General features: G+C 46.2%; 1 protein-coding gene across 26 annotated transcripts; it reads right to left on the reverse strand.

Annotated features, from left to right (window-relative positions):
* Positions 1 to 1,586: 1,586 nt before the first annotated feature.
* On the reverse strand, positions 1,587 to 31,855 carry TPM1 (tropomyosin 1). 26 transcript variants are annotated; one of them, XM_059699419.1, is made up of 10 exons: positions 31,611 to 31,846; positions 30,724 to 30,849; positions 30,401 to 30,526; positions 16,867 to 17,000; positions 14,654 to 14,771; positions 13,310 to 13,380; positions 12,454 to 12,529; positions 11,937 to 11,999; positions 11,564 to 11,633; positions 1,587 to 3,001 (listed from the first exon to the last, which is right to left on the reverse strand). In XM_059699419.1, the coding sequence occupies exons 1-10, from the start codon at positions 31,722 to 31,724 to the stop codon at positions 2,919 to 2,921; spliced, it is 981 nt and encodes a 326-aa protein (XP_059555402.1). In that variant the 5' UTR covers positions 31,725 to 31,846; the 3' UTR covers positions 1,587 to 2,918. The 26 variants fall into 26 exon arrangements, with proteins under 26 accessions (XP_059555402.1, XP_059555291.1, XP_059555267.1 ...); XM_059699299.1 differs by lacking the exons at positions 1,587 to 3,001; positions 12,454 to 12,529; positions 30,724 to 30,849 and adding exons at positions 8,471 to 8,668; positions 10,095 to 10,173; positions 12,976 to 13,051 and having other exon boundaries at positions 31,611 to 31,847; XM_059699273.1 differs by lacking the exons at positions 1,587 to 3,001; positions 30,724 to 30,849 and adding exons at positions 8,471 to 8,668; positions 10,095 to 10,173 and having other exon boundaries at positions 31,611 to 31,843.
* Between the last annotated feature and the right edge of the window lie 39,881 nt (positions 31,856 to 71,736).

The raw sequence follows: 71,736 nt of genomic DNA on the forward strand, positions 1-71,736 counted from the left end.
CATTAATTGATTTCATCTGATCCCTGGGACCCAGGGAGGAAGATCAACCACCCACTTGTGGTCACTGTGTTTCCTCCTCTCCCAACGATACCTGCTGCTTCATCTGTTTCTATGTCTAGTAGGTGCCTTTCTTCTGCTGTAAAACGTCTGAAACAAGGAGAGGAAGAATCCACACAGGGCTTTGCTGTCACTCAGCTCTGGGTTTGGAACCCAACCCCACCACTTGTGAGCTACGGAACTGAGTAGGTTCACTCAGCCTCCCTGAGCCTGTTAGTAAAATGGGGACAGATGTGAAGCTGAAATAACACTTCTCAGGTGCTCACTACAGGTTCTGGCACATGGTATCTGAGAATAGCATTAATAACCATCCTTTGGCCCTAGCTGGTTGGGTTCAGTGGACAGATAATCAGCCCATGGACTGAAGAATCCCATGTCTGATTCCACTCTCTCGAACAACAACAAAAACCCATTATCATTCGGGGCAAAGTTAGCATTGCCCCAGCGTCACCAAGGAGGATATTAAATACTCTCCGTGGTGGCCTACCAACATGGCAGGCTGAGGACAGCGGCAGTTAATGGTCATCAAGCAGGTGCCAGGGGCTGTGCTATGCACATTACTACCTGGGCTATCCATTTGAACTCTACAATCATCACCAAAGAGCTAGGTACTAATCTCCCCCTTTCAGAGATGAGGAATCTCAGATTCAGGGACCCGACAGGCTAGACAGCTAGCAAAGAGGAAGCCAGATCTGGCTCCCACAGTGCAAGAGTGCTGGGTTTAGAAAAGGCCTCTGACTAGGGTGGGCAGAGAGGTGTCCGTTTAGTGAGGACTGGCAGGGGGGAGCCTATGGTGGTCAAGAGGTGAGACCCAGAGCGTTTATTCACCTTACACTTTTTTTCTGTGAAAATACCTGATCGAAGGGCTTGGAAGAGCAGCCACAGAGAAACCATTACCCAAGCATCCCAACGCGTTTTATTTCTAGTCCACCATGTCTGCTTTTCATGGGGATGTCCCTCTTCTCCGCGCAGCACAAGTCCGGCCAACTACCAGTGCTTGTAACCCTTTTTTGTTTGTTTGCTTAAAGTCAAACAGCCTATGATATTTTCAGTTTCCAAGTCTGAGGAAATCAAGATGTATTGGAATTTAGAACTGTTACAAAGCAGAAAATCAAAAAGGCTCTTAAACCAATATTTCTAAGTAGAATCACACTGCTGGTAGAGAGCGCAGGTTTGGTGCTCAACCCAGTCTGTTGATGTGTGTATATGCCACTGCTGAAGATTTAGCTCATATTTGAGGGACAATCTCCAAACCAGTAAAATTACAAAAGGCCTCTATGTGTATGCAGATTAACACCAACAACACGGAGAAAGGTTTTGGGGAAGGGTCTTTTCAGCTTGCTGGCCACTTGAACAGACCAAAGGAGATGTTGCCTCGAATATTTTTGGGAGGATAATACATGGAACCCAGTTTTCCCCTGACTTTGGTTTATTGTTTTGCTTTAAGAAACCACTCATGAGAGAAGGTAGGTTGATCACATGATCTAAAGTTGACAAAGTAAAAACATACAAACGACAGGACTGCCAAGTTTAGAAAATGTCCTACAATGTGCATTTTATTCCATATCATTATACAATGTCTTTATGTACAGTAGTCCCCCCTTATCCGCGGTTTCGTGGTCCTTGGTTTCAGTTAACTGAGGTCAACCATGGTTGGAAAATATTAAGTGAAAGATTTCAGAAATAAACAATTCATACGTTTTAAATTGCGCGTCGTTCTGAGTAGCGTGTTGAAATCTTGCGCGGTCCCGTCCTGTCCCGCCCAGGACATGCATCATCCCTTGGTCCAGCACCCACACTCTACGATCCCCGCCCTTTAGGCACTTGGTCGCCATCTTGGTTACAGATTGACCATCTCAGTATCACAGTGCTTGTGTTTAAGTGACCCTTACTTTACTTAATGGCCCCAAAGTGCAAGAGTGGTGATGCTGGCAATTCAGATATGCCAAAGAGAAGCTGTAAAGTGCTCCCCCAAGTGAAAAGGAATGTATGTACAGGAAACCACACATAGCATACAGGGTTCAGTACTACCCACGGTCTCAGGCATCCATCCATTAGGGGTCTTGGAACATAATCCCCGTGGATAAAGGGAGGGGAGCTACTGTAGTTATCACTCTTAAGAAAATGTTTTTTTCTTTATCAATTGAATGTAGTGCCTAAATTTCCACTTTAACATGAGGACACAGAAAGAGTGGAAATCCACATTGCCTGCTATCCTACGAATGGAAATGAGCTCCAAGTGTGCCGATAAGAAGGAAATAGAAGTCCTGAAAGAGCAGTGTGGCTTACAAACTCTTGGCTTTAATGAATTCGGACACACAGAATCCATAGTCTCGTCTCAAAGTAAAACTCAAGACAAAATAAATTAGTGTTGGACAGAATTCTAAATTGTACAACATTGAACAAAAGACCACAGTGGGACCTTTTGTTTCAAGTAGCACCAATCCACACCTGATTGTTTCCAACAGTAATCTTCCTATTGATTAAGTCGTTGGCACTCTGAGTGGGAATCTTTCTGCTCCAGTGAGGATTGCTAGACTGACTAAGCATACCGTGTTGCTAAACTCTCTAGGAAGTGTGGCAACGTCAACCTGGGAAATGGCACATTGAAATCGCCCTCGCTCTGACGGGGCCTGCCTTCGTGTGTGTGTGTGTGTGTGTGTGTGTGTGTGTGTGTGTGTTTCCCCACCCCATGATGCAGCCGTACTTGTGGGTGTTTTTGTGACAGTGGTAAAAGTAAATAAAAATGCATTTAAGGGGTTTCATGGTAAGCACGGTGTTAAAAAAAACCCAAAAACACAAAATAAGACAAAAAGCAACAAAAACAACATGAACGAATGTGGTCGCAGCTAAGGAGGTTTTCACATGTTGTTTAACTCCAGTAAAGTTTGATCCAGCATCTGATGCATACTAAGGTTTTCTTCTTTGGCATGAGCCACTTTCTCTGTGGTGGGATTAGAAAATTAAGTCATGAATAGCTGCACTTTGGACACAATGGTGGTTTGTACATTCAGGCAGGCAAACATCAATCACAAACACAGGATGAGATGATTAGGACTAGGCATGCTTGTAAGACATTCCTCATTTCCAGACAAGGACCTACGGAGAGGGAAGCCGTCTGCAACCCAGAGGAACTACAGGCACAGAAGGCTCTCACAGAGCGGCCGGGTGACCCCCACCAGCACTCCACCCTGAGAACAACACGCAGGTGAGGCTGGTGAAGGTCCACGGGCCGTGCGCTGTGGGAACAGGGAGAGGTGCTGGCAGCACGAAGTTAATGACAGCAAACACGTCTGAGTTACAGGCAGTTAATGGTCTGGGAGTTGTGCTGTAACACAATCTCACAGAAAACAGATGACATAAATTAGGTTTTCTGACAACTTTTGAAATGATTTATTTTGGTTGCTCATTAAAAAAAGTTATCAACATGTTTCATGCACACTTCAGTAGGACATTCTCTTACTATTCTTACAGTGTTCTATTTATTATCACATGACATTCTCACTAGATTCCAGCAACACCGTTAGACTGAATAAAAGCATACCTTTCAGACAATCAGGGACTTCTGACATGAGCTCCTGCTTTCAAAAGCTATTTTGCCCAAGCATAGGTACATTTAATAATATTTCAAACACTATACCAGATATTAGAAGTTAGGAATATGAGTATGTAATAGGAATATACATATTATATATATTACACCCCACATATAATATATGTATGTATATAGTTATACACATGCACACCCCTCTGCTTTGGTTTTCTAACTTAAAGTAGGACTCAGTTCTCTGTAGGAAATAGAAAACAATTTTTTTGAGGTCTTCATTATGTATCAATTCAAACAAGAGGACCTTCTGTTGCAAAGAGGAGTGCTAAATTGATTGTTATGAATATTTATTCATATACACAATGATTGTATTTTACCATAAAAACTATTTCAGGATTAAAGAGAACTGAAATATTCCAGATATAAGAGGAAAATGCAGGCAAGACCAGCATTTCAGCTGAATCCTTCCATGTTCATTTCTACAGAAGCAACCCTACAGTTGAAGGTATAACAGTCTTAGATTCCTGACCATGGGCTCCATTCCTAGAATTCAGCCCAAGTTCTTTCCCACTTAAGTTTAATCCTCATTCAGGGCCAGCTTTAGTTGGTTAGTTAGGCGGCGGTTTTGCTCAAGTTGTTGATAGAGTTCATCTGTACAGGTCAGCAAGCAGGTTAGCAGAAGAGAAGAGGCAGAAGAAGAGAGGTTAGCTAGACTTGGAGAAAGGGAGTTAACAGACAGAACAGAGATGCCTCCGGCACTGGTTACTTGCTGGACAGGTTACCCTTACCCCATGGTCATCTGTCCTGTGCCCAGGAAGGTGGATGGTAAAGGCCTGGCAGGCTTAGAGCCAGGATTTCTCTCTTGGTGGGAGGGGTGGGGAAGGAAAGGGAGCAACAGAGTAGGAAGAAGAGAGAATGTAGTTTCTTCTTCCACCTCGCTACCACCACTACATGAACTGAGCCGAATCGAGTTTCTGGCAACAGCCTGAGGAACCCAGGCAGGGCTGGAGGTGAGCCCAGCACGGCATCCACTCCTTGCTGCGCTTAGTGGAGATCTATGGCGAAACCTCCACCTGCCCATATCCGCTCACCTCTTACCCTTTTCATCTCCACTCCGAGGGCTGGCTTTTCTTTCAGGTAGTCCCAAGAGGGGCTACCATTGCTGCATTAACACTTTTTGAAATGCAGAACTGAGCTCCCTGTCCTCCAATCCCCATGATGCAGGGTGCACATTCTGAACTTTTGCCCAGTTCTGATACAGGGTGCGTGACAACCTACTCAAATAGCCAAATATCGGAACTTATCTCCACTCAAAACTGACTTAAAATTTATCTTTACTTCTTGAAGATGGTATTTATGTTTGGAGCTAGATGGATGTGTATAAAGTGAACAAAACCTCAAACATCTACACGGAGATCAGCATAATATAAATTTTACAGGCTGCCATGTAATCTGCTCCACATGGCAAGGAAGCCAAGCACAGGAGTTAGTCTACATATGAGGATCCAGGGGACACCCAGACAATGACAAAAACCTGGAGGACACATGATTTTTTCGTACATTGGTGACAATCTGAACCCAGAAATTCTACTTAATGATCTCGAAAAGCTGGCAGTCCTGTCCCTGGGGAAAATGGAAATGTCCAGTCTCTAGGCCTATGTCTGTGTGAAACTGATCAATTCTTATTATAACTTTCTCTTATAAATGGTAGGCGACGCTTCCAGCTGGAAGTATATCTTGCCTTGTCCTCTTTGTTCACCCAAATTTTCTGAACATTCAAAACCCTGGCCAAATGTCACCTCCTCCAGGTAGCTCCCAGTCAGAATTGTTCTCTCTTCCTCTCTGACTCTAACTACAGTCAAACCTCGGTTCTTGAACGTCTCCCATCTCCAACAATTCGGTTCTCCACCAAGTTGTTGTGAACCAAACTTTGGTTTTTGACCCGACAACCCTTTGAGGCTGACACCTCATCGTGACAGAAGGCATCTCTCAGGAAACAAAAGGGAGAATGTTTTTGTTGCTGGCCAAATAGGATCAGCACAATTTTAAAACATAAAGAGGCCGTCAAGAGTGCTAATGTTGCTAAGGTTGTGAAAGAAACAACGATGCCAGGCAATGGAAGAGGTAGAAACTGTTGTTGATTTGGATAAATGAAAAGCAGCTAGCAGGTGACAGCCTATCAGAGGCAGTGATATGTGAAAAATCGAAGATGCCTCATGCTGATTTCCTGAAAGTGATTCCTTTGAGGCTGGTAGGGGATGATTCGATAAATTTAAGAAAAGAAGTGTTTGCAGATTAAACCGTACAGTAGACATGTACTATATATTAGAAAGGTTAAAAGAGGTAATCACTTGGGGGGTTTGGAAAGGATTAATTCCATTTACGTTATTTCTAATGGAAAAAAAGTGATTTGGTTTAACAAATTGCTTCTCCAACAGCCTTCTGGAACGAGTTTAAGTTCGAGAACCGAGGTTCCACTGTACATACCATCTATTAGTTCAGACTCACTTCGCTCATATATCTTCCCACAAGATGGCAAAGAACATTCTGGTTCATCTCTTTACCACATCCCACTATCTTCCTTCCACAGTGTCTTGTATATGGCATAGGTTTCGGGGTTTCAAAATCTAACCACACTAGTACATCACACTCTCAGATGGGGAACTATTGCCAAGGGCAGGCAGGATGTCTCAGTCTGTGAGCCAGTGCTCAGCCAAGTGGGATGGAAGGGCTTTGCAGAAACCCTAGAGAATCTGGAGGATCAATGTCAATTCAGCTTCCGTGACAGCTGTCCCTACCACCTCCCCCTTGGGACCTGCCCCTTTCAGCTACCCTGGAGCTAGTATGCCCCGGTGGCCTGAGGGCAGGGACCAGAACCAGTTATATATTTGGACGTGTTTCCCCCTCCTCCACTACCTCCCAGATGTCTGGGGCCTCTGGTGCCCAGACTCAGCCATGCCTTTGGTTTGGTCCAATGAGGCTCCTGTAGCAGCTGGAGTTAGGGCCTGGCACTCTGAACTGGAAGCCTGGGCTCTGACAATTTCTTGGTAAAATCAACTGGCTATTTCCTCTCTCCTGTACCCATACCTTCTTGGGCTATTCCCAATTTGCCTTTCCAATTTATCAGTTTCCCATTTCCCCACGTAGAATCTACTTATAGAAGCGTGAAAGTCTCTGGGAGGGCTTTGAAGCCACAGACGTGCCTCCATAACGCACTGAGCACATGCTCAGCAGAACCTGCAGACTTGTCGTTTTGCCTATTGCGGGAAGCAGGGTTACTCACAGAGGAGCCCACTTCTATGACTCTGAACTTAAAAAGAACAGGGCAGGAATCATAGTCAAAAGCAGGCCCATGGAGCCTCAGGAAAAGTAAAACATGAAGTTACAGAAGTCTTCACACTCTCAAGGGAGAGACATTGTCCGGAATCTAATTTTTAAAGAGTCTACTATACCATTACTAAAACACTTTACGGCCCTCATAGGGTATTTATTACCTGCTCTGAAGTCTTTGTAAAGTAACTGGTATTATTTCCAGCTTGTTCAAATTTATTTGAGTAAAAACTGAGTATACCAAATATATAAAATAGTGGTACATCGAATCTCTTAGGCTAACAAAAAACTACACACAAACAGATGAAGGTCACCCATATTTAAAACACAGGAGAAATACAGCTAGACTATTGAGGAGGCAGAAATGTTGGAAATTAGAAAACAAAAGTCCACATCATTATGGGATTTTAATTTTTTTTTAAAAAAATCACTTAATTGCTGTTTTTGAAGTAAATAGTGAAGCCCAAATAAAAAGTAATTGTGTTCTGAACAATTCCCACTACTTTTTTTGGGGGGGGGGGGAGGGGGTGGTGGTGGGGGGGGGAAGAAACACTAATGACTATACTTTAAAAGTGTCCACAAATTTAAAAAAAGACCCAAACCAGTTATTATTGCAAAGATTATGTATGTACCTCTTCTAAAGAATACAGATGTGCTTAAGAGCACAAAAATAAATCTCAACTTGAACATAATCAGATTTAGAAAATTTGAGAGGTCATTTCATGATCAAAATGAAGGTTTAAAAAGCTTTAACTGTTCTTTGTGCTGTAAAAGGAGGATCAACGATAACCTCAACTTACATAGCTTGATCCAAGTTCTTGTTCATCATTCCCAACACGTAAAATCCTAGCAATGTGGGATGGCTGTGGAGCCTTCATCAGGAGCCCTTCATTGGTCAGGCATGTCCTCCGAAGCAGGGCCATCCAATACCAGCAGAGGACTCACCACATCCCCAACTAAACCCCTGGCAGAGGAAGACGCTGCTCAAGGTGCATCTTCCGACTCCAACAAGGAGTGTCCTGTGCAAAGGTTCTAATCTGGGCCCCATTCCAGAGCCATCATAATCCCTAAAAAACACACAAATGCCCAGGTTCTCACTGTAACCTTTGGAAATCAAAACTCTGAGAGGGACCCAGGCATGAGATTGACTGACTGACTATTTCCTCACCTGAGGACATGCTTAGAGAGAAATATTGATGTGAAAGAGAAACATTGGTTGGTTGCCTTCCGTACATGCCCCAACCAGGAACTGAACCCAAAACCCAGGCATGTGCCCTGACAGGGAATTGAACTGGCAACCTTTTGGTGCCCAAGACAACGCTCAATCAACTGAGCCACTCCAGCTGGGCATTAGCATTTTTTAAAAAAGCTCCACAAGGAACTACTGTCTCAGAAACTCTTGATACTAATATATGTTCAGAATGGGAAAAAAAAAAGCAGCAGCCAAAAAATTAACCCTCACATGCGTGAAGCGGATTTGCAGTTTTATTCAGTGTTGAAACTAAAATGTGAAGTAAAAAGAATAGCAAACAGGAATAGCTTACACAGTGTTTATTTTACACTGAACTGAAGAGCTTCTGTACAATAGGAAGCGCAGGGTGTGCCCGGCCCGAAGGCAGGATGCTAAGAGAGAGAACAGGGTCAGCTGGAGGAGAGACCAACTGCGGAGCGCAGAGAGGTGGGACACCCAGCTTGATGAAGGGGTCTTGGGAGAAGTGGAGCAAAGAGACTTATCTGCATGAAGAGAAAAGGTGAGAGAAAAAGAAAAAAGTGGCACAATGGAAAAAGGAAACCCGGACCAACGTGAGAGGAGCGCTGGAAGCACAGGCGAGAAGCAGACATGCAAACCACTGCCAGCTGTGCCCGAGGGAGGCCGGTCCGCGCCCCCCGGCTCTGGACCGGAGGCATCACGGGGCCCCTCTGGGTCAGGGTCCATGTTAAGAAGACCCATGAACAGAATTTTAAAACAAATTTTGAACTCAACCCATCTTTCAGAATATTTAATCATACTTGATGCTTCAAATTTCCCACATAGAATCACCACACGTATGGTCTTATGGAAAAGGCCCTGGAGACAGATCATCCGACCCACACTCTCTTTTTCAAATGAAGGAAGAGAGGGTGACATGCTCTCTAGTTTCCATGGTGACCGTCATGTATGTCTCCAAGGGTAACGTGGAGACTCTATAAGCTGTGAGGCAGCAGGCCCATGCCACCCTTCCGTTTTTCTGCATGGGTTACTAAGGAAGGGCAGGTGGGCCAGGAAAATGAAATTTCCTGCTTATCCGGAATTCAGTGCCAGATTATTACAACGCAGAGAACCCTCTGTGAAGCACTCCAGGTTAGGATGTAGAGGCAGAGTAAGCTTAACGTTTTGGTTGGGTTAGTGGTGTGTAAATTGGTCATGTCTGCTCAAGATTCTCATGAGAACAAGACTGTTGACTCCAGCACTCACTACCTCACAGTGTGAAAGCGGGCCATTAACTCCCAAACGCACATTGTGCTGCTTATGCCCCATTTCTTTGACACAAGTTGTGGCATTTATCAGGAGTATTTTAATTCCTTTTATGAAAACAGAAATGAAAGGCGTGGTTTCTCAGCAGAGGGTTCATGTCTCTACAGCTCTTAACCGTGAGAAAGAGAAGATATTTTACAGCTGTACTGGATCGATTTCCTTTCCCTCAGAGCCTCTGTCATCTGACACTTTAGGGTTCTTAAATTCATATTTCTTTTTTTTGAAAATGGTATTTTATTTAATTGGATCTCAGAAAACCATTTTTGGATAGTGCTTTGGGAAGTTCCTGTACAACTGCATGGCTTTCTCATTTTACTTGAGCCTAGTTTAATTTCCTGAAAGGATAGCGCTCAAGACATTCACATTCCAGTTCACTGCTTTGTGGGAAGAACCCAGCCTAGAGATTGAGAAACGAATGGATTCTGAAGGGAAAATGACTTGTACAGACAGACTTAATCTACTTGGCCTTTATATTAGTAGAAAGTAAAAAAAACAACCACCAGTGATTATGCCTAGGTTATGCAGAAAGAGTAAGCAGGAAGGAGCGGAGATGGAGATTCTGGAGGGCCAGAAGGGAGCAGTGGTGAGGTTATCGTATTAGCATGAGCGCACGGATGCGAGCAGGCAGGATGGATGCGCATTTACATGGAAGTCATATCGTTGAGAGCGTGGTCCAGCTCCTCGCTGATGGCTTTGTACTTCAGTTTCTGAGCGTACAGCTCGTCTATGACCAGGAAGTGGAAGGCAGAGGTGCAAGGACATGGAGAGTGATCAAGAGATGGAAGGTGAGTGAGGGTGGCACGGGCGCCATCCCAACACAGCAGCAAGAAAAGGGCAATGCATGAAGGAAGTGGTGCCGCAGCAGGTGGCCAATGCAGGAGGCGTGCGTTTTGTTTTTAAATGAATTGAAACAAAAACAAAAAGAACAAAACCCATTAGAAAATAAAACAAGAACGACGCAATATGAAAATCATAACAAATATGGTAGGTATATCAGTAAACCACGTTTAGCTCTAAATAAAACCACAGAAGGATGTCTCCTGCGTGAGTAATGGAAGGTCTTTCTTTTCTAGAGTTATATTTTAATTACAGTGCAGCAGGCAGCCAACGGCAACTATAAACAGAGGAAAAAATACACAAGGGCAGTGTTTTGGAACAACAGTTTGTGACCCTAGTCTGTTGTCCTTATCTGGCTCCACCTGCAAACCACGGCCTTGCTGACCAGACCAGACCACTGGGATATGGATGTCTTAGTGCATGTGAACCACTCGTGGTCTTCTCACTCAAGCCGCCCTGCTCGTGGTCCAGAGGGTCTGACAAGCGAGGGGAGCCACACTTTTTACGGTGGCGTTGTGCCAATTCTGCACTGTAGTTTTTGTAGTGATGGCTGCGTATTTTGCCGCCCTGGGGTGGACTGCGACTTTTTGTCATTCTCTCCTCTCTACTAGCGTGGTTATCACCTACACGAACCTCCAGGACCTTTTTTAGCCTTGATTTTTTCATTCTTTTTCTTTGCTGACCCTTCACAAGCCTCTGAGCTCAACATTTAGGATTTCTGTGACACAGAGTGGGTGCTACAATAAAACCTAAATATCTTAGGGGAGAAATGCTAAAGTGTAATCTCAAAATACGACGTCCTATTATCCCCGACTCCTTTCAGTACCAAGATAACTAACGACAAAAAGCCCAAACCCTTACACTGACTTCATACTTGGAAGAAGATGGGCTGTGTCTAAGAACAAATCCATACCATCTGATACTTAGGAGGTATTACTATCGACAGAAAACATACTGGAGTCACTCTCACCTACAACCCCCTGACCCACAATGAAAAATAGCCTTGCCCCACCGAGGAGTGTGAGGTAAAACTGGACGGCATCTGCCGTTACCAAACGGATGTGCGCCCTGTCTGGTGGCTCAGTCACCTGGTGAGCAGGCCACTCAGGTCCGAGAGTTTTAGTGCCACAGAATGAAACCCCAAGGACAGACAGGAGGAATGTGCAAGAGCAAAGGTGAATATATGTCAAGGTGAACGCACTTGGACTAGAAAATCGTTTTGCCAGGTCGATACTCAACCGTAAGAGTTCAAGTGAAAACAAAACTTAAGACCTTACCTTCTAAGTCATCAATGCTTTTCTCCAATTTAGTTACTGACCTCTCCGCAAACTCAGCCCGAGTCTCAGCCTGTAATGATTCAATTTGTTTCGGTCAAAATTGGGATGTTTTAGGTTTCCAGGAGTGATGAATACAGGGAAAAACGAGAAAATGGAAATCCAGCGCAGCATCCATAAACTGGGCCAGAAACCACTCGTCAGCCAGTCACCACAGTGAGAGGTGGCAGCTAGCACAGCACGGGAACCCCGAGACCACCTCTGGTTATTCCTGACTTGGAGCAGCACAACTTCAAAATGAAAAGGCCCTGACCTGCTCCATGAAAATGAGCTCATTTAAAATTCAGGTGGCTTTGCCCAAAAGTCATAACATTACCTCCTTCAGCTTGTCAGAAAGGACCTTGATCTCCTCCTCATATTTGTCTTCCTTCTGAGAGTACTGTAATTAGAAAGAACGTTCCAGATGTCAGGCCACGGCTCACGCTATACTCCTCTCCTCTAATACAAAGGAAGCGCCAGCCCAGCAAACAGATGTTGAGGATCTCTCAGGCGGTAATGGAGCCTCCCAGATCAAATGGCACACTACAATACAGTCCCTGTTCGCCTGCCTATTGTTTTACATGGGATAAGAACAAGATAACATCCATTTGGCACTGGGTTTAAATTAAATTGTTACAGATGACTCACCTACTCAACATAAAATATATTCTCTATTAAAAAAAGAGAATCTGCTATTCGATAACCATCAGGAAATCACCTCAAAATGAGGCCATTTACGAAACATGCCTGAAGGACTACTGCTTTTATCGGCAGGGCCTCCGGAGAGAAAAAGTGGGTGTCTTTCGAGCAGCTGTTAAACGGTGCCTTTTCCCCACACCATGCTCCTGGCCTACCTTCTCAGCCTGAGCCTCCAGTGACTTCAAGTTGTTCGTCACAGTTTTCAACTCTTCTTCGAGCTCCGCACATTTGCTAACGTTTTCGACCAGAGGCAGAAAGGGTGGGAGACAAGCCAAAGGAAGGAGGAGAGAAAAAGGAGAAGGATGGGAAAAAATGAGAACCGAGTCCTAGAGAACAAAGGGCTGCCTGAAAGTAGCCAAATCATCGGGTAGTAAAACACTCAATTTCGTCAGGGACACTGCCCCCCAACCTGGCAAAAGCAGAAAGGCAGGGTGACAAAATCCAACAACTTCGAAGTGTGATAATTTGGCTTCTTTTTTCGGCTGCACCAAAGAGCATTTATGAAGGAAAAACAAAGGAGTACAAAGAACCCAAAGACGGCACTTAAAGCGAGATATAAGATAGCAGAGGGTGTAGTGAAGGTGCAGCTGTTATACCAAACGAACCAGTAGGTATTGGAAGCTGAAAGATGTCTGGGTTGGAGTTAAACCTAAAAACCACACATGAGCCATCAGTACCTTATCCTCTGCAGCCATTAATGCTTTCAAGGTCTGATCCATTATTCTTAATTGTTCTTCCAGCTGTCGAACTTGGCTGTTAGTGGACACAGGAAATGCACAAGGCCATTCTCAAAATCAGTGTGCAGGTAAGGCATGCAGTGATACACGCATTCATACACAGACACCCCACACAAGTCCTCCGTGTTCTGGACTCGTGGCTCATCCATGTCAAATGGGCACGTAAGGAGCCCGGAGCTGAGACAGGTAAATGTGCAGCTGCCAGAAGGTCATGCTGTTTAGTCACTGCTCTGCAGCACCCCACACACAGCGTCCTGGCGCCGGGCCCGCTTACCCTTCTGAGAGCTCAGCCCGCTCCTCTGCACGCTCCAGGTCACTCTCAATGATGACCAGCTTACGGGCCACCTGCGGCGGGACAAACACAATGCATACACACATCGTGGGCTTGCCAGCTGCGAGTCAGGGGTTGTGGGGTGGGGAATGGGTCCATCAGCCCCTAGAAGACCTTGTCTACAAGTAAGATGATCCCCTTTCCTGTGGACTGGAGAGAACCTGCTCTCCACCAGGAGAGCCAATGGGAGGAGACCAGAATGGTTCATTATGAACGGGCAGCCTCATTTTAAGTCTGACCCAGATGAAGTCTGTATAATTACATAGCAGCCAAACCAAAGTGTGGAAGAAGGGAGAAATATGAAATTCATAATCTCAAAAATAGCAGTATGATGAGAAATGATGCATTTTTATGCCAAAGAGGTAGGGGCTGCCAAGAAAACACTGAAAATAATCCTGAGGACTGCATCCATTTAGAGCTCTGTACCTCAATCTCCTTTTTGTGGAGGAGGTTAAAAATGCCAACAGAATAGCAAGGGAAGCTAACATGACTTGAGCCGGGGAGATGGCTAATGAAGTCAAATCTGTATTCAGTGAAAGAAAGAACCTGAGAGAAGGAATCCTCTGAATCATTTCAAAATTAACAGGCATGATGTAATATGGAAATAATCATAACAGTAATAAAAAGGAGAGTCAACGCTATGTCAAGACAGCCACGGTGCATGACGGGCAAACTAAAACCCTAACAGTTATGTTGCTGTTATCACAGGAAGTGGTGTTCATGGGGACATGACCAGAGGCTGACTTAACTGTGAACCTGTGCTGATAATGGAATTATGCCGTCTTGAGGAGAGAGGACAGATTGAAAATGTCCTCCGTGATCAATCACCCCAGTGAGTACACGGTCCATGTCTCTAGGCTGCGTGGACGGGACCATGCAGGGCAAGCGCTCCAAGAACTGTGTGCATGGTGACAGCAGGTGAGCTCCTTCCACAGACACAGGAGGCAATGCTCCCTCCTCCTGGCCAACACCTTTTGTCCTGGTCTTTAGGGGGCAGGGGAGGGGCAGAGGGAGAAGCTTTGGTCTTTCTCAGTGTTACTGATCGGCTTCATGATGAAACCTAGATCCCCCAGCAGGGTCCAATAAGAACCGTGTCCTGCAGACAAAGGAACTCTGCTTCTCAAAACCACCATTTCTGCCAAGGGAGTCGAGTTGATAGTTTCACTGAAGAATGCAAGGGTGTGTGCCCTGCTCCTGTCCCCCACCCCCGGGCCACTGCGGGCGGTGGGGGTGGGGTGGGGGGGTGGGGGAGGCGGGTCCGAGAGGCTTTGGGCCCCAGGATCTGACCTCTTCATACTTGCGGTCGGCATCTTCAGCAATGTGCTTGGCCTCTTTCAGCTGGATCTCCTGAATTTCCATTTTCTCCTCATCCTTTTGGGCTCGACTTTCAATGACTTTCATGCCTCTGAAAAGGAAGACAAGCAACAAGACCCCAGATTTAGAGGTGACCTCCACAAACCTACACCCTGCACTGCAGGGGTTCGGGAGGCTTAGTGTGACTAGCAGACCAAAACAGAGCACACAGCTACTTTTTTTCCCCAAGCCATGAAGCAAGAGTTTCTAATGCTGAGGCAGAAAGATATATCCTTCCGTTTATTGCGAGTGAAACCTCACGCTCCCAGTCCTGGTGAAACTGTCCAGGAATCTAATGTGAAATGAAAGGTTCTGTGTCAGGATCCCGTCTGAAACGGGGAGGCAGGGCAACAGGAGAGACCAACATGCTTTACTTGTTACAGAAATAATGCAATTTCTTTCCTTTCCTCGTGGGAAGCTTCGGCTGGAAAATGGACCAAAGTTAGAACAAAAGCTCATTTATCTTCATACACTTCCTCCTACACAGAAGGTAGTTGTTCTTACCTCGAGCCACAAATGTAAATATTAGATTGAATCATATGAAATTGCTGATATTTGACCATGGCAAACCTGTATAAACAGCAGGTTCATATGGGTCAACCTAACACTTGAGATAAGAAACGATGAGTATTGCTTTTAATGGAACTCTTTCATAACAGAGGTGTCGACAGACAGGACTGACACCATCTTCTAAGCTGATATGCATGTTTGGACCCTATGGCACGGTGTTAAGTTTTTGAAAATGTGAACTGACTTACAACATGTTACAGATTTATAGAATAACAATTCATGTTAAAATGGGATTCACTGACCAAAATCTAAGTAGGCAGCAAGATAAAGCAGCCACTGTTTCTGATGAAGCCCTACAATATGCTTCAGGAGACTCGAGTTCTACTCTTGGCTCAGCCGTAAGTTGGCTGCGGGATGCTGGGCAGGCCGGCCAGTCTCTGAGCCCTAGTTTTCTCATCTGTAAAATCAGGGGACTGGAGTAAAGATCCTGACATTCCTTTTTACTCTGAAGTCTAACATGGCCAGATTCAGATCATCACCTTTTAGGTTCATTAGCAAGTGTATTTCAGGAAGAAGTCAGCCACAAAACCACTGGTATGTGTAGTGTACACTGTTCAAGATGGTGAGTCATCTTAAAGAATTCCAAAACTCTTGGTTAAAGAAGAAACAATAAGCAGCAGTGAATTATGAGCTGAAAACTTCAGCTAAAAAGCTTCTTTAATCCTACAGTCTGAAATCACTCTTTACCCATGTGGCAGGGAGCAGAAAATCACTTCCCGGAAGAAGAAATGGACAAAATGATTGACTGCGTTCCCCTGCCGGGTCCCAGCCCAGATCTGCAGTGTTTGGAGCCACCACACTGCTGTGTCATCCCTTAAGCAGTAGAGCTCTCTCTGGTCTCAGGGAGTCTTTCTCGGAGTGTTCCTACGCGATATGAATGCATTAACTTCAACAGCTGAGAAAATGCCTTCTGAAACACATGACGTTGTGCTGGTCCACGTGGCCACGGTCTTCCTTCACTACCACAAAGCTGGATCTTGGAGCAGTAAGTCAGTGGGAGCAAGCAGGCTCAGAAGAAACAAGTATCTGATTGCATTTACATGTGCGAGTGTCTTATTAGCATTGCTAAGCCCAAAGCAATTTGCTTTTGCAGAACACATTTCTGTTTTATCTGTGTTTTCTCTTCCACCTGTTTGTTGGACTCTGCGACAACCGACAGCCCATTTTTACTTAAGCCTAAAACAGTTATCTTTTTAAAATGCCTCATTGCTCCAGGGCCAGCAGGAATGAAGAACCATTATGCATCCCTAGAATTTCTTGTTTACACGTCATCTCCCTTGTTGGCTGGTGAGCTCTATGAGGACAGGAAGAGGGTCTTTTTCTTCTTTGTAACTAACTCTGGAGTTGAAAGCCCCTCTGTGCTTTATCTAAAAGCACCCATGTTAAATAAACAAAACCAATAACTCCACCACTAATATTAAATGAACAAAACCAATAAAGTTACACCTGGGTTCAAAAGAGAAAATGATCCCACCCAGAGACTGCAAAATTCTTAAGCCCCAAGATCAGAGAAGCCCTCCCGGTCCACCTGGAGGAAAGGCTGATGCTAAAAACCGGGCTGGGTGAGACGTCCTCACCTCTCACTCTCATCTGCTGCCTTCTCAGCCTCCTCCAGTTTCTGCAAAGCTGTTGCCAGACGCTCTTGGGCTCGATCCAACTCTTCCTCAACCAGCTGGATGCGTCTGTTCAGAGAAGCTACATCGGCTTCGGCCTAGGCAGAGAGTGAAAGGCGTTCAGAGTTGGGGGAAGTGAGGGTAGTGCCTTCAGGAAGTGGCTGAGACTGAAATACTGATTTCAGATAGGAAGCCAGGGCCTTGTAGTGAGCTACCCCTAAGTGCACTGCAAGCTCTGGTCAACCTGGGAGTTCCTGGACATGTTCGTACATTGTTTTACACACGGAATGTCCACATTTGTGTATATACACATCCATACACACCATGCTCACTGGGAAGACGGGACATTAGCAAATGCTTTCTCACTTGGCTCCTTTCTTCCATAGATTTCAACACACTGGCTTTCCCTGACTGTTAAAGGCACTAAAATATTTCAAAATTCAGTGGCTCTAAAATATATAGCATACAGACACCACTAAATCCAGTACCCCCCTCCCAGCCCCTTTTCAGAAATCCCTTCAGAGTAACTAGCCACACTGGAATGGGACCAAGACAAATTTCCCAAGTGTTTCCAACGTAAGCCTACTGGAATTCCTCCCTCCCTCCCTTCCTTAAAATTTAAATTCTTTATTGTTTAAAGTATTACATGTCGTTCCCCCCCCCCCCCCTCCCCCCAGACCTCTCACCCGCCGTTCCCACCCTCCTGGAATTTCTTACAAGTCAAGGTTGCTACAAGAAAAATTTCAAATTCCTTAGGTCAAAAGCAGTACAGATACTGTTTTATCTGTATCTATCTCTGAAATAAGATGTTTCTTTCTGGGGGATTCAATGATCACCTACTGGTGAAAGCATTGTTACTACAAGCCTCAGAACACTTGGAAGACTGATGGTCTATTACATACACTTGTATTGGTAGCTGTTTAAATACTATGCATGCAAACAGCCCTGGCCAATACTTCTCAGTGGTTAGAACATTTGGCCTGCACTCCCAAGGGTCGTGAGTTTGATTTCCAGTCAAGGGCACGTACCTGGGTTGCAGGTTTGATCCCTGGCCCCAGCAGGGGCTTGTGCAGGGAACAACCAATCAATGTGTCTCTCTCACATCAATATTACTCCCTCCCTCCCTTCCACTCTCTCTAAAAAAATCAATGGGAAAAATATCCTTGGGTGAGAATTAACACACACAAAATAAATATGCAAGTGAGATACGGAATTTATTAATCTGGTACTATTTCTTCATTCTCATCCATTTTAAATGTCTGCTTATCATGGGGTGATGGGGTTTTCAAGACACATGGAAAGTTTTCTAAAAATTACAACACACACTTATGGGCCTATGCTGGTTCCCTATCTACATTCCTGTCTTCTTTACTCAACCGTAAGCTTCTTATGTACAGGGAATCAGGATTCCCTGCACAGAGTATGAGCTCAGCAAATGTCTATTGAGTAAAATGAGTAAAACCAAGCTAATTTAAACAAAAGCAACTTTCTTAGCTCATGAGCACATGATATTCACAGTCTGAAATGCACATACAGTTAGCGGGGGGGCTGTGATTATGGCCTTGAATCAAAGGAATACAAGAACATTCAGCTCTCTGCTCATCTGTGCCAAGTTTTGTCTGGGAAAGGTAAGTGATTAGGGCATTTGGTGAAGGATTTGATAAAAACATTCAAGTATATTTTCATCTTGTCAAAAATTACCTATGTAGTAAAAATTGGCTGATGGAGGCAGGGAGCAGTGGGAAACAGGAAATGAATCTGAGAAGGATGGTTTACAACTGTACTGGCCCACAAAGGAGATCGTAGGTACGCAGCAAGGAATGGGCCCCACTAAGTCTGACCTGAAGGGGCTGTTGGACTTTTTGGAGGCGGGTAAGGGTAACAGGGATAACACATTCCTTAAGTATAAGGAACTGTCTTTTTAAAGTCCTCGGCCCTATTTTTTAAAAATTGGGAGAAGTATACACTAAGGGTACAGTTTTGGGTCAGGTCTGCTTTCTTCATTTTTCTATATTTTCCATGCCCAGTAAAATTCAATTCTTTTATGAACAGGGAAAACAAGTAAGCAACTTTCAAAGTTGAAAACAAAATGAAGAGCAAAATCAAGCAAACGAAAACCCTTAGTAGAGAGTACAGGTCATATACTCAAAAATGCCCCCCCTTCCTTTCCTAATCCTATATAATAATCCTATATAATAAAAGGATAATATGCAAATCGACCGAATGATGGAACGACTGGTTGCTATGACATGCACTGACCACCAGGGGACAAACACTCAATGCATAGCTGCCTCCTGGTGGTCAGTGAACTCCCACAGGGGGAGCGCCGCTCAGCCAGAAGCCCAGCTCATGGCTGGCAAGCGCAGCTGCGGTGGCGGGAGCCTCTCCCACTTTCATGGCAGCGCTAAGGATGTCCGACTGCCAGCTTAGGCCCGCTCCCTCTGGGAGGAGGGAGCGGGCCTAAGCCATCAGTCGGCCATCCCCCAAGGGCTCCCAGACTGCAAGAGGGCACTGGCTGGGCTGAGGGGCCTCCCCACCCCCAGTGCACCAATTTCGTGCACCAGGCCTCTAGTTATTAATATAAAGGCAGGTACCCTTGTTACAGGTGGTGTGGCCAGAGAAACGTGAACGAAATTTTTAAAAATGCTTTTTTTGTTTTGTTTGTTTTTTGTAGCCACCACACCAACTTCCCAGCTCCGCTTTCAATCTGGGCCCCAGCCCTCAGGACTTTGTACTCATAGAAAGGGGGCTGTTTAGGATCTGGGGAGAGAAACTTCTGGGTGACAGGCCAGTCTAGGTCAGCTTCCCACACAGGTGGGGCATTCGAGTGTGTGTAAGGGGGCAGTACCCCATGTTTAGCTCTGCCTCTGCACACAAGATCTCTCTCTTGAGAGGTCCCTCTATCAATATGTATCTTCCCTCTTATTCTACTCCCACCCCCCCCCCCCCCAACACACACAACCATTCTTTCCTTTAGCTCTGGACACGGTTTTATAAATGTCATTGACTATTTTCTCCCCAGGAGCATTTTATAGGACCTTCCACCTGACATGACGGGTTGTATCCTATGGAATACCAGCCAACAGGACCTCTTATAGGACACAAAAGCAATGACTGGGAATGGAGATATGTTCCAGGAGCCAGGACTGGCACGCACAGACAGCGGACCTATGGGTGGTCTGCAAAACAGAGGCTTCGATTGTTTAGCTGGAAGGGCTAGCTCATCATCTAGCTAGGCATCATCTAGCACAGTGGTTCTCAACCTTCTGGCCCTTTAAATACAGTTCCTCATGTTGTGACCCAACCATAAAATTATTTTCGTTGCTACTTCATAACTGTAATGTTGCTACTGTTATGAATCGTAATGTAAATATCTGATATGCAGGATGGTCTCAGGCGACCCCTGTGAAAGGGTCATTCAACCGCCAAAGGGGTCGCGACCCACAGGTTGAGAACCGCTTGTCTAGCAGTTCCCACAACCGGCTGAGGGTCAGAGCCCACATGGAGATGTGTATTAAAAACATAAATTTCCAGCCCACATCCCTAGAGATTCTGCTTCAGGTCAGAGGGGAGGGCAAGAATCTGTACTATAAACAAGCAACCTGTTCCACTCCTCCACCCTCTCCGCCCCACCGCCTAAAAGACGCTGGCCAATTCCATGGGAACCACTGTTCGAGCTCTCCCTTCACAAGGAAATAGGAAGAGGGTGGGATCTCTGACCCTGAATGCTGAAGTAGGCTCAGGTCCACAGCCATCGGTGGGAGACAAGACTAACATCCCAGTTGTCTGACTCCTTGTGCGCGGCTCTGTCACTTCTCCTCACGGCCCCTGGGCCCCCATGGGAGCCCTGGAACTGGTGGTTCTCGTCCCTGGAGTCTTCTCTCTTCCAAAGCCAGAGGGGGAGGTTCTCTACAGCCACGCCCACCCCAACTCCCCAACCCACAACGGCCGTGAGTGACAGACACTAACCAGGACTAGGAGACCAGTTGCTGTATTCAATATCACCCACTAAACAAGTCCGCTCAGTCCTTCTTGAAATAAGCTGTGGTATAAAACTGAAAACCCCATCAAGTAACACTACAGTGATGGCGAACCTTTTGAGCTCGGCGTGTCAGCATTTTGAAAAACCCTAACTTAACTCTGGTGCCGTGTCACATATAGAAATTTTTTGATATTTGCAACCATAGTAAAACAAAGACTTATATTTTTGATATTTATTTTATATATTTAAATGCCGTTTAACCAAGAAAAATCAACCAAAAAAATGAGTTCGTGTGTCACCTCTGACACGTGTGTCATAGGTTCACCATCACTGCACTAATAGGTAACAGCTGGCATTCAAACACAGGCTTTGCTCTCAACCCCAGAAGCCAATGTCCGATGCCCCAGAGGTTTCAGAGCAGGACCAAGGTGCCTAGGGTACAGCCTGGACCCGAGAGCAGTATCTGGGGTACATCTGTCTCTATGTAAACTTCCCCTGGGAAAAACCTGGACTCCCCCTGGTTCTCAGGCCCTACCATACTGGTCTGATCACAATTCCGTTTGGTTCCCTAGAATTCACCTCTTTACGTTTCCTCCCCTGCTCCACCTTTTATTATTATTATTATTATTATTATTATTATTATTATTATTATTAGGAGGGAGGGGGAAAACATGTTCTGTGTTCAAAAGGCCCACTAGCTTTTATTTCCGGTTTGTATTTTCTAAGTTTGGAGTTAGACACTTTCTTTTTTTTTTTTTTTTAAATATATTTTATTGATTTTTTACAGAGAGGAAGGGAGAGAAATAGAGAGTTAGAAATATCGATGAGAGAGAAACATCGATCTGCTGCCTCCTGCACATCTCCTACTGGGGATGTGCCCGCAACCAAGTTACATGCCCTTGACCGGAATCGAACCTGGGACCCTTGAGTCCGCAGGCCGACGCTCTATCCACTGAGCCAAACCGGTTTCGGCTAGACACTTTCTAAGTTCCTTTCATCCCAACATCTGGGCAGTCTACTTAAGACTTACCCTGCTGCTGCCTCTGCCAGCACAAGCCTACAGCTCCATGGCCAACTGCCTGTTATTTAAAAAGCAGATATAAATAACAAGGCTTTTGGGAAGGGTCAAGACCCAAGATGCAAATTATTTCCAGGCATGGAAATCACTCTTAGTGTGCTGGGTTAGCTGCTTCTAACAACAGCCTGTGTGTTGATGCTGCTGGCGAAGTCTTTCAGTTTGGGATGCTGGTTTCTTTTATTTCAAAAGTGCTATTGTGTCCCCACATGTAATGAGCTACTCAGAAAAGAGACTGCCCTGGTAGTAAAGGAGACCAATTGTCTTCCTGCAGATCTGTTGTTAAATAACCCTGAGGTGCCCCTACCCTTGTGAAGTGCCTTAAAGTTAGTTGCAAGGTCAGCCCTATCTCCTCCCTGGTGCCCCCTCCCCCAAAGGTATTAGCTACCTCTACAGAAAACATGGGCAGCCCCCCCTCCCCCCTGCCCCCGACACACCCCATCCCAACAAGGTACTGCACAGAACTCAAGGGCATGCCTGCCACACTATAGCAAAATATTACTCCAAACTCAGATTTGAAAGAAAACTTTTACCAGGCCTATATTTTCAGGGCATCCAGATGTTTCAGTCAACACAACTTAAAAAAATTAAAAAAACAGTAATTGTGACTTAAATAATTATAGGAGAATATTATAATGTCCTAAAAACGAATCCCCTGGAATATATTCCCAAAGTCCTGCCTGAACCACAGTGGAGCAAGCGATGATCAAAGGTCAGGCCCTTTTATTTCATGCGAACTGTAGTTTTACAGCGAAGGTTTCACCCAACTTGCTGTGTAAGACCAAGCGACTCCAGCCAAGTTAAACTCCTGCCCTTATATGGTAAGGAAAGGGGGAAAACACTGATGACATTAAGGGGCACTCCCATGGACAGCAGATAAACACAACCTCCTCTATCTGTGCCAAGGCCTTTAATTTATGAGGCATGTTTGTATAATGAGGGAGAACGGACATGAACAGGGCATTGTCGTGCCTTTGCCTTGCCTACATATGAAAGCAGAAATTGAGAGTATACATTCCAGTGACTGCCACACTGGGGGTGCCAATGTGAGCACAAAATGCACCCTCAGTGTCTTGGCCTCAGAAATATTTACCCACTCTAAAGGAAAAGGGCTGGAAATTTTGTGAACTGGTTATTTCCATGATTTAATAAAATTACAAGTTAAGAATCTACAAGTTGCAATTTTAAGTTTCCTTGTTTGCTGGATACTATTCAGAAAGGAGGAGGACTGGCTACTTCTTTCCCTTTGATAATGACAAAAAAACACAAAACAAAACAAACCCCCCCCCCCCCAAAAACAAACCAACCCTCTTGAGTCATAACACCTAAAGTCAACCATTACATCAAACCAAATAGCCTCATTCCAACAATTTGAAAGGCCCTACACACCTTGGAAAAGCAAACCAGTAGGAAATAAGGAACCGCTGATTTTCCCAAGGTAAGTGCGAGTATAATAGGGCCGATTAACTACAACCTCTCTGAACTTTTGAGAATCTGAATTTGGGCCAACTCTTCAAATATTTTTTTTTGCAGCGGCTTATGGCTTTGTCCCTAACCTCTATCTTCACTGCCAAGAGAAACTGGGAACACCAGTTGAACTCACAGCAGTGTCTGACAACTAACAAGAAACCACCTTGCATCAGCTATCTTTAAGTTCCATTTTCAGAAGCGAAGAACAGCTCTCAATCAGAAATTCTCTCCATGGCCTGACCCAGTCCTCAAGTTGCTGTCTTAAAACATTCTGTGTCCAATCACCCAGAAAGGCTGTTTTCAAAAATCACTTTAAAAATTAAAGCTATTTAAACTACTTTTAACGTAAAGCTTTGAAAAGGAGGAAACCATTACTTTTAGACAACGGGCACTGGAAGATCACTTACAAAAAGCACAAAAGAGAAGGTGAGTATAAGAGTAACATAACAACATGCCCTTCCTACAATTTATCTTCTGTGTCTTACATCAATCCCTAGGCCAGGAGTCAATAGAAGGCTCTCCTATACAGGACCACATGTTCCCTTTCTTAGCAGGGTGAGGGGATTTCTACTGACTTCACCATTAATACCACATCAACCCACCAATCATTCTTTCTAGGCTGCCCGCACCCGCTCTTCCAAGTTCCAAAAAGAAAAACAAATTGACTGAAAGCATTTAAATGGAGTGTTTTAAGACAGCGGTCACCAACTGGTGGTCCGTGAGGTCCGGAAAGTTGGTGACTGCTGCAACCGCTGTTTTAAGATAATGCTGGCCTGGCCAGTTTGCTCATTGGTTGGGTGCTGACTTATGACCCAGGAGGTCAGGGTTCCATTCCCAGGCAGGGCACGTGCCTGGGTTGCAGGCTCAACCCCGGTATGCAGGAGGCTGCTGATCAATGATTCTCTCTCATCACTGATGTTTATATCTTTCTATCTTCCTTCCTCTCTGAAATCAATAAAACATATATATATTTTTTAAAAAGATGAGCAGGCTATTTCCAAGATCCTTTGACAGGGAGGGAACCGGACTGGAGTATGAGCTGTGCACTTTTAATTCCAGCTGACACAGAGCATCTATTCTATGTGCCTATCACCACTGTAGTTTCTTGACACACACTAACTCCTTTCACCCTCACAAATGGCAGGTGTTATTATCTACATTTACAGTTAGGGAACTGAGAGACTGAGACTTTGCTCAAGGTCTCATAGGTAGTAAGTAGTGACGATTCAAATCCTGGCAATCAGGATCCAGAGTGCTTGTTCTCATCCATCATGTTGCATTCGTTCTAATGGTTCAAGGACAGCCAGCCAGTCAGAGAGGCAGTTGGAATCAATTTATAGCCAGTCAAATTCAAAGACATCCACGGGACTACTTCTGACTTGTCCTCTAAAGAAAACTTTTTGCTTATTGATTTTGATTCCTGTCTGTATTTTATCTGAAATTTCCTCTAGTTAGGCCGTCCTCTGAGAAGCTGTTTGTATATATTTTATGCAAATACATAGTTTCTGCAGCCAGCTGCGTACTTAAGCAATAACAATGTACTCAGCTGAGAATAGGCCCATATTAAGCACAGCTGGACACCATATTATCGCTTGTCATAAAATTCCCAAGGTGTTTTGAACATCCTGATTTAAAGCGCACTCACACACATTCAAAAAAATCAACAAAGGACAAATGCCTGAACTACCTCTGAAATCCTGTTCCTGTGTGCTGGACACACTTGCCTTGGCAGAAAGAAAGGAAACCAGGTATTACACTCAACATGGGGGAGGGGGAGGCAGGCAAGAATACACCCAGTAACCGTTCACATTCAGCCAACTTTTCCCCAAGACTCAGTAACAAGGGAACATCTATCTGTGTAATTTGGGAGGAGGGATGGTTAAGAAAGGGAAATTGAACGGGCAGCAAGCTAAACAAGTCAGAACCTGGGGCCGTCAATGTCTCCTCCACCAGAGAAAGGGCTCCCAGGAAACGAAGGGTCAGTGGGGATGGCGGAGCTCAGCATCCCCGGGCCCCAACGCTTGGCAGAGCCTCACACTGGACCTGCAGACGCCCCGTCCCAAAGGAAGGGATTTCCGAAAGGATTTCCCTCTCTCCTCCCCACCCTCCGAGTAAATAACGCCAGCAGCACAAAGTGCACCTTCTGGGGGACTCCAGACACTCGGACAGGACGCAAACACCCCAGACATGGAGCCCCTTCTGGGAAAGGGCTGCTTCCAGAACCTTCTCAGCACCACCCATGCTTCCCCTCGGAGCTTTTACTTTAGACCAGAGACGTGGAATGGAAGGACAGACAAGCACGCGCACGGCCCCTCCGCAGAGCCGGCGCCCTCCGCCAAGGTGCGCACAGGAGCGCGGGGGAAGGGGTCGGTGGGCTCCAGAGGCCCGGCGGCGCGCGAGGAGGCGCCTCCGGGTGTGGGGGGACTGGGTGCTGGGGGGGGGGGTGTTGGGTGCTGGGGGGGGGGGTCCCTTACGGTCTCCCTCAGCTTCCTCTCGTAGTCCAGCTCGCGCTGCAAGCTGCCCGCGCGCTCCTCCGCGGCGTCCGCCTGCTCCTGCAGGCTGCGGATCTTCCTGCGCACGGCCTCCAGCGAGCTGCTCCCCGCCATCGCGCGGGGCGGCGGGCGGGCTGCGGTGGGAGAGGCCGGCTGCTGCGCGCTGGCCGCCGCTGCCGCACTCCCGAACGCCCGGCCGCCCCGCCCAGCCTCGCCCGCCGCACGACGGCGGCGCCCCCTGCGGCCCCGGACCAGCCCGGAAGTCGCGGTCTCCCGGGCAGCGCAGGCGAACCGCGGGCGGGTGTGCGAGCGCCGGAGGCGGGCACGGCGGGCGGGGCGGGGCGCGCGCCGCGGACCCCGGGAATTTGCAAACCGCGGGAGGCGCCGCGCATGCTCGCTGCAGCGGGGAGCGCACACGGAGCACCTGGCGGACTGGGTGGGCCCTGCCGGGAAGAGGCCACCGCTCCAGGGATTTTACTTGGATTCCCAGCGCCGCTCCCCGGCTCCCACTAGTCCCGGGTCCCGGGCCACGGGCCTGGCCGCTAAGGGCGATGGTGCCCCCTGCTGGCGGCGAGAGCGCTCCGCATCCTGTATTCCCAGGCCCAGGAGAGAGAGCTGAGCGAAGGGTTTGGGGCCTGAATGTGCCTCTAAGGGACTCTTCCTCCTTGTAAAGAACCCCAGAACACAAGATTCTAACCATAATAGACCTACTCCTCCAAAACTCACGAAGTGAAAACGACTGACATGTTTCATGTTAAACCTCCTGTTTTAAATGCAGTCTTCCCAGGTTAGAATCTGGTTCCTAGTTCTCTCCTGCTGTGTGACCTTGGATAAAGAACTCGATTTCTTGGCTTCATCTGTAAAAGTGGGGTTAATGGTAGTACTTTCTCATTGAGCTGATGTCAGGGCTATGACATAGTTAATGTAAAGCGCCTAGCACAGTGGTTCTCAACCTTGGCTGCACATTAGAATCACCTGGGAATCTTTTTAAAATCCTGATTTCTGGGCCTCATCCTCCGGAAATTCTGTTTCTTTGTTACTAATGTTGTGGCCCCACCCCATAACAAAGAAACAGAATTTCCGGAGGATGAGGCCCAGAAATCAGGATTTTAAAAAGATTCCCAGGTGATTCTAATGTGCCACCAAGGTTGAGAACCACTGGCTTAGCACACTATCTTGTACATACATTAGTTAAGAACTCAGATGATGGCTTTACTTAATATATACCCAGGCATTGTCTTAAGGGTTAGGCTGGGGCCCATAACCAGCTGTGTACCCCAGTCCCTCTGGAGCTCACTTTCCTGTCCCTAAAAACAACCCTCTCAAGGGTTCCTTTTGGTTACAGCCTCCGCTGGTTTTAAATTAGCCTCCGAGATCTGGCATCTGACCAGTGCTGGGCTGGACTGGGTTGCCTTTAAAAGGCACAGCAAGGAAGGCTACAGAACCCTATGAGAGCCCTAGCAACAGCCGTGTGAAAACCACTGTGGACAATTGTCTCTGGGAACTGTCTTCTGCCAATTTGCCCCTTGGGCTGTGTTTTAAATGCCTGCAAGGCTCAGGGCTTTCAATCCTCACCTTTCCCAAAGGAGGCCCTTCATGTCAGTTCCTGATATGTTGAAGTGTGGGAATAATGAAGAAAAAGAAAACAGACTTGACATCCCTCTCCTCCTCCATAGCCCTCACAAACCTCCTTAGCTTTCCTGAGTCCTTTCCTATGGACTCAGCCTCTGTGCGATCTCCCAAACCCCAGCATGGGCCCTCACATCCTGTAGGGGGAGCCTCTCGCTCTGTCTCACACAGTTCATCTGGCCAGGCAGGAGGCTAGGTCTCCACCCCTAAATGGGCCCCCAACTTTGAGGGTGGGCAAGGGAATGGCTGAGAGCCTCCAGGAGCCAGGGAAACTGCTGGGCACTTGCAAGTGCTTTAAGCAGCCAATGAGTGACTTATTGTCCTGCTTTTCAAGCACCGCGGAAAGTGTTTCAGGTGAGTTCATTTTCATGCTGATGTCATTATAGGAGAGTGTAAGGGCAGTTCTCAGCCATGGCTGCACCTTGGCGTCCCCTGGGTATTTAAAAAAATGTTAATGCCGGGGTTCTACTCCCAGAGATTCCGATTGAATTGGCCTGGGGGATAGCCTGGATTTGGGGTTTTAAAACCTCCCTAGGTGATTCTGTTTAGATAAGGCTGAGAATCACTCATTCAGAAAGCAAAGACTGACAGGGATTAAAGACTCACATACTGCACATCTCAGGTGGATACAGTTATGGGGCCGAGGTTGGGGGCCAGAGAGAAAACGGAGCCCTAGATCCTCTTCAGCCTCACGTAGGTGGGATGGCAACACAATATGCAAAACAAAACCACTGGGGATGCTACCTCAGGAATGGCCGCCTTTTAAGTTAGGAAGAGCCCACTTCTGGAATAGGATGTGTAAAGTATGTGGGTAAATTAGAAAAATGTTTTTAGTAGTAGTAGAAAAATGCAAGACTGTTCCACAGTTCTCAACTACGTACGGACAAGGTAATGACAGGGAAATGTCCTATCACAGAGGTAATATAATACTACCTCAGGAAGCTGACCTCTCCCACCTCCCCCTTTCTCTAGTGACAACTGTCTCGTCCTGCTCAAGTCAACTATTTTTTTACTAGTTAGGAATCACTCTAAATGTAGCGTTTATTCACAAACTTCTTCAACATCCCTACAGGTTCCCAACAACATAAAATGTCTTAAAGGGAAAGTGATCAAAATATACTGCCAAAAAAAAAAAAAATGTGTACCATATTAGGGACAGTTTTCCAGTTGGAAAGAAAAATAAAAGAATCCAAACAGAGTTCCAAAAACCTCCCTCCAGTGCTGGCCCCGCCCCTTCCCCCCAGCTGGCTTTCAATATCCTCTTTTCCACTTCTGCCCACCTCATTCCTAGGCTCCCTTAAACAAGACTTCAGTAAAGACCTACAGCTCTACATAGTCACAATAATTATTATCTATTTTTCCTTAAGAATTGTAGTATCCTTTTTTGCCACTTGCCTTCAGCCTTACTGGGCTACTTTCAAATTCTCTGCATTCTTTACCTTATAAGGAATATCTCTCCTTGATCTATCAGCGGCTCTTTTGAAAAAGCTAAATAAACGTCCTGCTGGAGAATTTGGGGGAGACAGACACCCTCCATTTAGCCTCACAGAGAGCACACATCTGATCTACATTATAGGACGCGGGCAGAGTTATGCGTTCTTTGGCTCTTTTTCTAAAGCCAGGTAGTTTGTAACTTAAATATTTGAGCTCAATCAGGGCTTTCCTGAACCCCCTTTCCAGGAACCTTGATTTTCACTGAAAAAAAAAATTTATTTTTTATTTTTTGCAGATTCTAAATGTCCCAAGTCTGGATTTCTCATTTACAAACACACTTGGAGATTAGATTTCAAGCCTTTCATACCACAGAAAGCCTTTACTGATTTCGACCCAAGACCCTCCAGCAATTTGCATGTTACTCTCAGACAAAATATTCTGCCAGTTGCACTTGGTAGTATAACTTGTGGGCATAGTTTTTCCTGGCGCTCATACATTCTTGGAATTGTCCCCAAGGAATTCTTTCCTAATTGGGCCTCTAGGCTTAATTAGCTTCTAGAACGGAATCCAACGGTGTGAAAAGAAGTCCTTTGGAAATCTAACGCTTGGCTCGACTGACACAGCACAAGAGGCAAGCTCTTCAGCTAAAAGGATCCCTCCAAAGGGCAGTGAACAGAGTGCTGATAGAGCTTTTGCCTGTTTGCATCACCCCTGAAACTATGTGGTGGTTGTCAGAAGGCTGACAGGTGGGGGTGGGGTGAGCAGGAGGGGCAGGGGGCAGCTAGCTCACTATACCATATAAAGCACTGAGCTATATATAACCCCCAGCTTACTTTTTGGATCTAGTGCCCTCAGACTGCAGACCCAAGCAAGTATCATCTTCCCAGGCAGATCTTAAGGGCTGAATTAAGGCTTCCCTGCTAAGAAAGGAGGCCTCGGGGGTCTCTGTGCCCCACCATCAAGCTCAGCCTTCTAAGCAAAAGTAGCCCCAAGCTATTCCTTTAATCTAGAGGACAGGCCTCTGTCCCCTGACTAGACACACCACTGGCACCAGGCCTCCCCACCCACCGGAGATGGCAAAAGGAAAGAAAGAAATTAGGCATTCTGTTTGCACAAACCTTGGTAAGGACACCTCAGAGGTTTTCTGCTACCCGGGAGGCAAGGTTCACCCCAAGTTCAGCTGCTGTGAACTCCCAGCTCCTCACCCCCAGACCCCAGGAGTGGGGTCAAAGAAGGAGAAAGAGAGAGAGAGGAATGGATGAAATAGGAAGAGTGTGTGCAGTAGCGGTCTGTCTGCGGCAGCACCCAGCGCTCTGGGCCAGGGCAGGGCGGTGTGCAGGTGTGTCTCTGGCCCCCTGGTGACTCCAGAGCGGCCGCGGGCGGGAGGTGAGGGAGGCAGTGTGTGCAAGCACTTACGTCGGTGGCCTTTTTCTCCGCCAGTTCCAGCTTTTCCTGGGCATCTTTGAGAGCCTCGGAGTATTTGTCCAGTTCATCTTCTGTGCCCTTGAGTTTCTTTTGTAGCGACACCAGCTCATCTTCCAGCTGGGAGTTGGCCGTGGGGGACGGGGAGTGGGGGGGTGCGGCAGGCAGCGTGATCCCGCAGGGGTGGGTGTGGGTGCACAGAACCAGAAGGACAGGGACAGCGGGACAGAGAGAGGGAAAGACAGGGAGAGAGGGAGGGAGGGAGAGAGAGAGAGAGACAGTTAGCCATTCGTGCGCCGAGCCGCGCGCCCCGGTACCTTGGCGGCGGTCTCGTCGGCTGCCAGGAGGCTGTCCTCCGCCTTGTGCAGGTCCTCCAGCACCCGGTCCCGCTCGTCCTCCGACGCCCGCAACAGCTTTTCCTTCGCCGCGATGTCCTCCTCCAGCTGCGGGGCAGTGGCGGGCGCGGGCGGCCGGCACGGACCGGGTGTTAGACACACACACAACACACCGGCGCCGGGTTGGCTGGGGCCCCTCCGGCCCGGGGCGCCCCCGAGTTTAGGTTCAAGGGTCCCCAGGTACCCTCCTCTCGCTGGAGCCGGAGGCGAACCGCGGCCCACCTACATTCCGACCCCTCCCCCCAGGGCCAGACTCCTGCCCTGAACCAGCGGGCTCAAGCCCACAACTTGGGGTGCAGAAAAACGCCCCACCTTCCTGGCCTTCGGGCCCTACACTCTATCCCGTCCCATCTTTGCTCTTAGGGATAAACTCCATGACCCTAGCTCCCCCTCTTCCATCCCCCCCGCCCCCGCCCCAGTTCGGTCCCGGTTGAAGGGTTTATTCTCAAACGTCCAGAAGAACTTCTAACACTTGCTGGACTTGATTCCCTGCAATCCCGCACCCTTCTCACCCCCACGGATCCAAACTTGATTCCTGATGCAGAGAATCAAGTGCTTCTAGGGCTTGGACGGACTTCGGGGGCTCTGAGAGCCATTGAGAGACATGCACGTCCTCAGACGAGAATGAAAAGTTAGAATAAGCCCGAGTCTTGCTCTCCTCCTCCTCCCCCTCTCAGACGCGCGCCCCTGGCCGTCGGGGGGCGGGGGGCGGGCTCCCCGAGTCCTCGGGGTGAAGGGCCGGGAAGGGGTGTCAGGCCGGGCCCAAGGGCTCAGGGACCCGGGCGGGCTCGGGGCGGGGAGGCGCAGACCTGCTTGCTCCGGTCCTCCGCCGCCTTCTTATCGGCCTCCGCCTGCTCGGCTCGGTCCAAGGCGTTCTCCTTGTCGAGCTTCAGCATCTGCATCTTCTTCTTGATGGCGTCCATGGCGGCGGCGGCGAGGGGCCCGGGGGCTGCGGCGCGAGCGGCGAGGCGAGGCGAGCGCGCGGAGGGGCGGCCGAGCCGGAGTGCGAGCGCAGCCGCCTGCTCCTTCCAGATATGTACTTTCCCAAGGGGACGACCGCATTCCTCAAGACAGCCAATACTTTTTTGGAAAAGCTTTTCCCTCCTGCCCCCTCTCCCCTCTCCTCCCTCCGCCCCCTGCGCCCTCCCCGCTCCTCCCGCGGGGGCTGCGCGCCCATTCGCTGCCGCCCGCCAGCCTCCGGGTTGACGGTGGATATGACTATATATGGGGACCCGAGCCGCCCAGGCGGCGGCCGGCCTGGGCCGCCCTGTGTCCAAACCTGCACACCGGGGAGAGGGTGTCGGGGCTTCGCTGGGGCCGAGCCGGGGCCGAGGCGCTAACCTCTGCCCGCTGCGCCCCCTCCTCTGGGAGCCGGCGCCCCGCCATGAGGGTCGCCAGCCCAGCCGCCCGAGTCACAGGAGCCCGGGGGAGCGGGACAGGTGGCAGGTGTGCGTCGCCCCCCTCAGCCGCTGGGCCCCGGCGCGCTCAGCACCAGCCCCCCTCCCGCCCCTCCCCGGGGTCCCCAGCAGCCTCTGACCCGGCACCCAGGCCTGAGCGCTCCGGGCATCCGCCCAGCGCTCCCAAGCGTCTCAGCTTGACAGGTTTCCTCCTGGGCGCTCACTGTCCGGGAACGGACCCGGAGCAGAGAAAGAGTTGAGAGCAAGACCTGGGGCCTCTCCCGAGACTCTCGCTGCTGGTGTGGGTCAGAACACCCGGGAATCTGTCTTCTGCGCGCCCTTCCCCTCCGAGAGGGCTAGTCAAACGCTTTAGGGACACAGGACCCAGCTGGCTGAGTTCTCCGTGTGTCAGTGCCTGGCTTCCGCAAGGGGAGGGGATGTGGGTGGGTGGGAGTTGAAGGTGAAAGAACATGAGTGTAGACTCAGGAACTTGGTCTCTGGTCTCTGTCGCCTGCAGCTGTGTGACCTGGAGGCGGCAGCCTCCGTGTCTCAGTTTCCCCATCTTTAAAGAGCAAACGCTTTATAATTTTTCTTGCACTGATTTTAGGGATTCGGCCTCTTGCCATGTTAGACGCTCAGGTACCAGGTTGCCAAGACGTGGGATAAATGTTAACCCAGCTAAGTCGTTGCCTCCACACACAGTCATAGCTCTGAGGAGGGGTAGGCCCAGCTCTGCTGGGAGGCAGCGGGATTTCCTACATCTCGCTCCTCCCAGGCCCCAGTGGGGAGAGCCTGCTCTTTTCCAGGCTTCGGTGGGAGGGAAAGAAAGGGGCTGCCTCAAGGCCCTGACTGAGACCGGCTGAGGCGGAGCTGGTGAGGGTCTCGTTAACAGTCCCCACAGAATAATTCACAACCTGTACTACACGGATACCGAATATTCCCTGGACGGTATCTGAGCAGATTAGGCAGGCCAAACAACTTGTAAGTCCTTCAGAGAAAGATCAAGTTCCTCTCCAGGATTTTATCAGGTTTCCTCCACTAACCCAACTGCCCAGGAGGGAAAACATACCCTGACCTAATGGTCAGAACAGTAGATCTGTGTGCCCACGGGCTGCATGGCACAGAAACTCACCAGAGCCCTTTAATCGCCATATGTCAACCCAGCCACTGCAGCACTGACAAAGTTCAAGGCCTCTGGGCAATATACAGGATCACAGGGAGCTGAGTCCCCAGCATGGAGCTCAGCATAGGGGGTAAGAGTAGGGACTCAGGAGTTAGACTCTGCGATCGAAACCTGGCCTAGCCTCATCCTTCCTTCGCCATGTTACAACCTTTTTAAGCCTCAGTTTTCTCTTCTGTAAGTAGGTGTGAAAACTCTTCCCTCTTAGGGTTGTTACAAAGATGAAAATGAAATAAAGAATGAAAATCGCCCTAGCCGGTTTGACTCAGTGGCTAGAGCATCAGCCTGAGGACTGAAGGGTCCTGGGTTTGATTCCAGTCAAGGGCACATGCTCAGGTTGCAGATTCAATTCCCAGTAGGGGGCGTGCATGAGGCAGCCCACCAATGATTCTCTCTCATCATTGATGTTTCTATCTTTCTCCCTCTCCTCTCTCTGAAATCAATTTATATATATATATCAATTTTTATATATATATAAAAGAATGAAAAGCATTTTGTCTAGCACATAGCAAAGTGCTCAGTAAATTCTGGCTGCTTGGGTGGCAGAGGGCCAGTCATTTCTCCTCTCTGGGTTTCAGTTTTCTCATCCATAAAATAAAGCAACTGAATTAGAGAAACTCTTGGAGGGACCATATATTACTGACTTTTATTCACTATGTCTAACATAGCAGAGGAATGCGTTAAAGTTTCCTTGAATGAACAGGCAGGGCACAATTCATTAAACACACCATTGGTGAGCACTGACTAATATACCACCATAGTATATATCTCTGTTCCACAGACAGGCACTAGCTCTGGGATCCTCAAATGAACAAGACATACCCATGCCCTCCAGGGGATCCAGCATGAATACGGGTATAGGAATTCAGAGGAGGAAGAAAATGACATGACCAGGTCAGAGCAGACAGATAAAGACTTCTCTGAAAAGAGGTGTTTGTTTTTTTGAAAAGCGGTGGTTTTTAAACTGATTTTAGAGTAAGGGTAGTAGTTTGTTAGAGAGGAGGGTATTGTATAAGCCAAGGAAAGAAAAGGGAATGTTTGATGGTGGTTGAACAGGTTTATTTGGGGGTGAACTGGGATATGAGGCTGGAGAGGTATATCAGGGGCATTTGGTGAAGGGACTTGAATTCTGGATTCAGACCTTCAGGTCTTATTGTGAGATTCTCTTCCCTGCCCCTCTCACCCAGGGCTATGTTTAGAGGTCGAAGACCATGGTGTCCAACTGTGGATATAGAGTTGAACAGAACTAAAATGTAAAATCTCTGGGTGTAACATCATTGGTCCTAGACTAATGGGTTAACACAGCAGGTCCTTGGACTCAACCATTTCCATTTCACCGCTGTCGAGATTCTTCCCCATAAATAGCCTGACAGCCAGCCAGACCCAACCCAGCTTCATGAACTGCACCACTCATGACCTTTCTATCGCCAAGAGCTAGGACAAGCAAAGCATGACTTAAACAACAATTTCTTCTGTACTAGACAGGTCTCTCAGTCCCTGGATAGGATCAAGAGAGGTGGGCTGGACAGCCATGTGCTATGACTGGCCATGACTCCAGGACAGATCCAGAGGCTAATCTGACAACTAGCGTGTAGCCTGTCAGGCAAAGATGGACTGGGACACTCTCAAACTGCAGCTTGAAATAAAGAATGTGGAAAGTATGAATCATTAGCTGAGGTTGCTGAAACAAAAAGGCTTTGCAGTCTTGAGCTGGAGATGCCTGTATGAGAATGGTTAAGGCTACTCACAAATATTTAGGCTTTCTGCCTAAGCTGGCTCTTGGTAGGATTGCATATTTCTATCCACCCTTCCTCAATTAAGTTAGGTATGGCCATTCAATTTGCTTTGGCCAAGGAAATGTGAGTAGAAGTGACTTATGGTGGAAACTTAAAGAGTTAGCATATACCTCACCACGTTCATTTTTAAGATTGTGGCTGCTCTGTCATTCTGGGTTCCCAAGTGGTTATAATCAGCAGAGATCCCCTGTCCCCTCAGCTAAGCCTTGGTGGACATGTAGCAAGAGCGAGCTATACACCTTTGCTATTTCAGATCACTGAAATATGGGGCTTGTTTGTTACCAAAGCATAACTAGCTTTTCCTGACTAATACACCACCATGCATTAACTAAGTGATGAGGAAATAGAGAAGTCTGGTTATAAAGGAAGGGGAAGGAGACTGGAGCAGACATAGCAAGATAAACACAAGCACCACTGAGAGAAAGAAACTGGGACACTATGACCAAATTTCAGTTCTAGGGGTCCTTATTATAACTCCATTTCTTTCCTGAGTTACATGAGAGAGTCTGTGTTCCATGGGAGGCCCTGAGGTTCTATGTCTAAGAAAAATCCAGGAGATTTCCCCCAGTGTTTGGCATTTAGTCATTTCTCGATAAATGTTTGTTGAATGATTGTTTATTGGCTATTAGCCATACAAATAAGTAGAAGAAACAGTGTCTTGGAAGGAAAGATTTAAAAATTAAGCTCTGCCCAGCTGGTGTGGCTCAGTGGTTGAGCATCGACCTATGAATCAGGAGGTCACAGTTTGATTCCTAGTCAGGGCACAAGCCAGGGTTGCAGGCTCGATCCCCAGTAGGGGGCATGCAGGAGACAGCCTATCAAAGATTCTCTCTCATCATTGATGTTTCTATTTTTCTCTCCCTCTCTGAAATCAATAAAAATCGATATTTAAAAAAATTAGGCTCAAAAGACTTATTTAAATTAAAAATATGGACTCTATATTTTATTTTCTGAAGAATGAATATAGGTTTTGTGATAGGGTAGGACAAATGTCCCACACATATTTATTGGACACCTTTTGTGTACAAGGCATTTAACTAGATTTTATGGACTAAAGGAAGGTGGATAAGAGATGGATCTGTTCCTCCAGAAAAAGTATCTATCTATATATATGTTATGGGTTAAAACTCTCTTGCTGCGGGGGCAGGGGGGGGGAGGTAGGGGTGGGGGAGTCATTTAATGTGTATTTTCAACCGTGTTACCATGGTCCTAAATGCTACCTGGGCTCCCCTATGGCTGTGAGGATCCCATAGCTCACGTGTTCCAGGAGAACTTTAACAGTCAATATACTACTGCCCCTGCCCATATAAGAGCACCCATACTTGCCATACCATATTTCCCAATATTTGTTTGGAAAAGAGTCAGCACTCACTTGAATATATACATTAAGGGTTGTTTGTTTAAAAACAAAACAAAAGCCTCATTACCTGATAGTCACACCTTGTTTAACAACAAGAGCTCTACCTGTGTTCCGTGACTCCCTCCGAGTCATCAGTGCTGACTCAGGCAATTAAGGGCAAGTGAAGAATCTATAATTAAACCCAGAGACAATTGCTTCTTCCACTGGGTTCTGGAATGCAGCATGTTATGCTCAGAGCTCACTGTCCCGCGGAACAAGACACAGCGTGTTCTCTTCATATACGATAGGGTTTTCTTTCCCAAGGATCTGTGGTACTACCATCAGGACACAGGGAAATAGGTCTGCTTCCAGGGAGGCGCTGGCGGACGCCTTTCTCCATTGCTTAGTGACACATGGCTGGTTCTGAGACTTCTGCGAGGCCCCTGAGTATGCTTGCTACCTGGGTGGGTTTGCACAGGCAAAATGGTTCTCCCAGTCCAAAAGGCAATGAACTTCCCCGCCTTGCATCTCACCTTCTGTCTTTCAACAGTAGCAACTATGTAGCAATTGAGTCAAGCCGATGTGGGTGGAATTGAACTGTCTCAGGAATAGCAGTATTGCCTGTGTATGTGAAGTCTAAAAAGCACTTGCCAGTTTATTATCGCCTCACAGCCTCTTATGGCAGCACCAGGAGGCCTGCTAGTGTTCCCACTTTATAGATTAGAAAGCCAAGGGCAGTGGCTGGCTCAAGATGAACCAGCTGGGAGGTAGCAGTGCAGGGACAAGAGCGAGGATGTCCCAGGTCCCAGGGACAGGGCTCTTTGAATTAACCATTGCCCAGTCCGTTTTTACATGAAGGTTTGATTTCATATTGTTATGCTAAGTGCTGAGGTCCCAGAAAAACCTCAGTGTATTGTTCTTGGATTCCCAAAGAAACAACCCTGAGGACTGGCCGTGAAAGACATGGGTTTATTAGGACTTACATGTACACCAGAGGCGGCTGGCTGGTGAATTTGACCACCACACCAGCTACCAGCGCTGCACTTGAACCACTAAGTCCCATCCGGTTGGCCAGCTGGTGCTATTGTATTGTCGCCACCCAGAGGTTCCCAACACAGGGCTTTATAGAGTACAGAAAACAGAGAAAAACAGGGCACGCAGGCGATCTAAACTCTAGCTGTTTACAATCCAGGCTCACATCTACGAGCAGTTTCTCGTTGGCCTTTAGCTTCTGGCCAGGTTCCCAAGGTCTCACAGCCCGCTTACTGATGGCCTTCACTATATGTCCCGCACGGTGGGACGGGGAATTGGAGCATGGGAAGGGGCCCGTGCTCCCATTCACCATTCACTTATTTAAAAGCAACACATTATAAGGTGAAGGGGAGACGAGAGGGGGCTGCAAGAGGTCTTTTCTACATGTGAACATGGTTAAAAGGTGAGAGTAACGAGGCTGGGACTAAAGGGGTGTCTTACCCTGCCTGGGCCAGCTTGGGACTGCATCCCAGGCTCCTAAACCCAACCCCACACTCAGCTAATGGGAGAAGCTGGTGAGAAAGTATGGTTGGGCCAAGGACATCTTTCCTACTCGTGTGTTTATGGCCCAAAATGGGACAAAACAGGATATGTTCACAAAGATAGGAAGGCAGGTATGTTCATTTTGTCCCTGGTAGCTTCAAGGGAGAGTTTGAGGCAATCGTTAGAAATCTATACGTGTGTCTCTCAAAACCCCTGAGTTGGCCAAGGAATGAGCCCCATTAATCAATCCAGGCAGAACGTTTGGCGGGGAAATGAAGACAAACAACATGGTCAGGACAGCGTGTAGTGCCTGCTCGAGCCACGGCCTGAGCCGAAATGAAAGCATCCCCAGGCTTTGCAGACCCGAGACCTGAGCCAGCCTCAGGGGCCACATCGAAACTCTGGGATGGTTTTAATCATCACTTCCCAGCAAATCGACATTCCTTTTGTATTGGAGGCCACCTGTTCATCTTTATATTTTTATACTTGGTTCTCAGGTTTCCAATGATGCCCTTAACAGGAACATATGTGAACGTGACCTTCGCAGTCTCCTGGGTGGCAAGCAGAGCTCTCTCTACTCTGACTCTGCAGACGGTGAAACCTGATGCAAAAACGCCATGGACGTGGACAGCCCCGGGGCCTCCTGCTCTAACTGACGTCTTCCTACCACTCATCTCGCAGGGCCACTGTGTTAGCAAAATGCAAAATGGGGATTTCTGAAATTTTGTTCCAGCACCTATGCCAGACCCACTGCCAAAAGCTTAATTTGGGGTTGATGCTGTTTGGTTTGGAGGACTATGGGTAGGCCCAGGTTACTGAAAATAGACAGCGGACTCCTTGTTTTTGTGAAAAACCTTTCGTGGCTGACTAGCAAACCCCTTCTTCCCAAGTACTTTCTACTGGGACCCTGGCTTCTCCTTCAGATAGCCTGCTTTTCTTAAGTATTAAATGTATTGGGATAACAATGGCGAATAACATTATATGGTTTTCAGGTGTATAACATAATTCTACTTTATGTGTGCTCTACTGCGTGCTCACCACCCGAAGTCTAGTTTCCTTTTGTTACCATGTATTTGTACCCCCTTTCCGATCCCCCCTCCTTCCCCTCTGGTAACCACCATTCTGTTGTCCGTATCCACTATTTCTTGATTTAGTAGAAATTGGTATTTCTCAATAGAAATGCTTCTTTGCATAGGTTTTCTCCAGAGGCCTCTTTCCACCTCAGTAACTTCGGTAGAGAAGGGAGTCAGACCTTTGTGCCTGAGGCAGAGGAAACTTCTCTTCCTGAGGTCCCGCTGCTCAAGGAGGGAGCTGGGCTGCCGGCAGGGTGCCAGAAGAGGCTGGTATTTTTAGCACGGCCTTCTTTCCTTACCAGCACCTGCCATGATCTGTAACCCAAGGGGCTACTTAAATGCCAGCGAGATGACTGAGGACAAGGCAGCCTGAGCTAATGTCCTAAAATACCACCCAAGGGAGGCTTTTCCTGTGGGAGTCAGGTCGTTACCAGCTCTGTTTCTTTCCTTGTTTTTCCCCAACCTGCGGAGCTGGTACAGGTCCCGGCTGAGATGCGTGGCATCTGCCTTGGGAAGAGGTTGGAGAAAACCCCTGGATCGGTGTCCCTCGATACCAGACAGTTTTGTTCTGTTGATTCTGCTCTTGTCTCTTCTAACTTGTCTTTTCCTCTACTGTTCATGCCAGATGGAAGCAACAAGAGAATGTCTACCCATCTTTCCCCGCAGCAACATTCTCTCTTGATAGTCATACAAATATATGAAGAGGAGGAACAAAGTCCAATGAATGGTCTAGCTCAGACAGTGGTGATGGGGATGCAAACATCTTTCTCGGAGCAGATATAACTCATTGAGCTCTTTATCCTCTAAAGATGGGGCAGGCTGGAAATAGAAGTATGTTCTCAAGAAGGCTGATACATTTGTGGAGGACAGATGCATCATGGGTCATGAAGGATAATGAGAATGTCTTAGGGTGTCTCTAATCCTGGACTTTGACATCAGCCCATACTATCCACCGCATTCCGTGGTGCCACTGTCAGATGTGCAATCCTGGGCTGATAGATTCCAGGGCTAGCCCGCTTTGGAAGATTTTATGTGCCTCCAATAATTTCTCGGGCTACTCTAAATTCTCGCAGATGCCCTGAAAGGCCTGGTTCTAAAGTTAAGCGCTTATTTCAAAAGGAACTGAACCAGAACTTACATATCTAAATAGGTTTTGTGCCCTTTACAGTGGTCAGTTTTCATTTAGTTGAGTGGAAAATGCAAGCAGTGAGTCATACATACAGTGGTATAATGCAGTAAAAATTATATGTGTGATATACAATATATAGCATATACATGTATATTATATACATTTACACACACAAGCATAAAAAAATTTGAAAAGTTGCACATCAATCTGATAACTGAATTCCCTTCCTCTGAGGAGGTGGGCGGGGGATAGGATTGAATATGGCAGACAAGTATTGCCATATCTTTAAGGTTTAATTTGTATAAGTAGTATATTTTTATGAATCACATAATTAAAATGTTAGCAATCTCTTATTTTTCTTTACTGCTATTTCAAAATATATTTCTGAGTATTTTACAGAAAACTCTAGAGAGCTTATAATTGCACGAGTCGCTCACAGGAAGGGAAATTCACTTTGGCATGTGTACTACCCAAAGGCACACAGCAATTAAAAATCAATTAAAAAATAAAGTAGTTGATCTCCTCCAGGGCACCTAACTGGTTTTTTTAAGTGCCAATTATTTGTCAGGCACAACACTGGGCACCAGACATTTAAGGAACAATCCAGCATTCTGGCCTTCCATGAGATTCTTTATTTCTGTACAGCTTGTGGCAAATTCAAAATTTTAAGCTACTCACTAGAACTGCCGTTACTGCTATTTTACAAGCCACCCAATAAAACTAGTTTTATGACTGCTGGCCAGTGTGCTCACTTGGTTCAGCAACATCCTGTGCACCTAAAGGTTGCTGGTTTGATTCCTGGTCAGGGCACATGCCCGGGTTGTAGACTCAATCCCCAGTAGGGGGCATGCAGGAGGCAGCTGATTGATGCTTCCTTCTCACACTGCACCGATGTGTCTCTCTCTCCCTCTCCCTTCCTCTCTCTAAGATCAATACGAATATTAAAAAATTAGTTTCATTATTTTACCATCCTGTTTTGGACTAAAAACAACATGCCTCCAGCTCAATCACTTTTTCAAATTTGCTGCACCTGGCTCCTGATGACTAATGGATATTTCCAAAATGCTAAGCTGCCTTCAAAGGATAAAGATCTGACTCATGAGGCGAAGTTAAACAAATGGTGCTACAGAGTCTAAAGAAGAGAGGCTGTAAATGTGGAGCTCAGAAATACTTTTGGAAATAATACAAATAAAAGAACATACAGCAAAATGTTGGCTACATTTTCCTTAGATTATGGAATTATGAGATTTCTGAAAGACTTTTTATAGTTTCCAAAGTGTAAAAAATGAACATGTTTTACTCTTATAATGATAAAAATTAATAAATGTTCAAAATCTCCTTTAACCATCAGCAACGATGTAAATATGAGGCCTCCCAAAGGGACAGTTTTGAAAGAGAGAGGCTTATGGCTCTGAATTACTTGTTAGGTCATATCTGCGTGTTTCCAATTTCACAATCATGGGCTATTTGTGTACATGTCTTAGCACCTCTCCCAGCCAAACACTCCTTAAGTACTCCCCCTCCCCACCAGCACCCAGCTCAGGACTTCCACTGAGTAGTAACACAAGTAGTAACAGCAGTGAACCCGCACTACACAAGGCCTGAACAAGGCTACCCGTTGAACCCAATTTAGGCCACCAGAGTTCACTTTTTTTTTTAAAACAGTTTTTGTTTGCTTGTGTGTCTTCACTGATTTCAGAGAGAGGAAGAGAGGGAGAGAGAAATACCACTGTGAGAGGTAAACATCAATGAGCTGCCTCCTGCATGCACCCCAACTAGGGATTGAACCTGCAACCTGGGTAGGTGCCCTGACTAGGAATCTAATCACCACCTTCTGTTGTACAGGATGATGCCAAACCAACTGAGCCACACGGGCCAGGGCTGGAGTTCACTTTCTTGACCTCTGACTATATCACTCCTCTCAGTGCTTGATGGGAATAGCCCTACAACACGTTCGTTGAGTAAACAGATATTACACATGTACGTTCAAAAGTACAGTTGTACAGAAAGCAGTTTTCTAAAATGTTATTATTTAAAATAACACCAAATCCCTGTAAATCTATAGCAAGAAATCTAATAAAATATGTGCAAGACCTCTGCACTCAAAATGTAAAATATGAACCAATAAAGTTAAAGGAGACTCCAATACAGAGTGACCACGTTCATACATTGAAAACCTCAATATTGTGATGATGTCATCTCTTCCTAAATTTAAATCCATATTCAATGAATCTAAAAAAAAAAATTACTGCTGTAATATCTTGTGGTCACACATCATCAATAGCAATGGGAAAGCTAGCCGTCAGAGAGGAGAGAAAGCAAAGATCATTCCGGCCTGTTTTCACCTCCACTCTCTCTTCCTCATTCTTGAAGTCTGAGCAAGCAGGCAAGCTCCTGCTGGGAGGGATGTGCTTCCCTCAGGTGTGAGGTCAGTGGGGAAGCTGGTACTCACGTCCTCTCCCAGGGAAGTGGGCGTGGTCTGTGACTTCTCAGGCATCAGCCAAATTCCTCCAAGGCAGTTTCTCTCGGGGCTCTTCCATTACCAGGAACTCGGGGTGGGTTTGCTCCTGTGTCATCATTTTTTGCTGGTGCTTGCCAAGCTGGTGAACCTGGGCGCCTGAGTATTGCCAGAGATCAACAGAAGCCCTGAGACGTAACAGCATAGTCACTGAGCACACCTGGCCCCGTGCAAGGCGAGCCCACACACCAGCACTCCTGTCCAACCCACAGCCAAGTGCGTCCAGTTTTAGACGTCAACACCAGGATGTCGATTGCCTTGTTTGAGAGTAAATATGCCTCCCGAAGCTTTGGAGTCACCCAGGCTAGAGTCTGAATAGGGATGAAGGCCCTTAATCTCTCCCAGCCTCAGTTTCTCCTTCTGTAAAGATCCTTATAAAATTGTTAGGAGGATTAAATGTGATAACAGAGTCACCATGTCTATCACTTTTCTTCTAACATTTGGGGAAATGATCAGCAAATTAATTATCTCCTATTTACTCCTTGAAACAAACAAGCTCACTTGTCTTGCTACCACATTTCTTGTCTTATATTTCATTTCACACAGAGGAATCAAGAATACACACTTCTTGATTATATTTAATTAAACTGAACATTTCTTGTCTTATATTTCATTTCACACAGAGGAATCAAGAATACACACTTCTTGATTATATTTAATTAAACTGAACATTTCTTGTCTTATATTTAATTTCACACAGAGGAATCAGGAATACACACTTCTGTTTGTACCTTTTTGGGGAGTTGGAAAGTGCTATTTTACAAGTATAGGCTTTGTAATTAGATCAACCTAATGTTACCATTTATTAGCTGTGTGACATTAACCAAGTCACTAAACATCTCTGTGCCCCAATTTCCTCATCTAAAAAAATGAGGATAAATAATAGTATCCATTTCCTCAGGTTGTTGTGATAATTGAACTATTTAATGAATGTAAACCACAAAGCCTTCCATGTAGAAAGGTTCAATAAATACTACTTTTAAAATTATTCTGAATTTATCAAAAGGTCCAAAGCATGTGAACGTATGCACACACATATGTGTGTTTGTGGGTCTGTGTATAAAACATTAGCCCAACCCATTATTATCACACCATTTGGGGTTGCCTTCTTGACGATGAAGTCTTTTCTACCCCAAACTCTTCTCAGAACAAGGCTACTCTTCTGTGAGTTGGCCCCCTGATTCCTATTCCCTTCCAGGCCACTTTGGTTATTTATTTTAAGCGGCTATCTCTTGTATGAAACCTCCAGGGAGGTGGGACCTTGAAGTCCTGCCAGGACTGTGTCACGTAGGTTCTGGGGCCAAGTACAGACCTGACCCCTGTTCGTTTTATTTTTAAACTTTTTATTGACATGTACCATACACACAGAGATGTACATATATTGTACACATATGGCTCATGAAATACTCACAAACTCAACAGACCCTTGTAACCACTACCCAGAGAACATTCCAGAAGCCCCTTGTGCCCCTATCCACCTACCATCTGCCTAAGGGTAACTACTACCCTGACTGTTTCCTATTTTTGAGCTTTATATAAATCTGGTCCCTGATTTTGAGCAGCTCATTGTGTATTTGTTTCTCCCCTAAATCTACACTGTGATTAGAGCTCCACCTGTTTGGTTATTAATTCAAGTGTCAACAAACTTTTTCCAGCAGCAGCTACGGACAAGGCACTGGGTTAATTACCTAAAGCCACAAGGTCAAGGAAGGTCAGTGCCTTGGGTGAGTGTTTTGTAAAACTCTCTCTCTTGTGGAGCCACCTCCCTGAGCTGATTCTCTCTGGAATGAGGTCCACATTCCCCACACGCTCTCTCTGGCCGGGCTGCCACTCTGTGTCTTATCCCTGAAAGCGAGTCTTCCTGGGTAAAGATCCCAACAGAAACCTACCAGTGTATCCGAGTTCCAGTTCCAGGATTCCCGCAGAGAGTATTCGACTGGCCTGGCCTGGTTCACTCTGGTCATGTCAGCTATGGGCCTCCGGTTAGGGACACAGGATGCTAGAAGGCTGTGCACTTCCCGCCGCTGCTCCCAAAACGGGGAGCACTGCCAAGGAAGGGGGAGGGCCTGGCATGAGGTTCTCAGCAAGGACTGTGGTTCCCACTGGCCCCTTGCAGCTCTAAGGTTTCTTTTTCTTCTCTGATTCAGATCCTTGACCCAAAGTCTGAACAGATTATTCACCCTGTGCACCAAATGTGAACTGAAGTCGTTAGATAGGACGGCTCCTGGAGGCCTAGGACCACTGCTCCCCAGAAGGCCATTGGAGGGGCATTTCCGACGCTCAGCCAGCCACTGGGGAGGCGGCTCTTTCATCTGGTTCTGAGAATCCGCGGTGGTTTTATAGACACTCTGCAGTTTCTCCCTCTGAGGGAGGGGCATGTTCCACCACGGCACAGACCTGGTCCCTGAAAACTAATTTCCTGGACTCAGGGACCACCAACTGTTTACGATGATGATGATTATTGCAGAGTTGGAATTCCTGCCTGGATTCCAAAAGTCACCACGTGAAGGAGTGGTTGCCACAGCATCCTGAATCCTGCATAACCTTGTGGTCTGAGTGAAGAGCTGGGTGTACAGGCCAAGCTCTGCTTGTATCGTGGGGGACAGAAACGGAGGCAGGGGACTGGGCTCAGTTTGCTTTACATCTGCGAGCCCATTGAACCCTTACTGCAAACCAGGAGGGAGACACTGTTACTTCTCCTCGTTTTTATGAATGTACCAGTGAGACCGAAGGTAGTGAAGTGTAACACAAGTAAAGCCCGTAGTCACTTATAAAGTGCTTTCCTCGTTATTATTTCATTCACACCGCGAGAAACCCCATTTTACAGATGAGGTTCTTATGGCTCAGTTTTCCGATTTTGCACCGGCCAAAAGCGGCAGAGGATGGACAGACTCAGAACTCTGACTCCAATCCCCTAAGGCAAATCCACAAATAATTGTAATAAGCAGATGGTGAAGAATGCCTTTATTTATTTATGTTTGTAATGTTCTTTTATCACCACTTTAAAATCTATAGTTATGTTCTTTCTTGTATTCTTTTTTTTTTTTTAATTCTTTATTGTTGAAAGTATTACATATGTTTCCTTTTCCCCCCATTGACCTCTCCCTGGCTGCTCTGCCCCCCTCAGCACATGTCCCCGTCCTCCTGGCTGTATCCTTTGATTATGCTCACTAGTATATGCATGCATACAAGTCTTTTGGTTGATCTCTTACTTCCCTCCCCCACCCTCACCTGCCTTCCCACCCTCTGAGGCTCGATGGTCTGTCCGATCCTTCTATATGATCCAGGTGTGATTGTGTTTCAGCGACGGGTGAGCTCGTATACAGATGAAAGAAATTGAGGACCAGCTGAAGAAGGCGGTGCTATTTAGACCCAGTTCTTGTAGGTGGGTGGTATTAGGCAAGCATGCTTTGAGGGAAGGGCACTCCAGGAGGGTTCGATGACATGAGCCAAAGCCTGGGGAGGTAGAGGATTCAGGAAGTAGGAGGAAGTCTTGGATGTGCTGGGGAGACTGGTGGGTAAAGTGGGAGATTAGACTGGAAAACCAGGGTGCCTCTCACCCGAGCCATGGTCGTTGTCTCCTTGATAGATTGGGGCAGATGGGACGGTGGTTGACAACCCACAGGTGGAGGCCTGTGACCTCAGAATTCCATGACCGAGTTTTCTCAGCTTCGCTGGCTGCCTATGGTTAGGGACAGGGAGGGGGCAGGAGTTGGAGTGCCATAGTATTTACAAGTGCTGGAAAGATCCAGCAACGCTCTAAATGAAGGAACAATAAAACTTTTATAGACTGTTACAGAGTCAGTTGCTCCGTAAGGTAGAGTGTGTGTGCGTTGGGAAGTTTGCAGGTCAGAGTGGATAGGGAGCAAGCCAGCCAGGGCTTAACGGCAAGGCATGACCTCCTCTGGCCCATGCTAGTTTCCACCTCCTGACGCATGGCTTATGAAAACATTGCATCTCTTCTCTGAGCCTCAGTTTCCTCATCTACAAAATGGGAGAGCATAATATCTACCACTCACAATTGATGCAGGAACCCAATCAGATGTGCCAGTGTGTCTTGTACATTGCTTTCATTGTTAATTTATACTGTTGTTGAACTTAAACCTTCTCCGGGGTGCATACCTTCCCAACTAGAAAATAAAAGTCTTTAGGATAGAGGCCATGTCACTGATTCCTTTAAATCTTTAGTAGTGCCAAACAAACACGCAACAAATTGTTTCAGTAAGCAGACAGATTCTTAGCAAGGTATATTTGCGCATGGCACCAGCCAGTGCCTGGGTGTAGTTTTTTTGGAACCTCATCTTATTTCCTGAAATCATAATGGGACAGATCTCAGTGAGCTGAAAGCAGCAAGGTGGGTGTCACACAATTCTCGATACTCGTGAACAAAGCTGCATTGAGCTCCTGTTGTGTGCTGGGCACAAGTGAGTTCTATTACATTTACTATGCTTTAAAGAAATAGATTATTTTACAATCAAGGACATACAATGTGTTTAGGTGATCATCATTTAATGATCTTAACCATTTGTACGCCATAAGCGTCTATAGATGCAAGCGGTGGATCTTTTTTAATTAAATTCAAAATACTGTGGCAGTTAACTGATTAACAATCAAGTTATTTAAAAATGAGGGCCTTGTCATTCCTGCTTCAGCAGAATCATCAGCAGAACAAAGTTCTTCTCCCTTGAGTCTCACTGGACAGGCAGCCAGTCCTTCTGTTCCTGAGTCCTGCTTGCCTTGCTCTGGAGGATGGTGATGAATAGCTATTTTGTGTGTGTGATTCCAGGAATAAGAGGAAAATAATCTGGGATTTTTTTTGGAAGGTCTAGATAGACCCAAATAGAAGGAAGGCTTGATTGCCCTAAAGGAGAAGGGATCAAGTACCTGTGAAGGGGAGAGAATGGGAGACTTGCATTCCTGAGGGTGGCAGGACCCAGGGTGGGTTGGCTGCTTGGATTCTTAAGGACCATGGCACAAACACCACACCTGTGATGCTTTGGCTTCTGTTCCAGGGCTGAGCCTGGTATGTTGGTCATGGATATGTTTGTGATGCAATCCATCTTGGAATGGACCCCATAAGCATGGACCGGGGACTCCAACAGTGACCATGGTGAACCACAACTAGAAGACGTGCCTCTATGTTCTCATGGCTCATGAAAGCCCCAGAGAGAGGTCAAGAAAGCCACACACACACACACACACACACACACACACACACACACACACAAATGACCAACATGGGACTTCATACTGAGCTTGTTTTGTGAGAAATTGGAGCCCAATTTGATTGACTTCAGAAACATTTCCAATAGCAACAATTCTTACAGCTCAAGCGAGGTGCAATGATCCATGCCAATTCAGCTAACAATAGTGAATGTTGTGTAGAGAAATTGCTATAGAAAAACTCTCCCAGGACCTGAACATTGTGTGTTGAGGGTGGGAAGGAGAGAACAGAGGTTGACATGGACGAGCTCAGTGCAATCGGCATAATCTTGGGCTGATACACTCTTTTAAAGATTTTACTTTTGGGATGAATGCCTGGAAGATTTATTATCTTTGATGTATTTGTAAAACTGGGAGATGCTACAAAACCAGAGGTTGTCCCTGAAGTGTTAGGAGGGAATGTGGATTTCACATTGTCATTTCACACTGTTATACTCATGTGGTCAGGGCATCAGCTTTAGGAGAAGGCTATATTTTTGGAAGAGAGGGCCTTATTTTGGTCACTGTATTTTGTTTCCATTTGCTTATCCCCAGAGCTCCTGTGCTAAGTCCTTTTTTTTCAATGAAGTTTCCTGCCTTGACTCCCTATTGGAATTTCACAATTTGGTATCATTGGTAGATTTTCATTGTCATCTGTTTTGGTGACATTGTTTATTTCCCCAGAAGCCCAAAGACCACGAAAGGGAAAACTCTAAGTGTGTCTGCTGCTCAAACCCTGCACCCTCTGAAGGAAGGAGTCCACCTGCAATATTGGCAGCAGCACAACCTACCAAACTTCATGGCTTTTGGACACAGTTTTGACCCATAGACAGTGGACAAGAGATGTGCAGAAGTGTTGCTCTGGAGCCTAAATGGCATTACTCATGAGAGCAGATTGTTAGGGTTATGGCCTGTGCTATGCCAATGCTGAGCTCTGGATCCAGAACGACAGAAGCACTCTCGTAGGCTTTAATACAGTAACTTATTTCGTGGTAGTGATACGTGATGCCTAGTAAACCAAGGGCTCAGAGAAGGGGTCCCTTTTGCCTGGATCTTGCCCACACAATGGATGACTCAGTGAGTCGATGCCAGTGTGGGTGGAAGATGGCTAAAGGCTTCAAAGTAGAAAATAAGTTGAACCATAAAGTTCTATATTTGAATGTTCCTTTGTGTAGCTTTTCCTAATCTCTCTTCATCCCCTATAGACAGAAATAATTACTATCCTTTGAACCGCTTCTATATATATATTTTATTATTACAAACATCACACTGCAATATATAATTTAAATGCCATGTTAATATTTGTTTCCCTGGTGAGGTTAAAACTTGAGAGTCAAGTTGGCAGTGCTTTGGAGCCAGACTCTCCTGAACTTGAATCCTGGTCTCACTGCTTCCCAGGTGGGTGACTTTGGACATTTCTTAAAATACCTGAGCCTCAAGTTTACTCATCTGAAAATGGGGATAGTGACATTGTCCCCTCATATGGCTGTTCTGAGGCATACTTATGATAATATTTATAAAATGTTCGGCACAATGTTAGCTGTTGTAGTTATTTTGTTATTAATCACTCTTCAGATATCCGAATTAAACCATCTCCTTGTCCTGCCTCACAGTGTTGACACCCAGATCCTCTAGGGCACTTGCAAGGATAGTTCAAGGAGGCATCAGCATTGGATTAATTTCTAAACTTAAAAGCGACACTGAGTGGAAGGTGAGTGGAAGGTCTGCACATCTTTGAGGCAACTAGAGGGGAGGAAGGGTTGAGGAATCCATCTAAACCAAGAGTCCTGAGACAAATGAAATGTTGATCTTCAGTTGTCATTCTCCTGGAAGGTAACACTCTGGCAAATATTTCCTGTACTAATGGGGTGGTGGTGATGGCTCTGTGCTGAAGCAGCTCTCATCAAAGGCCCAGGAGCCGGAGATGGGGTGTAACCTGAGACCTCGCCCCAGCAGGCCTGAAATCCCAGCTGAGAGAGCACCAGCTTTCTGAGCAGCAGACTTGCTGGGGCTCAGCTCTGCTTCCCAGACGGCCTTGTCCTGCCTGTCAACCTGAAAAAATGCACAGGCTCTCATGGGCTGGGGTGCCCCTGTCAGAAGACTTTCTAATCATCCTGTCCCTCACTCTGCTTCCCATTGTCCCACTGACCACAGTATTTGCTACTTTGGACCCTGGGAGAAAGGGTCCGCAACCTGTGTTCTATGCCATCAATGCAACAGCTAGTTGACAAACATCTGTAAGGTTTAATTCCTCTCTAGGCAATGGGTCAGGTGTGCAGGGACAGGAAGAGTGTAAGAAGGCTCTTCATTCCGGCAGCTTACACTCTAGTTGGGAAAAGATATGGCTGATACTCAGCTGTTGATGGCATAAATGCACGATGTAAGTGTCAAATTAATGCTCTGGAGGACAAAGAAAGGCCCCATAGTGTTGATTAAGATGTTTAAGGAGGGATTCTCACAAGTGAGATTTCCTGTCATGTTTCTTGACCCGGCAGTTCCTATTTATCTGCAATGCTCATGCAACCAGCATAGGGTGTCACCACCCAATTGCCAGGATTTAGGGCAGGGAGTGGAGGAGGGGTGTCAGACTAGAGAGTGAATTCTTAGAGCAACCTGGGATGAGGTCTGCAAATCACTTCTCATGAACACTCTAGGCCAGTGATGGCGAACCTATTACACGCGTGTCAGAGGTGACACGCAAACTCCTTTTTTTGGGTTGATTTTTCTTTGTTAAATGGCGCTTAAATATATACAATAAATATCAAAAATAAAAGTCTTTGTTTTACTATGGTTGCAAATATAAAAAAATTTCTATATGTGACACGGCACCAGAGTTAAGTTAGGGTTTTTCAAAATGCTGACACACCGAGCTCAAAAGGTTCACCATCACTGCCCTAGGCTGAGGGTCAATTCTTAGATAAGGTAAAGCACCATGGAACAGCTTCTCCAGCTCAAAGAAGAATAGGATTAAACAGAGCTGCAGGGATGGGACTGAAGCCACCTGTGAAATCACATCTTCCAGCCTCGGTCAAGCCTTCAGGTGACTGCAGCCCCAGCCAACATCTTGACCTCATGAAAGACCCCCTAGCAATAGTGGGGTTAGGAAAAGGGGTGGTCCAGAGGGAGTGGGACTGCAGTATTCTTCCTGTGGAGGCTGAGAAATCCTCTCAGAGGCCTTTTGCGGAGGTGCACAGGCCTCGGAATACAAAACCAGATGGCGTTGGTAAAGTATGCTGTCTGAGACAGAATTCCTCCGGGTCCCAGCCTTCTGCAAATCCCATTTCTTTCCTTGTGGGGCTCAGGGGGCTGAGGGCCCTATATCACTCTGCACATCAAAGACACCCCGCATTTCCAGGCATAGCTCTCAGAGGTTTTTAACCAGCCTCTGACAATAAAATAGCTTTTAAATAAAAACCAAGACTCAATATTCAGCAGAAGAGGGATTAACAGGATCAGCAGGGGGATGACATCATGCTATTTTTGTTGGCACTTTCCCAGCTTAAGTGTGAGGGGTCTGGGTGTGGAGGAAGGATATATCTATTTTCTTTTCAACTGACTGGGCTTCCCTGCGTCTTGGTCTAGAAAATCTATGGAACTGGAGGGAGCTGGCATGGTTGGGGTGACCCTCCAGCAAGGTCAGGGCAGCTGCCAGCTCGAGGGGGTGAGCATAGTGAGCCTGCGGGGCACAGCAGGGACTGAGCAGGGGCCGAGATGAGCTTTTGCCGAGTCATTCTCCTGGGAACTCAGGCAATGGGAAAGGAGAGGCCCTGTTTGGTTAGCAGGCCCTGAACTTAGAGAAAGGTGCCCTCCAAAGTGGGCAAACATCCTGCTACAACCGGTGGTGGAGACAGATTGACTTAGAGAACTAGGGCCTGGCCCATTCACGCACAGACCTCTGGATGCTGGCCACCAGGCAACACCCGGAATGACAGAGCAGTGAAGGCCTTGGAGGACACCTGCTCTAGTGGTTCCCAAACTTATTATTATTTTTAGTTAAGGTCCTCTTGCTTCAAATGAGATACTAATGATACCCCAGTGCATATAGAAGATTGGCGGAAGAGGAGCTGCAAAGTTAGGAGCCTCTTGGCTGGGCCGCCCTGGCTCCTGAGACTGTCTTGGAATCTAACACCAAATATATACACTGAAAATCTCTGATCATTCATTCAGTGAACATGTTTTAAGTGCCTGCTCCATGCTTGACACTTTTCCAGGTGTAGGGAGAAAAACCAGGCAGTGTCGCCCCCTCCCTCATGAGGTTTACATTTTGGTGTGGGAAATAGACATTAATTAAATAATGACACAAATAAATGCTAACTCTTCTCTCCCAACATAGAAGAGGAACTGACTTGTGAAAGTGCCAGATTCTTAGCTAGGCACTCCAGGCGCTGGACTCGAGACTTTCCAACTTTGTCCCCCATGACTCTCCCATCTAACTCCCAGCACCATTCAGACTCTCAGTGCTTTTTCCCAGGCGCAGCTTGTCTTTTGCCCTGGGCATCCTCAACTTCCCTTTCCCCCTCCTCCTCACCAGTCATCTCCACCATCCCTGGGAAGCCACATGACAACCCTATGTGACTGAAGTCCCCTCAGTTGGAGGTGATCGTGCCAGCCCCCCTCAGCACTCTGTCTGGTCCAGAGAGGAGGGGAGTGGCCAACATTGGTGAAGGAGCAAGGAATCTGGGCAGCATACTCAGTCCTGCTACTGAGACCTTCAGCAAGTCACCCAACCTCACAGAGGAGCCCATGGACTCACCTTGGACTTGCTTGATCTCCTCAGGTATACAGTTTCTTTCCTCAGGAAACTCTGAAGGCCAGGGTTGAGTCTTTCCTTCTCCATCTTTTCCCAGTTCCAGTTTAGTGCCTCAAACTCACTAGTAGCCAAACATGACTTTGGTTCATCCCTAGTCCACTTTGCTGGGTGCTGCTGGGCCAGGGTATCTCACTTGCTCATCGCTGCATCACGGGGTCTGGTCCACTGCTCTGAGCTTTCTTCTCATGGGAAAACTGAAGGCACTCCTTCTTGGATCTCATTCAGACCCCCAAACATTTCTTGAGCACCTACTGCATATGAGGTTCTGTGCTAGGGATGACATCTCTCCCCTTTAAAGAGTGTAGAATCTAGGGGAGGAAGCAGACAAGTAAAGCAACAATGACATTATTGCGGGCTAGGTAGAGTCAGGATGCCACCCTGATGTGGAGACCCCTCTCCTCCTTTCAGAGCCAATGTCCTCTAATCTACAGGAGTGAGCAGAAGGTCGATTACCACCTGTCCTCTCATGGCCTCCCCTAGTATTGGAGTTTGCCTCCTGGAACCCTGAAACCCTGAAACTTATTCTCTGAGGCCTATTCCTGTTCCCTATTCTCGGAGGCCAGTGAGTAGATGAGTGCTCCTTTGCTACCCCACCTTGTGGGGTTTCTTAAAACAGCCACGTCAGGCTGAATAGGCATAAGCTAAGTTCTATACTGAAGAGGTCACAACTACTTTGGAATTATAATATAGAAGAATAAAAGTCAACTTTCTTGTTAATTTGGGTTTTCTTCTGAATCTTAGAGAAAAATCACTTAAAAAAGTCCATCATCAACAGGGGTCTCAATGACAATCTCTTACACCTGACCTGGTTCACTAAACCCTGAGCTTTTCCCAGGTCCTCAAATCTCCACCCTCCTCTCCTCTCCAGTCCCTCTCATGGCCACTCAAATCCTAGCAGGGACCAAGGAGGGAGAAGTCTGAAGTCCTGCAGTTCATGGTCAATATTGATATGAATCCTCCTCTTAGGATTTCTCCTCAACAGTCCCATCCGTGTGAGCTGCAAGCATGTGGGTTCTAGGATCTAATCACCCTATTAAATTACGACTATCCTTTCTCCCCCAAACAGTAATTAATTTGGAGAGATAGTGCTGTTTAAGCTACACAACAGAAATTCAGCTGTTCATACTGGCTTGCCACAGGTGATTGATAAATGTTATAGATCTCTGCAAACCAGTTGTTAGACATAATCATTCTTAAAGAGTAAATTATGTAAGCTTATAATGAAATATATTAAAACAAATTTAATAAATACTAAAAATCATTACTTCGTCATTGTTTTACAACACTTTACTCTTATTTCTGGTTTTTACATTTATTATATCTATATGCCGTGGAATACCATGCGTGTGCTACTTATTGTACATCACTACCCAATTCTGTGTTCAGTGACGTCACATTGGTAGCTTGAAGCCAGCCATGGTGAGAGTAATTACACCACGGAAAATGGCAAACACTACAAGGCAGGGCTCCCTTCCCCATACCTGGGGCTGGTTGCTAAACCATTACCAGCCCTGCACCGGAGAAAGGCCACGTTTCCTTTCTGGTTCTGCACTCCTCCCTCTGCCTCCTGTATTTTTGCAGGGTAGCACTTGGTTTCTTGCCTACTCTGCTTGGGGCCGTTTGGAACTAACAGCCCTTAATGGCAGCTGCCTTAATTACTCAAGGAAAGGCTGAGTGCTATCTTAGGGGGTGGGAGCGCTAATAATTCTGGAAATAAGAGGTGTATGTTGCATGCTCGGTGAACAAGGACTCTAACCCAACCTGGAGGGGTGAAGTTAGGGAAGGTTTTCCTGAGGAAACTGTGCTTGAACCAAGGTGGACCTCCCATTCCCGGAGGCTGCGGGGCTTAGGCAATGGGGTGGGTGAAGCCAGCGGGTGAGCCTGGTGCCTCTCTTTAGAGCATCAGTTTACTCAATGGTGAGTAATTAAAAACATTGGTTTAAAAATAAAAAATACATTAAGTAGAATACAGAATTTGAATGGATTTTTAAATTAAAAGAAGAGACTGCAAATAAATTTGTCCTACATGACAGTCTCCTCTAGCCTACCGCCCCAGACCTCAGGAGTACCTATCCATTCCCCTTTGACATTCAAGGTCTTTTGGCAGAAACATTTGAGCAGCCCTGAGCTTAAGGTCTTTGAGATTTCCATAGGAATGCATTGGCAGAGGCCGGAGAGGAAATGGCTGGAGCATTCCAGAAAATAGATTTCAGTAGAAAAGAGCAAGGATTGGATCAGAGTCCTTGGCTCTGAATTCCTGTTCTGCCACTTATTTAGCTATGTGATCTTGAGTAGGTTACTTACTCGCTCTCACAGCTATAAACTGATGATAGTTAGTACCTACTAACAGGTTGTTTCAAAGATGAACGTACTAGTAGAGGTGTGTGCAGCCCTTGGAGCAGTGTGAGCGCTTGCGCTTCCCAGTTATTTCAAGCAGAAGGAACAGTATGAGCAAAGCCCAGAGCCTGGACAGCTGTGCTCAAGACAGGGCAGGCTGCTCCATGGTGTGAGGGCATGTGTGCCCGGGGAGAGGTGGAAGGTGAGGCTGGGGATCTTTCCTGCCTCATCTGCAAGGAGACCTACTGTGCATCACACCCAGGCAACTCCCTCTCAGTTCTTCCCTATGCAGAGAGGGGGTGGGCTCGCTGATCTCCAAGATCCCTTCTGGTGCCCACAGCCTACATTTCGTTTCATCTTTTCTCTAACTCCTCTTATTCTGAACACCCACCCACACAGAACATTCAGATCCTCACAGTCTAATGATTAAATACATTTTTATATTGCTCACAAATGATTACCTCATGAATTAGTCTTTTCCTCCCCAAACAACAAAGACAATGATATATTTGATTAAAAAAGCTAAGCTGAAGAGATAATACAGTTTTATGAAATTATCTTTAAAAGATAAATTTTGCTAATTTCATGGCAAATTATGGCACAACAGCGAGAACAGAACTCTGTTCTGTGGCATCGGGGACATTTGGTTTTAAATCCTGGCCCACTGATGACCAGGAATTGTTTCTTCTTTTAACTTCAGTGTCCTCTTCTCTGAAATGGGTTGGTAATAAGAGTACCTGCCTCATAGGGTTATTGTGAAAATCAAATGACATAAGCCCGGTGAAATCTGAGAGCCCCCTGGATCCCTTACACCACTGAGGAGGCTGGGCCTGGCTCCCTCCCGGCTGGGCACCGCCAGCCAGTCTGCAGGCTGTGTCCCTCGACACCATGTCCCAGCTCCTGCCACACTACCCTCTCCACACAGCTCTGACCCCCACCTCGTATCCCTTTAGCCCAGGGTGGCAATGCTTCCTCACCATCCACTCTAGAGCACTGCATTCTCCTGTGCGGTTCCCCCACCATGTACCCACATTTTTGTAATTAACCCCTTTATTCAACTTTCCTCAAATTACCTGATCTGAGTGTTCAGCCTGCTTCTTGTGGGGTCTCACCAATAAAGGTAGCATAGCATCTGGCCCATAGTAGGTGCTCAACAAATGGAAGCAATTATTTACATGCAGAATAGAAAGCTCTGTACCCTGTTAAAGGAATACCCTGGAATACTCACCCAACAGTATTCATTGGTTCAACATCTACTTATCATATGCTATTTATGAAGTTCATTTTTCAATTATGATGAAGCACCCCCTATGTGGCAGTCAGCAAGGTCTCTGGGGATTGATTTCTTGCCTATTGGTTTCAGCAGGGGAGGGAGCTTGCTGGTATTTCCTCTCTTATCCAACCAACATGATCATCGATCAGCTGCTTCCTCATACCCCCCACTGGGAATCGAGCCCACAACCTGGGCTGTGCCCTTGACTGAAATTGAACCTGGGACCCTTCAGTCCACAGGCTGATGCTCTATCCACTGAGCCGAATCAGCTAGGGCTGGTATATCCTTCTTTATGAAATATGATGCAACTACTAAAATGATGCTTACTCTATAAAAGTAAGTGAAAAAGAACATACACAAATGGCTATTAAATATATAGGATGGTCATCTATATATATAAAAGCCTAAGCAACTGTTATGACCAGATGACCGGATGACTGGACAATCGGCTGGTAGCTATGATGTGCACTGACCACCAGGGGCAGATGCTCAAAGCAGGAGCTTCCCCATGGTGGTCAGTGCGCTCCCACAGCCAACCTCCCATGCTGGCCAACCTCCTGAGGTCCCTCCCCCAGGCCGGCCAGCCCCCATTAGCCCCGATCGCAGTCCAGGCTGAGGGATCCCACCCTTGTACAAATTCATGAACCGGGCCTCTAGTTACTATATAAAATCAAGTATGCATAAAAGAAAGACCTGTAAGAGATATTGCTAGATGTTAGCAAAGGCTTCTAGAGAGTGGGACTATAGTTTTTCCCCTCTCTTTTCTACCTCTTTATGATTTCCAAGTTTTAAAAAGTAAGTTTAAGGGTGAGGGAATTGATAAGATTATTTATGTATCTTTTATATCCACTCTTTGGACAGAGATACTACAATTGCTGTGATGGCCCAAGTCATTCAGTCAGAACCAAAGTCTCCAAAAAGAAGATTACTCTAGTATAGAGGTAGCCAACCTTTTGGACCTCACGGACTACCAGTGGTCCATGGACCACCCGTTGGCGTGCATTGCTCTAGTACACTATTGGTAGGAATGCAGACTGATGCAACCATTATGGAAAACAGTATGGAGTTTCCTCAAAAAATTAAATATGGAACTGCCATTTGACCCAGTGATTGCACTTCCAGGAATACATCCTGAGAAACTCGAAACACCAATCAGAAAGAATGTATGCACCCTATGTTCATAGCAGCACAATTTACATAGCTAAGATCTGGAAACAGCCTAAGTGCCCATCAGTAGATGAGTGGGTAAAAATGCTGTGGTACATTTACACCAGGGAATACTATGCAGCTGCAAAAAAGAAGAATCTCTTACCCTTTGAGACAGCATGGAGGAACCTGGAGCGTATCATGCTAAGCAAAATAAGTCAGTCAGAGAAAGACAAGTATCACATGATCTCAACTCATATGTGGAATCTAAGTAACTAAATAAACTGACGAATGGAGTGGATCCAGAGATATGGAAGCATGGAACAGAGTGAGGAATCTCAGAGGGAAGGCAGGGGAGGGTGAGTGGGTGGGAGGTAATCAACCTAAGTCCTTGTGTACATATACGCATAACCCATGGACACAGACAATAGGGTGCTGAAGGCCTGGGGCGGTGCAGGTGCAGGCTGGAGGGGATCGATGGGGAAAAAAGGGGCATATTTAATACTTTCAACAATAAAGAATTATTTAAAACAAAACGATTAGGCATAATGGAGTGTGTGTGCTCGTGCACACATGTGTATGCAAGGATGTGTCACGTGAGTGCCTACTGAGGAACACTATGGATTGACAGGGAGTCCCTAAGAAAGGGAGACCCAAACAAGGTCCCCGAACCTTTGGTCACAATATGCACTGCCACTACCCTGACAGGGATGGAAAACATTGTCCTCTAAGAGAAATGTCCTGCCTGACATCTCAAATCACTGCCCAGGGCCAGGGGAAGCGAGTGGAGGGATTCCCTGGGTGCAGTGCCTCTTCCTGATGTCATTAGGACAGCCCTGTGGCTGTCAGGGTTCTGAAGGCCTTCCCAGCAAGTACCAGGGGAGCCCTGAGGCAGGCACTGAGCTAGGCATAGGCACTCTGGGAGCTAGAAAATAAGCATCAAGATGATATGAATGAACAAGAACCGAATAACTATAACAACAAAATGCCCGCTCTTTTCTGAGTGCCTACAGTGCCGATGCACACAGTGATGATGTTATATGAATTTTATCCCATTTAATACTCATAACTGCCCTCAGAGAAAGGGTCATAGCTCCCATTTTGTGGATGAGGAAACAGACTGAGAGGTCTCTGCAAGGTCACACAGCTAGGATTCACACTCAGGTCTGGCTGATCCCAACACTCCAACTCTTTCAATAATTCTGCCCTGACTCTCCATGGAGGAAATGTAGCGCCATTTGCCCTGCTTCCCCAGTTCTGTTAAAGGGTGGGGTAATATGGTAATAAATCCAGCCATGGCTCCTGGGGGATGCATACCACAGGTGCTGCTTCCAATTGCTTAAGTCAAGCTCATCTGAGCCTTGTTTGGGCTGCCACCAGTGCTCAGCCATAGAGAGAGTGGGGTTCCATGGGAGCTGCTGATGTTGATGTATACACACGGATGTACTGGGGCCTCATCAGGCTATACTTTTTTATTAAGCAGTCACGTCGAATACCTTCATATTCATAAGAAAAGGTATGGTTAGGAGCCTCCCTTTCTCCCTGGCACTCTCTCACCCATCAAGATTCAGCCTGGAGCACATACATATTTGTGGTTAAATTATTAACCCCTAAAACAGGATAGAAATAATGGCAGCTGTAATCCCCGCCCCCCATCCCACACTCCTTCATGCCATAACAATTTGCCGAAAGTGCTGACTTAATCGTATTAACCTAATTGCTAGGTTGAAATAATGATAATCATGACCATAGTCATAATAATAAAAGAATTGCTCTCAAATTATCCTGAGTGATGTTGCAACATCAGCTGCCACACTCATTCCCAAGATGCAATTTGCATTTTAAGTTTCAGTTGCAGTCAGGCAAACAGCTCCTCAGGAAGATAAAGGAGTCTCTAATATGTTTTTTTCTTGCCCAGAGGGAAATCATACTTCTTTCTGCAAAAGCCAGTGAACACCAATTTCTAGGCAGGATTCAGGCCAAGTGTCCACGTGAGCAGACTTCCCGGGGCAGATTGGAAATGAAATCTGCTAAAAATCCTGGGCTCCGACTTACAGTGACCTCCTCCAGGGTGGCATTGCATTTTAGCGATGGTTTCAGCGAAGGCCATCCAACCAACTGTGAGCCATTCCCTGGCTCTCGCTGGCACAGAAGTGGTGGGAGCCTTTGGGGAATGCAAACCGGGGTGGAGTTCTCCCCTCCAGCCATGGCAGGCAGACCGAGTGAGCCTGCGAGCTGAGTGCCGTTTGACATTTGAACTGGGTCTTACCAATGACATTTGAACTGGGTCTTAACGTGTGAAAAGGAGTTCACCAGGTGAGGTCGGGATGGAGAGGCCGGTTGGGGGTATGCGGGAGAAGGGCATTCTAGGTAGAGACAACAGCAGAAGCAAAAGCTGGGAGGAGTGACAGGTAGTAGAGAAATAACCTCGGGCAGCACAACTGTAACCCCTCCTACTGTCCACCTGCCTGGTCTTCAGGGCTTCCCTCTGCTGTCCTAGCCCCAGTCTCTTGGGATGCCCCTGTGCTATGGAGATGTCCGTGGGGCAGTGACCACATTTCTGTTGTTCTTTTTGACATAATATTTTGTTGTCATTCAATTATAAGATATTTTATAATTTTCATGATTATTCTCTCTTTGACCCATTCATTATTTAGAAGTATGTTTAGAAACTTTCTTAACACATGTTTTGTGTGGAAATGTTTTGGCTGCTGACATAGCTTCATTGTGCTGACATCAGAGAACGTGACCTGTGTATTACCAGTTCTTTAGTGCCTTTGATATTTCCTTTGGGGCCTGGGGAATTCCTCTAAGTATGTACTTGAAAGGCTATTTCCTTTTTACTTATGAGATGCAAGAGTCCATAAATAACTGTGATTCAATCTGTATCTCTCACATTCTTTTTGTTTGAATACTTCCTAAAATAAGTTATTAAAATTACCACTGAATTATGGATTGTCAGTGTCTCCTTACAACGTTGTCAGTTTTTGCTTTATATGTTTTGAGGTTAAACTAAGATACGTACAGGTTATAAGATACATACATATCTTATAAACTAAGATACAACTGGGTTCCAAACTCAGTCAGACTCCAGAGCATATATATATATTTCCCTTTATCAAGACCTTTATTGCCAAGTTTCTGCCCTAAGGCCTGTTTTGTTTCAAATTAATATTGCTAAATCAGCTTTCTTTTAGTTAATACTTACCTGGTATATTTTTCCCTAATCTTTTGCTTTCAGTCATTTTCTGTCTTTGGTTTTAGAAATGTCTTTTCTGAATAACTTTTAGAAAGTTGAATAACTTTTAGCTAAATTCCAGTGCCTAGACCAGTGCCTAGAATATAATAGGTGCTCAATAATTATTTCTTGAATGAATGAATAAATGGAAAAAATAAATCCAATCTGAAAATGTGTTCTTTAGCAGATGAATTTAATCTGTTTAAATTTTTTGTGATTATTGACATATTGACTGACTTCTACCATTTTTTGTTTTCTAATTACTACCTGTTTTGTCTTTTCTTCTCTTTTTTTCCTGCTTTATTGCCTACTGCTGGATTGGTTCAAATATTCTTTCTTAACATTTCCTTTTCTACTACCCTAAAAGTGATTTGTTTTCTGTCCTCTGATTGAGCAATGGCACAATTATTTCCCATCTTTATTTACCAAGAAGAAAATAGAAAAATAATAACAACTATTTATTGAATATCTTATGAAGGGCGTCATGCCAGACATTCATTCACTATATCCTTGGATGAGCACAAAGCCCTGTAAATTCAATATGAGTATTCCCATTCTATAGAAAGGAAAGCTGAGACGCACAGAGTTAAGTAACCCGTCCAAGGCCCCACAGCCAGTGACCAGCAGACCTGGGACTGAAATACATTCTGGGTGATCCTGAAGGTTAAGCACTTCCCATTGCAGGCCACACTCCTGGCAATCTGAGGCTGCCGAAGGACAGCTATCACACGGTATTCCGCAGACCTTGTTATCTCTATGTACCAGTGATGATTCAGAAATGAAAATGAAAGGATACAGGTGTGGGTACTAGTTCTGAGCTAGAAAAAAATCAAAAGCTGAGAAGTAAAACCCTCCACAATAAAATCCTCCACAAGCTGAGGACTGTCACCTTTTTTGAAGTGACATTTCAGACTTACTGTCTTCTGGAATGTTTTCTCTTTTCCCAGTGATGGTTCTCCAGAGCCAGGGCCCCTCAAAAACCAGACACAAAGAACTGTAGCTCTTGCCACTATCTCTACAAACATGTTCTTCAAATATTTGTTCTTTCTTCAAACAGGTTGCTCCTCTTTGATTTCCTTCCTCTGAAAGGGGTGATTACTGAGAGGCAGAGATATAGGGCCACACAGTCACTGTTTAGGAAAGCGAGGACAAAAGCTTCTGAGGCAGTGTTAACATGCAGTGAGCCTTTGATGAGGTCACCCATGGAGGAGGCAGGTGCAATGAATGAGAGTACCCACAAGCCCTCTCGCTTCCAGCATTCCTCTTGCAGTAAACAATGGCCAGTGGAATGATAATCCTGGTGTTGAATGTCCCGCTCATTTTGCAGGGGTACAGGTGCATCTTTGTCTGAAAGGGTGAGGTTCCTTTTCAGGATGAGAGTATGAAGGAATGTGACCAAATTCCTGAAATGCCATTCAGGGTCTGCAGCCACGCTCAGTAACTGCAATGCACGGGTGTTTCCAGAGAGAGCAACCCAGGGCTAGCCAGAGGGCCTTACTGGGATTCATCTCCAGTGGAGCCACATGAGGGAGACTGACTCCTAAGAAGCATTTTTTTTCTTTCTTTTCTTTTTTTTAAAAATTAAATCTTTATTGTTCAGGTTATTACAGTTGTTCCTCTTTTTCCCCCCCCATAGCTCCCCTCCACCTGGTTCCCACCCCACCCTCTGCTCTTACCCCCCTCCCCACTGTCCTCATCCATAGGTGCACGATTTTTGTCCATTCTCTTCCTGCACCCCCACACTCCTTTCCCCCCCAAGAATAGTCAGTCCATTCCCTTTCTATGCCCCTGATTCTATTATATTCACCAGTTCATTCTGTTCATCAGATTATTTATTCACTTGATTTTTAGATTCCTTGTTGATAGATGTGTATTTGTTGGTCATAATTTGTATCTTTACCTTTTTCTTCTTCTTCCTCTTCTTAAAGGATACCTTTCAGCATTTCATATAATACTGGTTTGGTGGTGATGAACTCCTTTAGCTTTTCCTTATCTGTGAAGCTCTTTATCTGACCTTCAATTCTGAATGATAGCTTTGCTGGGTAAAGTAATCTTGGTTGTAGGTTCTTGCTATTCATCACTTTGAATATTTCTTGCCACTCCCTTCTGGCCTGCAAAGTTTCTGTTGAGACATCAGCTGACAGTTGTATGGGTACTCCCTTGTAGGTAACTGACTGTCTTTCTCTTGCTGCTCTTAAGATTCTCTGTCTTTTGCTCTTGGCATTTTAATTATGATGTGTCTTGGTGTGGTCCTCTTTGGATTCCTTTTGTTTGGGGTTCTTGGTGGTTCCTGGACTTGTAAGTCTATTTCTTTCACCAGGTATGGGGAAGTTTTCTGTCATTATTTATTCAAATAGGTTTTCAATATCTTGCTCTCTCTCATCTTCTGGCACCCCTATAATTCGGATGTTGGTACGCTTGAAGTTGTCCCAGAGGCTCCTTACACTATCTTCGTATTTTTGGATTCTTTTTTCATTTTGCTTTTCTGGTTGGGTGTTTTTTGCTTCTTCGTATTTCAAATCGTTGACTTGATTCTTGTGATCCTCTAGTCTGCTGTTGGGAGTCTGTATAATATTCTTTATTGCAGTCAGTGTATGCTTAATTTCCAGTTGGTCCTTTATCATAACATCGAGGGTCTGACTAGATTTGTTGAGGATCTCACTACATTTATCGGCAGTCTCACCAGTCTTTTTGAGGGTCTTACTAAATTTATCGGTGGCTTCTAGAAAGTTCTTGAAAAACCTTAAAAGTGTGGTTTTGAGCTCTATATCCAGTCATTTGCTTTCCTCCATTTCTGTCATTTGTGTCCTATTTCTTTGTCTTCACATTTTTTGTGCTTCCCTGTGTTGATGGAGTGGCTTTCTGTGCTAGGTGTCCTATAGGGCCCAGTGGCTCAGCCTCCCCAATTACCTGAGGTGGACATTCTTGGTGCACCCCCTTGTGGGCTTTGTGCACAGTCTTGTTGTAGTTAAGCCTTGATTGTTGTAGGTATCACTGGGAGGAATTGACCTCCAGGCCAATTGGCTGTGAGAATCAGCTGTCTGCAGTGGGAGAACTTCTGTGCTGGAGACACCCCTTTGGGGCAAGACTTGCTTCAGTGGGGCTTTGGTGCTCACTGAGTCTGCCCCCTGAGTGTGTCCCTTATGGGTCCGATGGGTTGCAATCTGGATGGTCCCACTGTGACCACCGGGTATACTGGCTCCTGGATCTTTCAGGAGGTGCTAATCTAGCCTTTGCCTGAGGCTACTCAGCAGGAACTCAGCTGTGAAGGAATGAAAGTTGCCCTGGGGCCTTGGCCAGCTGCAAGTTTGTTAGGTAATTTTCAGATTGCAAAAGCCTCCGTGCACAGCTTGGGTGGGGCGGGGTCCCAAGGGATCAATAGGGCGGAGCAAACAGCTGTGGCTGATCGTCAGTCCTGCCCTAAGAGGCCCCAAGTCTCAGTGTCTGGGTAATCACTGCAAGCACCTCTGAGAGAAAGCCGCCCTGGAGATGTGAACGATGCCAGACAGCCTCTCCCTCTATCAGTCAGGGTCCCCAGAGACTCGCCCGGAACTGGAGTTCAGAGCAGTCAGGAGTTTGGGACTCCCTTCGGATTGAAAAAGCCAACTGTGTCCTCAGCCGCCAGCCCTTTCTGCGTCCGCCTCCGTACCTGTGCACTTAACTTCCGTACAGCAGCATCTCTGAGTCCCGGTATGCTTTTCTCTTTCCTTCCAGTTGTAGTACTTCCACTCAGCCAGCCTTCCTGTGGTTCTGGGTGATACCCGTTCTGTCTTTTGGTTGTGTTCTTGAAGTGGTTGTGCGAGGCAGCAATCTCCGGTGTTTACCTATGCTGCCATCTTGGTTTCCTCTCTTTCCTTTTTTTAAAAAAATATATTTTTATTGATTTCTAAGAGGAAGGGAGAGGGGGAGATAGAGATAGAAACATCAATGATGAGAGAGAATCATTGATCGGCTGCCTCCTACACACTCCCTACTGGGGATACAGCCCACAACCTGGGCATGTGCCCTTGACTGGAATGAAATCTGGGACCCTCCTATTCACTGAGCCAAATCAGCTAGGGCTTGAGAGGCATTTTTCAAAGTGGGGACTACCTGAATCAGAACACCTGGTTGTAGGAAGGGGCGTAGACGTGCTTGTTAAAATGGTAATTGGGGCTCCACTCTAGATTTACTGAATCAGAATCCAATAGGGGAACCCTAGGAATCTGTATTTTCAATAGGGGACCCAGGTCACTTTGGTGCTGAGTCTAAACTGTTCTTCTGGGGTTGTTTACATGTGCCATGAGTTGAGCCCCAGTTTTCCTTTTGGCTTGCTGTGTGACCTTGAGCAAGTCACCTCACCACCCTGTGCCTCATTTCCTTGTCTGTTAAATAGGAGCCTCCAGAGCTTCTTAACGGAGGAACCAGGCCAGAACTAAGGACTCATTTCTTCGTCTTGGACATAGGAGTTTGAAGTGAGAGCAGGACTTCTGAAAGAAGATAATCATAGCTAATTTTTATTGTGTGCTTACTGTGTGCCAGGCACTGTTGTAGACATTTGTGTATACAAGCTCTTTATCTTCTCACCACAGCCCTATGGGGTTAAGTCCTTTCCTATTCTCATTTCACAGATAAAGAAAATGAGACAAGAAAGGTGAAGACCAAATAGGTAGTAAGAAGTGGAACCGGGTTTCAAACTCAGTCAGACTCCAAAGCTCCTTCTTAACAACAAAGATATATATATTATCTCAGCCATAAATGTCCTGCTGGCAATTGGAAATTCCAGATGCTTGGCCATCAGGCAACTGTTGCAGTTATCTAAACAGAGGTGACAGGTAGAAAGAGCAGAGAGCTGGAGCACCAATAAATACCTCTGACTTCCCAACCCAAGGCAACACATTCCTGCCCACTTCTGCAGGGTTGTAAATGAGACTTAGGTAGGGGTGGTGGTGGTGGGGGGGGGGGGAGGGGGTAATTTAAAGCATCAGGATAGGTGGGTGGCGGAATCTTTGGCTGGGGAAGAGCAAAGGACAATTTCAGAGTGCCCTGCCCCTGCCCGCCCAGAGCTAGGGAAGATGGCTGCAACTTACTCTTTCCTTACAGTGATCCAAAGGCATATAGCCCCCGCTTGTTGTTCCAAAGCTTTGAAAACACATTCAGAAAGTTGCAAAATGACTATGAAGCCACACTCCTTTCACAAGAGGTGACTTGTTCAATAGATAACATGGGGCCTGATTCAGCGTCAGGCAGAGACTGGGCCAGAATGGGTGGAGCAAGTCCCCAGAAGGCTCCGTTACACAGAGTGCTGCCTCCTGTCCCTGGCCAGCGTGGGCTTGCAGTTCTTATGGGGGCGAACAACCTTGTTAGTGACAAAAGCCATCCTGTGGCTTTCTTGTCTCTGCTGCTCTCCCTGGGGAAGGAGGGATGTTTCCTTTTCTGCCCCAGCATCAACTCTCTGCTTCATGATAAGGATTCTCAATTTCTACGTCCAGCCTGGGTCTCTCGCTGGAGCCCAGGCTGTTCTATCTAACAGCCTCCTGGACCTCTCCCTGTGGAGGCCCTACTGGTCATTCAAACTCAACTTGTCTCAAACCAAATTCAGACTGTTTACCCCTGATCCCTCCACCTTTTGCTCTTCCTTTGCTTAATGGAACCAATTCACCAAGTCCCTCGGTGGTTTCCATCACCAGACTCTTTCACGGAAGCCAGGGATCTTTGGGAGCCAGACCCACCTATCTCCCCAACCCCATGCCCAGCCCTCTGCATTCCAGCCACACATGGGCCCTTCTAAACCTTTGTGTCTTTCCTCCAGCTAGCTGTTTTTTTGTTTTTGTTTTTGTTTTAACTAGAATACCTTTTCTTGGGTTGGCAGTCTGGTTGCACTCTCTCATTCTCCAAAAGCAGGCTCAGCTCCTTTGAGAAGCCATTGACAATTGCAACATTTCCCCTCCCCGGGAGAGCTCTCCTGTCCTAGAGGTCCCATGGGCCTTTGTGCATGCCGTTAGCACACACTTTTCACTTTGAGTTGCTAGTATCTGTTCACATGCCCTTCCCACTGAACACCAAGCTTGGAGCTTCTTCACAGAGAGACTCTGTAGGGCAGCTCTCTGTCACAGACTCACACTCAGTTTCATGCTCAGGTGTGGTTGAATCAATGAACACATGATTCAATAACTAGGTTAGACTTTCTGGGAGAAATGGGCCTGTGTATGGGGACGTCAGGATTTTATCCTGAGTACAGAGAAGGTCACACCCCTGGGGAGACTGGCCAGATGCCAGGCAGTCCAGGACTCGGAATGTGTGTGATTCTCAATGAAGTGCCTGGGTCCTGTGTGACGGCCCTGGCTAACCCCCCATGACCACGTCCTCTCCTGCTGTCTCCGATCCTGCAGCAGACAGGAAGGGTCTTGTCTGTGAGCCCAGGTTTCTCCCTTTGTTCCAGTCCTTTCGGGACGCTCCCCCCAGTTCTCTGTCTCCCAGGAAGCCTCTCCTGATTAAATGGATGAGGAGACAGTGTGAGCTTTCCCAAAGCCCCCCTAACTGTCAGAGTCGGGGCTTGTGCCTCTGAGTCCCATGAGAGCAGTTTCCCGAAGCCCCCCCTTACGATCTCCTGGGCCATTTGTTAAACAAACACTCCTGGGCTCCATGCTGGACCCACAGGCATGCCTCACTTTACTGAACTTTGCTTTATTGTGCTTCACAGACGTTGCGTTTTTTGAAGGCAAGACCCTCCTCTATGTGATGGCTTGCTTTATTGTGACACTCACTTTATAGTGATGGTCTAGACCCGAACCTGCAATAGCTCCAAGGTATGCCTGTACGGAAACAGAATCTTCAGGGCAGGGGCCTGGAATCTGTATTTTTAACAAGTGCCTTCGGTAGTTTTAAAAAATCATCAGGTAAGTTAGAAAGACACTATGTAAGAGTTCAGGTGCCAAATCAATCAATCCAATAAGCTTGTGGGAGCTCATTCTGTGAGAGTGCTATGTAGTAATCATCATCTTATAGTGAAAATTTGTTGAGCACTTACTATGCGCTTGGCACAATGTAAGCCATTTGTTCTCTAGCAGCTCTATGAGGGAGGTACTCGTATTATCTTCACTAACAGATGAGGAAACCTAGGCTCAGAGAAGTGAAGTTACTTACTCAGCTGGGAAGTAGGGAGCTGGGATTAAAATCTAAGCAGTCAGGCCCTGAGTTTATGCTCTTAACCTCTGACACTCAGAAGATTAACATAACTGAAGCAGGCACAAGCTGCCATACACTGTAGGGGATGAGTAAATGTTCATTGAAAGGAGAAATTGGAAACAGGCATTATGGGAATGTTTGACTCATTAGCCTCTTCAGTCAGAGACTGCCAGTTCTCTGCCATCGAGAACTCATTCACCTTTAGAACCTCCCCGGAGAGCAGCTCTGAGGTCAGCGTGCGCTTTTGGTTCTGCAGTTCAAGAAATGAGGCCAAAAAGGATCAATAGCCAGACTGCAGCAGTGATAGCACCTTTACCTGGCTGATGGCCGAGAAGCCAACCATCTAATACTGTGCAAAGGTAGGGGGGCCCTTTGCAAATTACACCATTGACTTAAGGCTACAGGGATCCACTGCAATAAATGACAGACGGAAACATGTAAATGTTTCAGTTATGTTAATCTTCTGAGTGTCAGAGGTTAAGAGCATAAACTTGAGGCCTGACTGCTTAGATTTTAAACATGTAAATCAGATAACAAGCAATAACCAACCAATAGCTGGCTTCCTTTGCACTAACACCTCACTCTCAATGGCTTATTCAAGTGGCCTTGCTCTGGGACCTCCAGTCAATGCCCCTGTGCACCTCCTCTCATGTCTTCTAGTGAATCCAGGTGAATTCCAGAACATGTCCAGTTGCTGCTGGCTGGAGGGAATCCCCTCCTCCCTGGCAAAGCATCAAGGGCCTGGGACAGGGAAGGCTGACCCCCCACAAAGGCCTCTAACACCATATGTCTAGCCAGTGGTCGGCAAACTGCGGCTCGCGAGCCTCATGAGGCTCTTTGGCCCCTTGAGTGTGGCTCTTCCACAAAATACCGACTTTTGCACATGGGCCACGAAGTTTCAATCGCACTGTATGTGCGCACCCGCACATGGTATTTTGTGGAAGAGCCACACTCAAGGGGCCAAAGAGCCGCATGTGGCTCACGAGCCGCAGTTTGCCGACCACGGGTGTAGGCAGTTTCCAGAGACTGTAGGCACTGCTGTTCCTCTCTGGGCCATGGAGAAAATGCCTGAGTGCGGGGTGGCAATGAGGGGTGGGGATGATGTTGAGGGGTGAATGAGCTCCCAGGCTGGGTCAATACCTGCCCTGCGCCAGGCCTCGCCTTCCTTGGACTGTGTAACTGGGGCCACTCTGGCCATAGGCAAGAAGCAAGATATGAGTCTCTCCTGAGAGTTCTGAGGTGGTGAGGGGGGAGGGAGAGTGGTCACACCAGGGAGAACTGGTCTACCCCTGAACACTCAACGGAGCAGATGGCTGCTGCTGGTGGACTGAACAGATTCCCGAAAGGCCCACTGCCCCTTGGCTCTCTGTGCCTTATTTGTCACCATTCAGTAACCCCATGAAGGCCCTTTCTAAATGCAACTTTGGGACCTGAGAGTAAGAAGTGGAGCCCTAGGTGGTGATGAACTCAGGAGCGCATCTCAGTCCAGATGTGGGTGCTCAGAGAATGGGGTGAGGGAGGGGAGTTTCCGGGATAGAGGGAGGGAGGCAGGGGAAGAAGAGGTAAAGAAATAGATTTAGAACTTCACAGCTGTGTGCCCATACCTCTTCAATCTTTATGTCCAGATACTTGGTTTACAACTTGGCTGTGCATTAGAATCAGGTGGGGTACTTTTTTGAGTTAGGAGGAGACGAGTGAGCAAAGAGGCTTCTGCAGAGGAGCAGATGGTTTTAGACTGCAAGCAAGGTAAGGGGTGGCAGAAAGTCATCTGGGCACACAAGGCACTTTGAGATGAAGAGTCAGGCTGCTCCTCCATCACAGGTGGAGGGCCGAGGCCACAGAGTCCCGTGAAACAGGGAGAAGACTGGGAAAGATAAGCTCAGGTATGGCAGGAAGGTTAAATAAAGACACCCCCAAATTGGATCCACTTGAAGGTTCAGAGTTTTTCTGCATCCTTGAGATCCCAAAGTCACCCAGAGTCAGACAATATCTCCGAATCACAAAACTGAAAGCATAAACTTTGATTGGCAGATGGCTATAGAAAATAGTATCTTACTGTGCACAATAACAACAATAGAGTATGATTGATGATAAGCCTTTTATTAGAACTTCAGAGAAGGGAGAGGCTTTCTAGTGAAATCAGTATGATTCTGGTACCCAAACTGACAAAGAGTGTTTCCAAATGCCACCTCAGACCTGAGCTCTGTAAGACGTTACAGGGGCTCTAAAGGCAATTGTTTTGGGAAATGCTGGATTATACAAATTTAAGCACAAATGTCTTTCCTTTTTTTTCTTAACTCTAGCTTGTCTCAGAACCTTTAAAAGGAGAATGTATCTTGTGAATCCCCAGGAAGGATGTGTAGCATTTCCCAAACCAGTTTCAAGACAGAGATTTCCTACTCTCCCCTCCCCTTCCCTACTGTCCCTTCCCAGTCCCTCCCCTCCCCTCCCCTCCCCTCCTCTCCCCTCCCCTCCCATCCCCTCCCCTTTCCTCCCCTACTATCACCTCCCCTCCCCTTTTCTGGCAGCACAATTCATAGCAGAGTGAGTTCTATACATGTTGGGACATGCTGCTGTAAACTAATCCCAATAGTGTATATAGTAGTTTTGAAAATCCTAAATATAATATTAATGAATCAAATTCTATGCTACATTATAAAATTCCACCAGGAAAAGATAGGTTTGATTCCATAATGTAAAGATATTTTAGTATTAAGAAATTATGAAGGTCATTTCTGACATTAACAGGTAAAATAAGAAAAACAATATGATAACTTCAAGATATAATGAAATGTATCTGGTAAGTTTCCATATCCCTTCCTGATTTAAAAATAAAAAAACTAACATTAGAAAAATAGTTCCTCAATGGGGATAAAATTATCCATAGTAATTAAGACAAGACCACTGATTTTACTGATATTATTTAACATGGCTCTTGAAGGTGTATAAAATTATACATATAAAATAGAAGATAAAATTATTATTATTTGCAGGTAATATAATTATCTTCCTAGGAAAAGGAGGGAATCAATAGAAAAACTATTAGAATTATTCAGTGAAAGTAAGATAATAGCTAGATGCAGGTTAGAAGCTAAATAATAGTTAGAAGCAATTAGAGAAAAGAGACCCCAATCCCCAATAAAAACTATATAAAAACCTCAACACAAATGTATAGGATTCACTTGAAGGAAATCTTTTTGCTTCAATGGGAGATATTAATGAAGGTCTGACTAAATAAATCACTACATATCATATTTCTGGATGGAAAATTTGAATATTGTACCCAATTAATTTTTAAATTTAATAAACTTTCAATCAAAAAAGCAATGGGCTTATTTAGCTGTTTATCACAATGAATCTAAAATTCATCAGGAAAGAGAAAAATAGTTGAGAATAATTTTTAATATGTTGAAACAAAAGTGATGATGGAACATTTGAGCCATCAGGATTACAGTCTATTATCTATAATAATAAAAGTGTAATATGCTAATTAGACCGGATGTCCTTCCGGAAGAAGCTGGCTGTGAGGGAAATCCGGGTCCCAGGTGTCAGAGGGAAGCTGGTGCCGGCAGCTGGGGAAAGGAAGTCCTACTCTTGCACGAATTTCGTGCATTGGGCCTCTAGTAAAACAATAATAATCTAAGCCCTGTGACACTGGGGCAGGAATTGGCAGGCACAACAATGAAACAATATTGCCTTGAAACAGGCCTTAGAATAAACACACACACACACACACACACACACACACACACAGACAAAGAACTGAAAGGAAATATAGTAAAGAGCTAATGGAGGTTTGTCTGGGTGGTGGGATT

This window comes from Myotis daubentonii, chromosome 1 (genome assembly GCF_963259705.1).
Source record: "Myotis daubentonii chromosome 1, mMyoDau2.1, whole genome shotgun sequence".
In the NCBI taxonomy this organism is placed as follows: Eukaryota; Metazoa; Chordata; class Mammalia; order Chiroptera; family Vespertilionidae; genus Myotis; species Myotis daubentonii.

What these genes read in the sequence shown, in the direction of transcription:
- TPM1 (XM_059699419.1), bottom strand. Translation starts at nt 31,724, where the DNA reads ATGGACGCCATCAAGAAGAAGATGCAGATGCTGAAGCTCGACAAGGAG. An exon ending in CGGAGGACCGGAGCAAGCAG is followed by an intron (nt 30,850 to 31,610) that starts GTCTGCGCCTCC and finishes ACTGCCCCGCAG; the next exon opens with CTGGAGGAGGACATCGCGGC. An exon ending in CGGAGAAAAAGGCCACCGAC is followed by an intron (nt 17,001 to 30,400) that starts GTAAGTGCTTGC and finishes CTCTCTGCCTAG; the next exon opens with GCCGAAGCCGATGTAGCTTC.